General features: G+C 38.8%; 2 protein-coding genes across 2 annotated transcripts; both read left to right on the plus strand.

Annotated features, from left to right (window-relative positions):
* Window positions 1–2,873: 2,873 nt before the first annotated feature.
* Window positions 2,874–6,306, plus strand: pcdh8 (protocadherin 8). The gene is made up of 4 exons (XM_042002128.1): window positions 2,874–5,237; window positions 5,364–5,434; window positions 5,651–5,784; window positions 5,909–6,306. The coding sequence occupies exons 1-4, from the start codon at window positions 2,874–2,876 to the stop codon at window positions 6,238–6,240; spliced, it is 2,901 nt and encodes a 966-aa protein (XP_041858062.1). The 3' UTR covers window positions 6,241–6,306.
* Window positions 6,307–28,429: 22,123 nt separating this feature from the next.
* On the plus strand, window positions 28,430–43,583 carry LOC121650874 (protocadherin-17-like). The gene is made up of 4 exons (XM_042002656.1): window positions 28,430–32,020; window positions 33,180–33,238; window positions 33,393–33,562; window positions 42,771–43,583. Exons 1-4 carry the CDS (start codon window positions 29,552–29,554, stop codon window positions 43,346–43,348), a joined length of 3,276 nt encoding a protein of 1,091 aa, XP_041858590.1. The 5' UTR covers window positions 28,430–29,551; the 3' UTR covers window positions 43,349–43,583.
* The last annotated feature ends 28,506 nt before the right edge of the window (window positions 43,584–72,089 follow it).

Here is a 72,089-nt window from a genome sequence, read left to right on the forward strand (position 1 = left end):
GCATTTTCCAAATTCAGTATGGAAATCCTGCAGCTTTCAGTAGCTTATGTTCAAAATTGGACTACTCTGCTGCAGTGTTTGACAAAAAATTTTATTGTTTTTTTTATTTCCTAATGCTACCTGGTTCTCTTGCCAAGAACAGCTAGCTCTATTATTTGACAGAGAGAATCAATTTTCACATTTAGTGTATGAGCACAATTGAGCTTGTATAACACTTTAAGTATGGCAGTACAGAGCTCCTTATCACCCCTCACACTGACAAGCACCTTATTCTCTGTGGGTCTTTATTGCGTGCTTTTTTTAGCACCTTTCTATATGCAACCCTCTTGGGGGGGGCTCAGACTGATTTAACCCAAACTTTTGTGAGGTGTCAGGAACCCTTTGAAGGGTCATAGACACCTTTTAATCAGCAGAAGCCAATCAGCCATGTGGCTGACAAAAGTCTGGTTGACTCATGCTCTTGTTATCACCATCAAAGCTGCTGTGTGTGCATTGTGGGAGTCAATGTCATCTTTCCTTTATGCATTCCAAGGTTTCTGTTGTAGAACTGTTGCTGAAAAGAGGGTAAATTAAGTGCCACAGTGTGTTTATTGCACTACAGATGATCCTGATTATGCTGGCAGGTTTTTCTGCTAACACAGTGCTGCACTGATATTCCATGTGTAATTAACATTGTGGGTGTCCAAAACACAACACTAATCAAATCACTCTTGTCTGGCTTTGTGGGGTTTTATCTTAACCACATTACAGTGAAATTCCTCCTCCACTATTTCAATAGATGAGAGTGTGGAGTGGCTCATTAGAAAAAGAGATTCATACTCTTCCTTGCGCAAATTATTTATAGAGAATGTTTAGATGAATAAAAATGATAGGAAGAAAATGTTGAATAAAAATAAATATTTAAGAGCTAGAAAATGAGTAGAATGACAATTAATTACCTCATTTCCCCCATAAAGTGGGATGTTGTGTAAAATGTGAATATAAACAATACTACAATTTTCAAATTATTTAAACCATGTATAAGCTGAACATTGTACAAGAATAAAAAATTAAACATTCATTTCCAGAAATTTCTCAGACAATATAAGTTCAATATGTATTTGATGCAAGCAACGTTTTTTCTAAAAAGTCTTTACAAGATGATGTTTCCATAGTGTGGCATCACCTCCTTTTAAAAATACCAGTTGTAGTTTTGAAAGTGAACCATTTGTTCAGCTGCTCAACAGTTCAGTCTCCTATGTTGCATTTTCATGAGATTAGGCTCCAAATGTTTTCAGTTTCTGGACTGGATGGCAAATAAACTCTTCTAGAATTTGAGTTGTGTTGTTGTTGTTAAATATGTAATATGTAATCTGTCAATATCTTGCAGAAATAAGCAAGACTTTCCCAGAAAAAAGATGGCTGCAAACACTGCTCAACAATACAAGTATGAGTTTCCAACACTATTTGCACTAACTCTTCAGATTACTGTCATGAGTGATAGCTTTTCAACCATGTGTTAAGTAAAAACAGAATAGCCCTTAAAAAAAAAAAAAAATAATAACAAAAAATGTTTTTCATTGATCAGACCTCAGGAGAGTATTTCATGTCAGCCACTTTTAAATGGGCTTGGACCAATAAAATAGTTAAACATTTATGGTTGTTATGCCAGGTCTTTTCTTTGTAAAGAAGATTTATAATTTGGCTTTACAGAGGAAATACCCCATCATAGCCCTTATAAAGGAATTGTACTTGCAATGTTTGTTTTAGCGGTGTTACTCAGCTTGTGCAGTGATTTCCACTGCAGAATTGTGCTGGGTTTTAATGTTATTTTGCCTGAGGGACAGACATGACGGCCATGCACTAGTCTCCACCCTCATCTGTGCTGGGCAGAGATTTCTCTGGATTTTCTAAATCTTTTAATGATATTATGTACTGTAGATCATAAGATCCCCCCAGTGCTCCTGTTTTAAACCTTTAAAAAAAAAAAAAAAAAAAAAAAAAAAAAAAAAAACACCTGTTACTTGCATCCAGATCTAAATTTTCAGACATAAAATGATCTTATTTTTAACATTTTGTTGATATCTTGTGTTATACTAATGTGGATGTTACTTTTGATAATTCATATATTAATCCAATATTCTCTTAATTTACCTTTACCCACAGCATCCTGATTATTGTAAATTATATCAGTAAATGTCATTATTCTGGGATACCACATTATTAGGCTTATATTGTTTTGCATTCTCTCACAAAGCTGTAGAAATTATTTTATTTTTATAAAGTATGTCACAGTTCTATTTCACCAAATTTCCAAGGCAAACGTTGATTTATAAAATTGTTTATTGGCACATTCACAACCTGTAAATACTGCTATAATAATTAATATAAATAACATTCCAGTAATGTATATGTATTGCATATTTCTCCCATAATATCAAGTACGCCCTCTTCCTGTCTTCATTTGAATACTCTGAATTGTGTTCGACTATTAAGTCCTTCCAAAGTTTCAACAAATAGACCTTAAACTTATCTTGTGGCATGAATTCCCATTAAATCGTCCCCCAAGTAATTTAGTTAGTTAATGAATTGCCATGTGCGTTTTAGATTAAGTAGCGCCTTTATCAGCCCGATTAAAACCGCACATTCAGTTTATCTAATGAACCATTTGCATCCAAAAGGCTGAGCTGCAGCTTCACACACTGCCAAACGTTTTCCTTTTGGTGAACCACTGGAAGGCCATTGGTCGACTGGGCAGGCTATTTGCATACAGCGGGGCTTAAAGTCCCCCAGCTAGAGTTGAACGCAGTTGTGACTTGAACTGGCTTTGCGCTTGTGGTGGACCTCTTGCATCATTAATGACTGCGTTGGAAAGTATTTTCTAACCCTTCAACATGGATTTTTTTAAAATTACATCAGCTGGATTGTACGTGGTAATTGCAGTGTTTTCATACACGGTTCACTCTACAACTACAAGATATTTCACCTATGAAGAGGATGCACCTGGGACTGAAATAGGCAATTTGTCTCAAGATTTAAAGATTGATCCGGCTGATGACCCGGGCACATCATTCCGCTTCATGCAAGAAAGCAACTTTTCTCTTATTCACATGAGGGAAATTGACGGTCTTCTGAGTGTTGCAGAAATAATTGATCGAGAGAAGCTTTGCCCCAGATCTCCCCGTTGCTTCATCACCTTTGACATCGTGGCCCTCTCCAAGGAAAAGTTTCAACTAATCCACGTAGAGATAGAAGTGAAAGATATCAACGACCATTCTCCTCACTTTCCGCGCAACGAGACCGGTCTTGAGATCGTGGAAAACGTTCCCGTGGACTCAAGATTCCTGCTACAGATTGCTCTCGACCAGGATGTGGGTGAAAACTACATTCAGAGCTACAACATCTCTCCCTGTAGTCATTTTGCCATTGAAGTGCGCGACGGGGAGGGTGGAGTAAAGTTTGCAGAGCTGGTGTTGGTCAGGGAGCTCGACAGGGAGGTGGAGGACTTCTACACTATCGAAGTTACTGCATCAGACGGAGGAGTTCCAGCTAAGTCCGGGTCAATGACTGTACATATCAAAGTGTTGGACTTTAACGACAACAGTCCGACGTTTGAGCACAGCTCTTTGAAAGTTGAGCTGAATGAAGACTCTCCGGTTGGGCACCGAGTTCTCAAAGTGCATGCGTTTGACCCGGATGACGGCATTAATGGTGAAGTGATGTACGCGTTTGATGACGGGGTGTCATTAGAAGCTGCACGCCTTTTTCACATCGATCCTTACTCAGGTGACGTGACGCTGAAAGCGCCTGTTGATTATGAGAACAGGAGGTCATACGAGTTGAACATCAAAGCCTCAGATTTAGGTGAGAACTCTGTCCCATCCGCCTGCAAAGTTGTGATAGAGATCGTGGACGTGAATGATAATGCACCTGAAATCACCATCAAACCGATGACTTCAAGCAGTGATGGAGTCGCCTACATCACAGAAGCTGCAGCTGCAGAGAGTTTTGTGGCTCTTATCAGCACCTCGGACAGAGACTCGGGCTCCAATGGATATGTGCACGTCAGCCTGCTTGGTCACGAGCATTTCACCCTCCAGCAGGCATATGGGGACACTTTCATGATTGTTACCACCACTGTTTTAGACAGAGAGAAGATCCATGAGTATAACTTGACTGTGGTTGCAGAAGACCTCGGAAACCCGCCCTTTAAGACTGTCAGACAGTACACCATCAGTGTAACGGATGAGAATGACAACCCCCCTCTCTTCAGCAAGTCAGTCTATGAGGTTTCCGTCCTGGAAAATAATATCCCAGGTTCATATGTAACCACTGTTGTTGCTCGAGATCCAGATATGGGAAAAAACTCCCAAGTTTCTTACAAACTCATAGATTCAGAGGCACCAGGAGGAGCCCCAATGTCCACTTATCTTTCTGTGGATTCATCCTCAGGCTCTCTATATACTTTAAGATCTTTTGATTATGAGACTCTTCAGCAGATTGAGCTGGTCATCCAAGCTGAGGACAAAGGCTTCCCTTCTCTTTCAAGCACATCAACAATCAGGATTAAAGTTGTAGATCTGAATGATAACTATCCCTTCTTCACCTCCCCTGTCCTTGTGAATGACTCTGCTGATATTCCTCTGCCATACAGTGCACCCTCTGGTTATCTTGCCCTTCATGCATCAGCTGAAGATCAGGATGAGGGAGTGAACGGTGAGCTCACCTACCAAATTGTACAAGGTGACCCAAAACTGTTTACAATGAACAAAGACACTGGAGAGATTGCTTTAAAACAATGGCTGACAGCTGAAATTGGAGATGTGTTGGAAATAAAAATCGCAGTGAGTGACAACGGCAGGGCCCCGCTCTCTAGCACAGCCACTATTAGGTTTGTCGTCTCTGACACAGAACCCTCTGAAGACCAAGTCATCATTGTGCTGCGGTCAAGTGATGAGGAAGGCTCCAGCTTTGATGGCTCTCTAATTATCATTATTATGCTCAGTGGGGGATGTGCATTGTTGCTAATTGCAATAATAGTTGTTGCTGTCACATGCAAACACAGCCGAGGGGGAAGAAGCAGTAACAGAAAGAGAGGAGTGTGCCAGAGCCTGTTTGATGGCCATCCTCTGTCCATGCTCAGTTCAGCAGAACCAAATATTTACATGGGCCAACGAGGATTCTTCCATGAGAGGACGTCTTTGTCTCTGGATGATTCCTGCCTGTATGAGGAGAGGAGTGGGGACTCAGACACAAAGGTGAGTCAACTTGTATTTTTCACTATTTTTCATCTTTTACTTTCATGATGTTCTATAGTGTCGCCTTGATCTTTGTGCCAAAAAAGGAAACTAAGCTCTCTGCTGTCACTGTGTTTGTTCTTTTAGATCTTCCTGCCCTCCAAGCATTTCCAACCAACATCTGCGTGGCAAGGTGACAGATTCTGCTTGCAAGTGAGGTAAGATAGATGGGATAGGCTTCATTAAGAATAAAGTATCATTGAAAAGAAAAGAACTTATCATGCACCATGCTCACTATTTGTTGCTGTGGGATGTCGGTAAAATTAGGTTAGATGGGTAGTGAAGAGGCAGGCCCTGCATATAAAAAAAAAAAAAGAAAAAACAAGGGTACATCAATAATCTAACTAATGTGATACTGTATTTGTTGATTGCAGTGGCATTGGCAACAACGACCAGCTGAGCGTGAAGGACAGTGGAAAAGGGGACAGTGACTTCAACGACAGTGACTCTGATATCAGTGGTGATGGAGGCAAGAAAAACTTTAGTACTTTCCAGCCAATGCTAAAAGGTGAGTTTTCCACTATTAACGTTTAACGTTTTAACATCATACATTTCTGTATAAAACATCTCTGTAGTAATATTTGCACAAACAGTTTTTCACATTTATTTCATTAATTTAATTTCGGTTTCAGGCACTGCTAACAGCTTATCAGACGACTGCCAAGAAACCTATTGTGCAATTCCTCCACAAAGCTTCAGAGCCTCCAGAAACAATGCATACACAATAGGTTTCTCCCCAATGCCTGTCTTCAACAATCCTTGTGGCAATAGGAAGGACTGTGGTTGTGGCACAAATCTGCCAAAATCAAGAAACACCATGCAAACCTTTTCTAGATCAGGGACTCTTCCTTCTTACTTCCCTCAGCAGCACTGTGAGTCAAGTGTTGGGACTGCTGTAGTACATAAACAGGGTCCTAATATTGTGACTGTGGCTACTGAACTAGAAGTTGCAACTATTTTTTAAATTTGATTGAGATGTAACTGAAAGGTGTAAATATCTAGAAGTTCTCATTTTTTAAGTGAACCAACAAGTGTAAATATTTGTTCATGAACGAAATTTATTAGTGTTTATTCATGTTTTTTTTTTTTTTTTTTGGTATACTATACTCTGTGATGTTTGCTGATATGAGTTTAATCAATAAAAATCAGACTGAAATGATAAAACCGATCATTCATTCCCCTGTTTTTACGTTTCCTCAAATGTGATCATAGTAGTTAATCTCATTAAATATTAGATATTAAATATGAAAGTTGTTGAGATTGTAAACAGTTCTAAAAATTGTAAAGATGTAAAACTCCTCCCCCATGTTTGAATCTACACTCCAGTCAGTGCTGATCTGATGTAAAACCTAACGCTCCTCTATTACCTGAGAGACTTGCTTTGAAGACTCCAAGGTTGCTCAGTGAAGTTTCTTGCATGCAAATGAGAGCGTAGAGTTGGCACTCAAATAAAAGTATAAGCCATAATTCTGACATTATCATCTTGGGTGCTGTAATATAAGCATCTGCTCTGTAAAATAATTTACTTCACTGTGCACAACATAGTAAAATATATTAGGTTGCTCAACAAATTCCTGCCTTCCAGTCACTGCTGTGAGGGGCAAACATTCAGCTTTTAATGAATTCATCTGCCTTTGCTTGCAAAATAGTGGGAGTACCTACAAGGTGGAATACAAATTTTTCATGTAGCTCTAGTCTGACACTGATAAGACATCTGCTTTTCTGGCTTACCTGTCACATTTTGCAGAACTGGTTAGTATCGCAAAGTTTATTTAAACTGAATATGCAGGGAAAGTACTGTTCATACTCCTAAATTCTTTATTGATAAGGCATTGATGAGTCTTAAATCCATAACCAACCCTGTTGACAAACAACACAGTATACTAGTTGATTGTCTATTTTAATCGTTTTCTGTCTTAAATCTGTTAAGTTTTTATTTGCAGTTTTAAATATAGAACCATAATGTATGAAAGCAAATTCAGGACACGCAGTCTCAAGAACCCTGAAAGTTTGCACTAAATTATGCAAGAAAAAGATCAGTTAAATGCGTCTCTCAATCAAGGGACCATGTCCAGGGGGAGGAGGATGGTTTTTAATCAACATCTTCAAAATGACAGGCCTGCTTAAATGCAGCTTTTATCAGCATTTTCAAAATTTGTTCCCAATTTGTGCACCTAAAAGTGTATATTTCAAACAATATTAAATACCTGCTTTTCATCAGTCAGTGCACAAGGTTGTCACATTATTTTGTCCTAATTATTTTTAAGGTCAATATAAGCAAGTGATTCATGAGGGCCAATGAGACAAAGGTACAGGGCTGCTCAAATAGAATAACAGCCAGGTTAAAAAAAACAGCCCTAAAGAGAAAATAAATAGTTTCCAAAACTGTTGCTGGGGAAGAGATATTAGTGAAAACTGATAACAGACGGAGACATTATTTTTTTCCAGTTTTCTGTTCATCTGCCGGAAAAAGGCCTAAGAGTAATACTAATTTGCATGATCATAAAAATCTGCTTTTTAAACTTTTTGATAGCTGTGATAAAAGCTGGAAAAGAGTGAATTAGACACCTTTTACATAACTGCATTACACAGAGCTTTTACACATTACTACAATACGTTTCATGAATAACTGCATATATAAGCTGTCCTTACCATCTTTTTTTATTATTACTCAAATTACTATTATTAAAACTGCTACAGTTAAAAAATGCTATGATTTTAACTTGAGAATTCAAGGCCATGCAGAACAAAAGGCAAACAATAAGAAAGAAGGTCATATTTGTGCCCCTAGTGATGTTCACAGGCCTGACAGATAGCCAATTGTACATAGAGGGAAATGCATTTATCAATCAATACAATATGGTTCCCCTCTGTCATGGCTTTATATTCTCCCCATAGGTCAAATAAGTTGTGCACTGACCTGACAATTCATGCCACAAGGTATATTCATTTACACTGTTTGGAATATAATGTTATTGTAGGAAGACACTACGTTAATTTATTTCCAAATGGTCCTCACATTAATGTCCAACACCTGCTCTCACAACATATTTGAAATGCCCCCAAGTAACAGAAAGCCCATGTTAAAGAGATGTTTTTTTTAGCTCATCAGTAGTCCACTGATAAATGAGTCAGATACATTCAAGTCATTTCTAGCCTCTGCACCTGCGGCATTGGGTTTATTTTTGACAACTAGCTAACTGTAGGACTGTGATTACGTTTTTATGACCTCTTAGACTCTCAACTTTGGACCCAGTGCCCCAGTGAGTGCAGCCTGAATCGATGGCATGTGGTGCTTCAGGGCTGTTCCACGATGCAATATTTTGTACTTCTTGCACCTCGTTTTCATCTGTGTCTCAACTGCCAAGTGCATGTATTGACTTTTGGGTGCTTTGAATTGTGGGGCTGGTGTGGAAAAATAGCACCATTTGTTTTCCTCTTGACAGTTTGTCTTGAAGCTGAAGCTTTGTTTATATTCATTTACCATTAAGATGTCAGCTGCTTCATTTATAAGTTTAATCGGACTAAGTTTGCTCCTGCAATAATGTCTGCTTCTTCAGATGTGAGACATGGTGTGGGTATGGGGTATGGGCAGAAGCAGCAATTTCTGCTTAATTATAGGATGTTATCATGAAGGCTCTGTCATCTCATTGTAATTTTCTTCCATGAATACAATATGCTTCAAATGGAATAAATCCGTTATGACGATCTTTTTTTCTTTTCTTTTTTTTTTTTTTTTACATTTACATAATTTTATGATATGCATGTAGTTGTGGCATTTAAAAAGAACTCACAAATATGAGTTTGTATTTTGTGTTTAGTTTGACTACTGACAAGCTGAGACTTTCAAACACATTCTTGTGAAATGTGCTTGTTTGCTCATTTTGCCTAAAGCAAGAGAATATCAATGCTATCATATCTGTGTAGTTTGTTTAATTTGAAGATGAATCCAGCAGTTTGTTCGCTAGCCCATCTCTGGAGTTGACTAAGGTTGTCAGGTTGCCAGTGGAGACCCTAAGAATTCACTATTCCTACGCTCATCCAAAATAAATAAATAAAACAAATCCTTCACGTTCATATTTATTTATTTGTGAACTTACTTCTTTGTTTCTTAGCTTAACTGAAGGCTGCATACCTGATAGGGCCAGGCTACCAACTTCTTGTTTTCATAGTGCTAAGCTAAGCTGATAGCTCCAGTTTAATATTAAATAGACAATATGAGGGTGGTATCAATCTTCTCAACTAACTTTCAAGGTTAACTTCAAATTTAAAGCAATGATATTTCTTCAAATTTGGACAAATTACTTGAATATAAAATTAACAAATCAACAATACACTCCCTGTTCTGTACCTCCTTTAATCATTTTAGGAAAATTAAAATATTTATGTTCTAATCTGAGCTCAGGATATTATTTTCTCTGCAAAGCTTTTTAGGTGTGAGTCTTTGTCTCAAGTGTTGCCTCACAACCGTTATACAAAAAGGCTCACAGGAGACATTTTGCTCCTCAAACTGTCAAGATAAGCTTCATTAGGTGATAGAAAACTCACAATTTATTAACGTAAAAGACAATTAAAAAGAGCAGCATCTGTAAATAGAGTTCCATTAAAAAAAAAAAACTTTAAGATCAACAAAATTTAGCTGTTCCCATCTTTGACCTAGAAAAATCAGGTCAAAAATGGATGCTAAAATATGAGGGGGCCTGACTCTCTGGCCACTGGCCTTTCCTCCTCCGATGTGTAGAAACAAACTAAGGATTCTGTCTGACACAGTTCCACATTACATGATATGGTATTAATATTGCCAATGAGGCTGTGTATCTACCACCCAAAAGATAGTCCTGTCTCCAGAGCGTTGCCTTGACATCCCATATCAGTGGCTGCCTTCCCCAACCAGCAAGACACAGTGCCCACTGTCCACTGGATTAGACGTGTCAGAGACTCAGACTGTGATCACAGGGGTGCTGACTTCAATTCACTGCTGCTGGTTCTGCACAAATTTATTTTCTTTCTATTCTATTTCAGTGTCACTTTCCCTTCAACAATCATCTTGTCACACATAATCTAATATTGTACATTTTCTAAGACTAAAAATATCAGTTTACTTGCATTTTCCTATTTTTTGGCAAACACCAGATTTAAATGGGAAGCTTGATAACGTCAGACAATTTTTAGAAAATTGCTCAGTTTTAGTTACAAACCCATCTCCACTGAGTGGGCTGGGTGGCTGTTCATCTCAAGCTAGGGTCCCCTGTCAGAGGCTTGGGAGCTTGAGGGTCCTGCACAGTATCTGTTATTAGGACTGCGCTCTTCTGACCAAAGATGTCTGATGTTTCTCCAGGTATCTGTTGGAGCCACTTCTCCAGTGTGAGGGACACGGCCCCCAGTGCTCCGATGATCACTGGTGCTACTGTTGCCCTCACACTCCAGGCTTTCTCCAGCTCTTACTCGAGTCCTTGGTATTTCTCATGTTCTATTTTTTTCTGATTTTTCCATGGTTGGGGATGACTCCATTGATCATTACGGCTTTCCTTTGCTGCTTATTCATGATCACAATGTCCAGTTGGCTGGCCACCACCATTTTGTTGGTCTGTATTTGCATATTAGCTTTTCTTACTCCATCACTGTAAGAGGGGTTGCTCATTGTGACCTAGGGGGTCTCTTCACTCCATATTCTGCACAGATGTTGCTATACACTGCGCTGACTAGTTCTTTATGGCGTTCCAGATATTCTTTTCCTGCCAGTATCTTACACCCAGCTGTGAAGTGCTGGATTGTTTCAGGGGTGTCTGCACAGCTTGCTCATGGGATCCCGCCTGGTGGGTTAGACCTGGGCCAATTTATATATGAGAAAATTAGATATATGTATCTCATAAAGGCATAGATGGCATTTGAACATGTAATGGTACGGTCCCAACAACATTAAAAAAAAAAAAAAAAAAAAAAAAAAAAAAAGTGGACTTAACTGCATTTACTTTGAATGCAGTAATTTGATTTGATTAATCTGATATAGTTTTACTTGGATATTCTTTTATATACCAGCTTCCAGATGAGCACAGGATCTGAAACATCATCCATGCATCCATCCATTTTCTATACCATTTAGTCTAATTCTGGGTTGAAAGCTGGAGCCTAACCCAGCAATTAGCAGGCGAGAGGAAAGGTACACCCTGGACAGGTCGCATAAAAAAATATAAAGAATCTATTACATGGAAATTGTTGCTAGATTATGTGATACAGAGATCACATTCAACTTCTCACCAGTCCTTACTGTTTTATTACTATTACTGTAGATATTTTCAGATTAAGATATAGTTCTTAAAACAGAAGGAGACAAGCAAACCATGGCAACATTTACTGATAATTTACCATATTTATCCAGATAATATCCAGATAATAAAAATAAGCTGATAATAAAGTAACAAAGTAACTGTATGAAATTTATATGAATGTTACTTTAAAGTCAGCTGTTATTTATTGAATGTTTTGCCCTTGCATTGATGATCCTGCAAACTGGTGCAGACCATGAATTATTTTTTTAAGGAAAAAAACAGATGCCTAATTAATTAAACCAAACTGTACTGCATGTACTGTAGCCTATGGCAGCCCTATGCAGCTTTATGAGCTCTGTTTTAGTTCTTATGCCACTAGGGGGAAACATTATGCTATGGAACCTGAAAGAATCTACAGACTGTCCAAGCATAATTTACACTTGTGAATCACAGTTTTAAATACAGCAGTATGGCTGAGATGAAATAAAACTCCAATATAATAAAATAAATAGCATATTTAATGTGGTGCTGCTCTGACTAGTTCGCTGGAACTACACGATCTTTCTCTGAAAAAGCGGGCCAGTGTTATTCATGAGCTCTTGCTGTGCTTTTACAAAACCTCAGTTTTTAATGGAGTTCCACAGGAAGCCTGTGTTCAACAGTAGCATCACGCAGTGTGGAAATAATATGTCAGTACTTTCACATTCTCCCTGCCATTTCAGACATGTTCCTTCATTGTATGGCTCAGGCTCTTGACAAGTTCACCAAACAGAACTATTGTTCTCTTTACATGATTTCGTTGAGGGCTTCCAGTGATTTAAATCTAGCTGTCCAGTTAGGTATCATCTGCCGAGCTGAGGATGTGCTGTATGTGAGTCTGATGAACAAACAAAGGCTGAGCGCAATTTGAGAGGCCTCAGCAATCAGATCATGGAGTGCTCATTTTCAGCTGAAGCACATCTGCGAGTAATCCACTGCCTTGAATTCAGCTGTTTCATCTTTATCTCACACAGAACCAAGAACCAAACCCCCACACAGTATGGGAATAAACTCATATTCTTTCTCTGTGCTTTAACTTTAAATCATATCCACAATTCAGTGGAAACAGTCAAGAACCTCATTAATATTCAATTTTGAGCATATTTGTAATAGCATAAAAAGCATAAGCTCAGATCTCCATTTGGCTTCTATTCAGAATGAGTTGTTATTATCCATATTTTCTTAACAACAAATATCATTGCATGACCACAGAGAATACACAATGTTACCTCAGTGACAACAGAGGCAACAAGACATAATAATAAACACAAATGATCTCCCTTTAAGCCTCTTAAGGCTTCTACATAAAGCAATCTAAAAACAGAATGTTCCATCTGATGCAGGCTTACAACCATATTAAATCAGTTTATCACTGAATAAATGTATGCATAAATTGACTGCTGCTTTTCCACCTCAGTACCAGAGTGGTTGACCTCTGTCTTAAACAGTAATGGCACTCGCTGCCTGCGGTTCTCTATCTGCAGAGTGTCAGCTCACACATAAGAGCTCAGGTTCTGAGCTGATGATGATAAATCTGTACCAGTTGTTCACCAGTTGATTGTGGTTTACAGCTGAGCGGGGAGAGTGTCTCATTGTGTCAGTGTGGGCCGTCATGGAGACAGCTGCCAAACGAAAAACAGCTTTTATGCTGTTCTCTGGTATATGGAGGAGCAAATTAGGAAGAGAGCAATATAGAAGGAAAATGAGAGAGAGAGGGAGGACAGAATGATATGTTGCATCAATCAGTCTAAATGAGTTGCTTATGTAATTAGCAAACAATGTTTTGTTTCTTCAGCTCCCTGAAGTTATTAGTGCTTCACAGTTAACCTTGAAGTAATTGGAAAGGCTCTGTTGATGTTGTCCTATCTGTATAGGGCTGACAGTTTATTTTTCTTCTGTAGATGGCTTCCCTCCTCTTTCATGTCCCTGCAGTATTTATGAATTAGTTTCTTGTCATTTTACAGTACAGCCTAATACTAATTGGTGGCGAGATATATGGGTTATTCACATCGCACTAGGTGGTATGCAGACTTCTTTCCTTCCTGATGTTAACATGACAGAAAATTGTCAAAACTAATAACATGGTGTTGCGCTGGTAATGCTGCTGCACAAATTACACCTTCCTTGAAAATGGTATAATCTCAAACATAAATTTAAACACTAAGTCTCAGCAGCCTCTGCTTCTCCAACCAGTTCCTGACATTTTAATTTGATGCTTCATCTGCGATGGGGCATGCACTGCGCAAACATTGGCTTATTTTTGTTTAGTGTGAATCAAACATTCACTTTGGACTCTTAATTTAAAAGGAGAGACCGAGCCAGACTGTGCATGGGTTTTAACTTCAGTTATTATCAAGTATTAATAATTTGGACAATGTTAGGTTAAAAAAAAGAAAAAAAAAGCAATTATGGTTTTTGATGGCTGTCGTGTAAAGCATGTAAGGACACAGTCACCAAACTACTGGACTGGTTTGTCAATGAATAGAAAGATGTCAAAGATAGAATGTAGATAAAAGCTCTGAATTGCCAGATAGATATCTGCCCAAGAAGTTCATTTAAATGACTTTTTGAGGATGGCGATTGATCCATTGCATACTAAATAACTTCCCAGGCCTGAGATAAAGTGCCACTGCAGAGAAGATCAGAATATGTCATGAGCTCTCCCAAATCATGCTGTTATTGTAACTATCTATTATCATTGTCTCCATCTAATTATGAAAGCGCTTTTCATTCCGTGGCTTTCACCTTCCAGTAATCCCACACAGAGTACAGAAATTTAGTCTCTGTCAATATCACAAATCTTAAAATAAATGTATCCAAGGGCTGTAAGCTCAGGTTATTTTTCAAGGGCTTTGGGTTTGTATTTGAAATATATGCAAACACAAAAAAAAAGACAAAAACAGGCAACCAAAACAGACAAAAAGAAAAAATAGCTTGTTTATTGTTTATTATTTGGGATTCTCAAAGATCATTGAGGCTGAGGCCAGTTTTCTTTTGTTTACCTGGAAGAGCACAGTGTGGGTCATATTAGAGATGTTTACTACTCCTGTCAAAGCATAAGTTGTAAATTTTTGCTCACGGGAAATGAAAGACGTTGTGGCATGCTGAGTGCAGACACCAAAGTAATGTCACCTTGAGTGAGCATTTCTCTTGTCTGGGCTGGCAGGTGATATCAGAGGATAAACTCCATTATGACCTTGTGTTCACTTGTCACAGCAAAAAACACAAGAAAAAACAAAAAGAAAATGAAGCAGAAAAAAGAAACGGCCGTCATTTCATTTCAAATATTATTGCTCAAGTCAGTTGATATCACCCCATATGGTTGCAGATAACTCTCACTTCATTCTGTTTGGAGCTGTGGATGGCTAAGCTTGATTTTAACACTGTTTATTAGAAAATGCCACCCACGAAAACAGAAACAACTAAGCTTCATTAACATTCATTGTCATGGAAGTATGATTGATTCTATCATCAACCAAGTTATTTTCGTTACCAGTATAGGAACATCAAACACCATGACCTCCATTATTTCCCCTTTGAAATTGCATTCACTTTATTCGCCTCTCTGGCTCCCCAATACCTTGAATCATTTCTCCTGGGAGGTGTTTTTTTCTAACCTGCTGCTTCTCTGCCAGTCCTAAGAGCAGTGTAACCAGCAATTCTCTTACACTGTATGTGGGACACTTGAGCAAAGAGTGAGACGAGGCAGCTGGGGCAGCCTTGGTGAGTCTCTGCACTAGATACAGCTCAGTGAAATTTAGACAGCGAACCCAAAAACAAAGTGGCACACATGTTATATTTATCTTGGTAATATATGGGTCCTTTGAGGCAGGAATCAAACTCTCTCTTCAGAATTGAGCACAGTGCTCAAGCAAAGAGACACAAATAAATGTGGACATGTTCACATCTTAAAGATTTTTTGATCTCCCAAAGTCCAGCTTAATAAATTGGTATAAATAAACGGAACAGATGGGAAATGCTATTTGCTTTCTTTACAAGAGCTCAATGAGAAGATCAATAACACTAGACTGTGCTTCAAGTGTGAATCAGAAGCCAAAAGAAAGTTAGTTATGCATAAAGCCTTAACTTTATTTCTCCAAAGTTCATATACATGCATATAAAGCTATGTTTAGAGATATAGTTGAGCAAAAATCTGTATTTAGAGGCCAGAGGGTGGGGTTGTGGTGTAACACGATTCACACATTGCTGTAACTGTCTCTTATGTGACCCACTGTTTTTACTCATTACTGCTGTTTCCATTGGCTTGTGAGTTTTGGGCATTGAAAGCTACTTGATTACTACCATAAAAAAAAGGATAAAAAGAAAATGTTACTTTATGTTTTTGTAAGAAATGGTTTCCCTTGAAGTCAATTGTCTTAGAGCATCTGACACATGTTGGGAACCTTCTTTTCCCTGCCTTATTTACGAAATACACAAACAAGGTAATAAATAAATAACTGAAAAAACTCTCTTGAAGTACATTGACTTGAAAGTTTAGCTGTCTGTTATGCAGAAATGAAGTTTGAGTCCATCTACAGGGTCTTTGGTATCATTTCTACATCTACGTCCGGCCGAGCCGCCTTTTTTTTTTTTTTTAACAAAGGAAGTCCAAGTATTTACTGTCTTTAGTCTATAGTTTATCATATCCAGAAGCTGCTTGGAAAAAACCATTTAATAATATATATAAATCTTTAAAAAAAAAAAAAAAGAAAGAAAAAGTAAAGAGAGAAAGAGCTGGGAAGTTCTGCCTTGTGGTGGGACAAGAATTCTTTTTTCCCAGTTTGCATCCCCCAGGTGTGGCACGTGTTGATTGCTGGGCGGAGCAGAATATCTGTGCAGGTCTTTGCTCTAAGTGCATCCTTGTTTGTTCTGCTGAACGTCGGCAGCTGGTGTGGCTGTTTTAGCCTGGCAACTCTGCTCATCTGCGATCATAAGTGCCATCATCTCCTCTTTCGTGCCTGCTGAGGCTTTGGCGGTCTCAGGGTGTTACACCTGCTTTATTTCTCTGCAGCAGGCTGCCTGCTGGCCATTGTGGCCGTGTTGGAAGTCAGCGTCAAGTGGCTTCACCTTTGCAGGTGGGCCGTTTGTCTGACTTTCCCGTTGGCTGTGATCGAGTCTGATGCCGGGGTAACTCATCAATCCTTTCGCAGTGCTTCTGGCCCACTGCTCCTTCTCTCCTCCTCGGGGGTGCACTCAGTGGTAAGGTGACTGTTGTTCTGTTTTTCAGAGTGAATGCAAAGTAACTGAAAAGTAATATTATTGTGTGTTATTCAATCATGCTAGAACCGTCCCATTACTTTTTAATTTCTTTTTTTTTTTTTAAGAATGTAGTTTTGTAGCTCAGTAGTTTCCCATATTGAAAATAATTTGAATTCCTCAGTGATACTCAGATAATTGTAAATTCCCTTTATCATATAATCTTTTTTTGTACTGATAAAACAGAGGAGATGATGAAATTGTTATTACATTAAGTATTGATAGGAATATATTATCTTTGCCAAGGTCAGTTTTGCAATGAATAAAATTGGAAACTGTGATCATGTGTAGTCACAGTTCTCCATCCCCACAGGTGTAGCTTTTTTGGGGGTTGATGTGTTCTGTCACATGGGGACTTGGTGGGCCTTTAAAGAGTGAAGTCCACAAAAGGATGCAGAAACCATGAACCAGCTTAAACCTAACCAAATTGTGAGATAAACTTAAAAACAAGAGCTGCAAAAATGGCATTGAGTCTCTGGAGTGGCATCTCGAGGACATACTCTGTCGGACAGGCTTTGTAGTGCTGTGTGAAGAAACTGTTAGGCTTGTTTTTGCTCCATATATCCTAAAGTACATGTTGTATTTTAGGATATAAACTACTTTTGATCGTTCAGATAGGAGGGCTTGTTTTAATAACTGACATGATGAGCTGTAATATTCATTTTGTCCTAAGAAAATGTTTTAAAAAGCATATAAGGGAGCATAAACATCCACAATAAAAGGCTGAAAATGGTTTTGCAGAATGTTGAAACAAAAATAGCGATAATGTCTCCTCTTAAAACATTTTTCACCAGCTGTTTTCCAAATTCATCTGCACTATTAGTTTTTCCACTTGTCATGTTTCATTTGTTATCATGTGACCAAAGCGAGTAACCCATGGCATCAGAGGTGGATTGTCTCATTCATCTTGCTCCAGCCATCCACTGGCTCCTGGGTGATGACCTTTATCCCATTTGATTTTGATCTAGTGTCCACAGTCAGCTGATGCTATCTGTTTCCAGTCTCGCTTGAGTCTTTTGTCCTGGGTCTTTGCCATTTCATCAGCATAGTGTTCCCTGGAGCTGTTGCAAGGAATGTTTTACACCACTTGTGTACAGCCTTCACATAGCTTGAAGACTTTGGGTGCATTTTGACATTACAATAATTTGTCAAAGAAAAACAATGCCTTTGGTTGAGCTGCAAAATCGTGCTGAAAGCCTAAATCAAAATTCCACAAAAAAAAAAAAAAAGAAAAAAAAAATCAATATACCATATTTGTTTCACCATCAAAGAGCATGGCCATATGTAAGCTTGTTCTGAAATTTTTGCTGTAGTCTCTTGAGTTACACAGTACATTTTAGAGTGCTGAGGTCTAATAAGATAGGACATGAGGTCATTAACAGGATGAATAATCAATTTATCTTTAGTAAGGGAGTAATTCCTCCTTATGCTTGCAGTTCTGTAGTCTTTGCAACTTGGGCTTTTTACAATTATAGGACTAATTTGTTATACAAATTCCAGATTCTTTAATAATAAGTTGTTGATTAAATGGTAAATAGTATAGATTTGCTGATATAATTCAAATGCAGGAGTATTCACTCCATACTACAGTAAGGCCAGGGCAAGACAAGGCAAGTTTATTTGTATAGCACATTTCATGTACAAGACAATTCCAAGTGCTTTACATAAAACTTTAAAAGTATTACAGCACGGTGAAGGAAGCAATAACAAGTGTATTAAAAAATAACTTTAAAAGAAATAAAAGAAATTAAATAAAAACAGAAAGAAAAAAACTAAAACAAAATAGATAAAATACAAGAAATAAGTTCCAGTGTGGGGATTCTAACAACTGTTTTGATAAAAGGCAGCAAATTGAAAAGTTTTTAACCCTGATTTAAATATGCTGAGAGTTTCAGCAGACCTGTGATTTTCAGGGAGTTTGTTCCACATTTGATAAGCATAAAAGCTGAACGCTGACTTTCCATGTTTAGTTCTGGCTCTGGGAACAGAAAGAATGACCTGAGGGATCTGATTTGTTCATAACGAAGGAGAAGATCCTGAATGTATTTTGGTCCTAAACCATCAAGTCCTTTGTAAACTAACAGCAGGATTTTGAAGTCAATTCTTTCAGATAGGAAGCCAGTGTCAAGATCTGAGGACTGGAGTTATATGATCTTCCTTACTAGTCTTAGTGAGGACTCAAACAACAGCATTCTGGACTAACTGCAGCTGTCTGATGGACTTTTTAGGCAGACCTGTGAGGACAGTTTTACAGTATTCCAGTCTACTAAAGATAAATGCATGGACAAGTTTTTCTAAATCCTGCTGAGTCATCATTCCTTTAATTTGCAATATATTCTTTAAGATATAATAAGCTGATTTCACAACTGTCTTATTATAAACTGCTAAAATTCAGGTCTGAGTCCACGACAACTTCCCGATTTCTGGCTTGGTTGTTAGCTGTTTGAAGCTGAGTACTGACTTTTAATCATTCTTCCCTGTTTCCATAAACTATTATTTCAGTTATGTCTTCATTTAACTGAAGGAAGTTCTGGCACATCCAGTCCTTAATTTGACTGAAGCAGTTGACCAGAGTCAGGATCGGACTATAGTCTCCTGGTGAGATGGTTATGTAGATCTGTGTCATCAGCATAACTGTGGTAACACATTTAATTGTTTTTCACAATCTTAGCAAGTGGCAGCAAGTAGATGTTGAGCAGCAGTGACCTCAGGATGGAGCCTTGGAGAACTCCACAGGTTATTTTGGGTCACTCAGATTTATAGTTACCTATAGACACAAAATAGTCCCTGTCTTTTAAATAGGTCCTACCTGTGATAGTGGCCCTGATTTCTCCCGGGTAGGCTTCTGGTTGTCTTGGCTCAGGTCCTCTTCCAGAGTCTTGGGAGTCTATGCAGTATCTTAGTCCTTGATATTTCTCCAGTTTCTTGTGTTCCTTTTCCCTGACATGTCCATTGTTGGGGATGGCTATATCAATCACTATTGCTTTCCTTTGCTGCTTATCCATGATCACAATGTCCAGTTGGCTGGCCATCACCATTTTGTCGGCCTGTATCTGGAGGTCCCACAGGATCTTAGCCCTGTCATTTTCCACCACCTTGGGAGGTGTTTCCCATTGTGGCATGTTCCTGTGCTGCCATGACCAGCACCTCTGTGCTGTCCTTCAGCCCACCCCTTTCTAGCCATTGGTAGGACTTGTTCATATCCACCACTTTGGCTATCTGTCAATGGTACAAACCCATGCAAAGACTTGTCCTTTCATGATGGTTCCTTAATTTTATTCTCCTCCACGTTCCATTGCCTGAAGCATTCACTTAGTGCTTCATCCCTTGGGGTCATCGATGTATCCACGGTGCTTGGATGTTTCATCTTGGATAGTGGCCCTGATGCTCTCTAGTCCTTGGCCTCTGTCTTTGGGCTTAGTGTATACACACTGAATTTGGGGTGGAACTCTCTACGCATGGTGAACAGCTTCTTTGTTTTAACATCTGTGGTCTGAACTTCCTCCTTATCCCAGCAGAGTATCTGATCACTGGCAGTGCATAGCTGTTAATTGCCCAGATCTTGTTCTTGTCATTGAACTGACTTCTCAGGACTTGCCTTGTTCATTGCAGATATTTGGCTGTGGCAGGTTTCCTTCTGGCTTCTTCGTGGTTGCCATTTGCTTGTGGTATGCCAAGGTACTTGTATCTCCCAGCAACATCTGTTATTCTGCCCTCAGGGAGTGACCTCTGTATGGACTACCTTCCCTGTCTTTGTTACTGTGGCCACATTTCTCAAGTCCAAAAGACATTCCAATGTCCTTGATGTAGATCCTGGTGGTATGGCTCAGTGAGTCATTGTCTTTCTCACTCTTAGCGTACAGCTTGATGTCATCTATGTAGAGGAGGTGACTGATGGTGACCCAGTTCCCGAGTCGGAAGCCATAGCCGGTCTTGTTGATTAATTGGCTCATGCAGAACTGCAGTGGGGACAGAGCATCTCCTTGGTATGTACCATATTTGATGGAGACTTGTGCAGTTGGGTTGAATTTGGCCTCAATGGTGGTCTGCTACAGTCTCATTGAGTTTGCAATGAAGGCTCTTAGAGTGTTGTTGATCTTGTACAGCTTCAGACCTTCCAGGATCCATGTATGTGGCATTGAGTCATAGCTTTTCTGGTAATCAATCCAGAGTTTGTCTGTCTGTTTTTGCATTCTAAGGTGACAGTTCTATCAACCAGCAGCTGATGTTTTGCTCTGGCGGTACCCTTCTGGAGTTCTGATAGTTGACTAATTTTCCTCCCTCATGGTGCCTCCTTGTTGCCCTTCATATTGATGTTATGCATCTCCAGGATCAATTTTGCTGTATATTAACTCATTGGTTGATATACATGATATGAGGTGGTGAAGAGCCTTGCCTAAGGACTAAACTGGAAGGTATCTCGCATAGGAGACAGATGCCTTGCCACTATATATATTTATATATATTACAGTTATGCAACAGACATTATAGGGAGATTAGTAAGGTAAAAGTAGCTTAGAATGACAGATTTGTGCTGTTGTAGACTTCAGTGTCAGCACACCTTTGCTGACTAAAAACATACAAGATAAAGCTTTGTAAACTCTGCAGTTTTCTTCCTGAATCAGTCTAGGAAGCAAAGCCTGAAAACTGACATCATGCTCAAGTTAAACAATGACTTAACTGCCTGCAATACATTCAGGGTTGTGTGCACCTTGTAATGTGTAACAACACATTCCTCGATCCATCACTTCATGTTAAAATTCTTCTATGTTACACTGAAACACAATCTGATGAGCAGAAAAGTACAACTTGCTCAGCATTCAGTGTAAAGCCTGTTAAAAAGTAACTCCAAGGGTGGACAGGACAGATCAGGGCTTTGGTGCTGCATTTATAACTGTTTTGTTCACTATCTTCAGAATGAAAGTAGATGATGAGCAGGAAGAATAATAAATCTCATGAGTTTGCTCCCTGCTTTATACAGAATTAACTTTTTTCTGGAAATTGGATGTATATGAAACATCCCCAGTGGAAACGTAGCTACTTTTATTTACACCAAGTTAGTGAATGGTCCTTCATTGTGACCCCAGGATTCATTTGTTTAAACAATGTTATGTAAATGTTGTCTCATACCTCTTTTTAATGTTGCTCAAGTAATCAAATCTGTCTGCATTTTCAAACCCCCCTGACTGTCCTCACCAACACACCTATCTAATTGTGATTTGATCATCCTGGACACATGTTAGCACCATTTCTGAACAGCATCTTAATGTGGCAAAGACCCCTGAACAAAACCATATGTTGACTTAGTTATTGCAACTGCAGTTAGCCCACCTCAGGTTGTTTTCTTATTTCTCATAATTTTATTCATAAGTACATTCTCCAATGTTTGATGTGAATTGAATTTGAATCCTGTTAAGAAATGCCTGTTAGTTTTACAGTCCTAATGTGTTTTGTGTCTGAATGTGAGCAGTGTGTTACACGCTTGTTTTCCAGACTGATTGATGAGCAGGAAATTTGTGAGGTTTTAGGTACATATTTGCATAAACCCTTTAAAAGGTCCATTCTGCACACAAAGTCACTTTCTTACTTACCTTCAAAACGCAGATGAGATTCAGACTTTAAGACCCATTTTACCAACCACCAACAGAAACTTCACTACATGGTACGAAGAATCCGAAATGCTTTCAAGTCACAATTTAAGTTTTAAGAAAGAAAAAGGTATTTGGCAGAGGTTGGTAGGAATTTATGAATCCCCAAAGAGTTTCCCAGAAATTGAAAGCAAAAACATCAAACCTTTAACCCTTACACATTGAAGAGTGAACCTTGACTTCTGAGTTTGGATTCAGAATTGAAATGTTGGAAAACTGGAACATTGACCCTTGAGGATTGGCATTTAAATGCAAATCCACATCTGGTGGGTAACAGAAATAATTTATTCTATGGGTATCATGATAACAAGGCTTGTGAGTTGTGTGAGGCAGCCTTTGTTGCACACAGGCAGAAAGCAGCCCTGTTGTTCAGATAGATTTGAGACACCCACATGACAATTGTCATCCTGCACTGCAGTATTGTACGAGGCCAGCAGGGAAAGGTCCAGCTCTCTGTGGTGATGTGTAAAGAAATAAATTAACAAATATATATGTATATGTATTTTCATTCACTGCTTATATTTACTTTTAGAGGAAACTCAAACAAGATTTTTAGTTTCTTCTTTTTCCCTAGACATGTTCATAATAATTCTAAAGGTGATAGTTCAGAAACCCCAACATTAGGTATAAAAACAAGGAAGAATAGGAAATGAATAGCAACCGAGGTCTGGCAACTGAATATGCTTTGAATTTTAACACAACGCTTCTCTGAAAACTACATTAAGACAATTTATACATAATTTCTCTAATATGAAAAAAGAAAGTGTTAAGGAAAAGGCTAAAGATGGCATATATTTTAACAGCTCACTTACACATCAAGTTATTTCATAATGTAGCATTAAAAAAAGACAATTAACCCAATAGATAATTTGTGGAAGCTTCTTAAAGCCAAGCAGTCTCTGGCAATGAGCCACCAGCTGTTTTACAAATGCTCAGCACAACCTGTTAAGGTACAAGCATCAAAACCTTACAGTGGTTGTAGTATCCAAGAAATAGTAGCTCTGTAAAGTTATTAGACCTTGCAAGTCTGTTAAGGTTACAGAACCCCGCAGCTCAGTTAGCTTTACTACTGGAGTCAAAATGGGACTGTGGTCTGGTAAAACATCATAGATTAGGAATGAAGTCAAGATCAGGTAAAAGTATGAGGTTTAAAACCTTCATACACCAACCATCAAGCCCATATTCCCTAGAGCTCTGGGAGGATGAGTGAACTGACAAAACCCACACACCATTATCAGTGAACTCATTTGTTTGATTTCTGTTACAATCTGACCAAGTCAAGATTAGAGTGGTTTAAGAGGATGTCTGTGGCAACTGTGAGAGAGTGCAAGAAAATTAAAAGGATTCATTCCAGAGGATAGAATACTATGATAATAAACCGTCTGTCTATCATTATCAAACTTCACCCAGCACATCAAAGCAACAAAGCACTACTAGTGCGGCCAAGTCTGTGAATCAAACTCCTGCTGAGGCAAGTCTACAGAAGAGGAAAAATATCTTTTCAATCAAAAAACCTGTTCGGTGTTGTTCTCTGCTCTTGTTTTAGTATGTCAATTTGGCTGTCGATCACAAAAGTTTTATGAAGAGGCGTGAGACTTGTGTACATTCAAACCATGATTGGCAAAATGTATTAACTCTTTCAACACTCACCATCATCGCATTACAAAGAGCAACTAAAGACTTTTATACCCTCCTGATTCAAAAAAATAAGTAAAAATAAGTATTAAAAAATGTTGTTATCTGAAAATACTAATTTAAGTTCTCTTTTACATGGGTAGAATGGCCAGTCCCCCTCTACAAACAAACACCAAAACATTTTTACTTTGTTTAATATTTCAATAAAACTATCATATCTGTGTGCTTATTAAAATATTCGCTGCCAATCATTCAATTAACATTTGTATGAACAGTAGTGGTGATGGAACCACAGGTCTCAATCACATAGTTAATATAAACTTTTATTTCTGGAATAAATGCAAGTAATGCAAGTGATCATAACTTATTTAAGAGTAACCATTTTTAATGTGTTATAAATGTGAGCTAAGTTTTCAGAAAACTGGCAAAATAAAATGAAAATCAATGTCTGTATCTATCCACAACCGCATATGTTAAATTTCAAATGTTTGTTTATTAATATAAGTGCTAGATAGTGTTGATTCTTCAAACAACAGACAGCAAAGCGGTATGTGAAATAAAATCCAAAGAACATCTGGAACTTAAATGGCATATGTGAAAACAAAAAAGATATTTTTGTATGGATGGAGGTGATAAACAAAACTGTAGACAAAATGACCGATGTCTTCCAAAAGATGCTTGAGACACATAATTAAGATAAGATGGCAGGAACACATTAGACATGATGAAATGCTGGACAGAATAGGAAAAAAAAGACTCAGATGACAAAGTTCAAAAGTGCAGATGGAAATTTATTTGCCATTTTTAAAAAAAAAGATCACAATAACGACTGTATGATAGCACTGATATGGGTCCCGGATAGGAAGGCTGAAGATTTCCATGCATCTAGCCATCAAGGAGAGGATGACATCAGGGTGGAGCTCATGGAGCGAGGCGAGGATGGGGCAGCGTGGAGAGAGAATCTGGAGGCCTTATGTGCCACTTGGCACAGAAGATGGGTGAAGGTGAATGTTAACAAAGCACCTACTTTCTTCTAAACCACAATTTCCCCACATCATCGTCTGGGAAGATTAGGAATCATAGACTTGGAAATATTAAAATGTATACCAAAATCCTGTCATATAAACTGCTATATCTTGCTGCTGATTTGCTTTCACAGCCGGTATCAGAGGGTCTGTACAAATGACCTATTTGACTGCTTAGGTTGGGGGACTTGTTGGTAAATAGGGCATATCTTGGGTACTATTTTCAGCTGCAGATTAATGCACATTTGGTATGCCAGAGAATTATGACAGCAGGGTGGTGTATGTGGGATTGACTAAAAATAAACAACAGCTCCCATGTTCATCCTAATGAAACAACATGCCACCCAGTGCAACAGTGTCAGCCCCTTCTACTATGAAATTGCATTAATATACAACTAATTTGTAACATCAAATATGTTTTGAAGGAAATGTAAAGCTGCCTGGATTACATTTTCTATCATAACAAAATGTTTTTAGGAAGGCATTTGGTATGTTACATACACGTTAATACTGAGGTTTTCATGTAAATGTTTGTTTTCTGCTCATTAAATCTGCAATAGATTATCCACCTATAGCATCTAAATGATTATCAGAGAGTCTTATATAATTATTTTCAAAATGCCTGTTTAAGATTATAGAGATGTCCATGTCTTGCTCTGACAAAAAAAAGAGATCACAGTGACTTGAGACACAGCATGGTCATCAACATCGAATGAGACCACAGTCTTTTCCTAACCTTGTAAACAGCATGCTTGTTGCATCAATCTAACCACAGATTGGACTCAGAATGCAAACCTCACTGGAGTCTAAGTCCTGCGCTTTGTACATCTGCCATCCACCACAACAACATCTCTTGCATGTCTGATGCGAGAAAAAAAGATGCAATTCATTTACTGTGAATAAAATAACACTGCCTGTTATTTTACAGACAACATTTGTTAGCAGGGATCAGTTCTTTGTTGCTTTTGTGCTTTTTATTAGATTTCTTAAGAAAAAAAAATAGACACCTATCCTTTATAAAGAACAGCGCACTGGAAACACTTACTAAACAGTAATAAAATTTTTCCAGACACCCTCTTGCAAATAAAGTTTGTCTCACATGTCGTAGTTTTGAGATTTCTGTAGCCACTCTGACAGACTGGAATGCCACAGCAAATCATCTATCTCAAAACAATATCCTGGACATTCTGGAAGTATTTAAAGACTATTTCTGCAACTTAGTTGTATCATGCTGAAGAAGTGCAGAGGTTTCACAGGCAGACCTCTCAAAACCTTGACACATAAAATTAAAATTTTCTGCATGGCCAGTTACAAGTATTAGAGAAATGATTTTTGGGTGGCTACGTTTAATGAACTGTCCCTTTAAGACTTGTAACCTGATGAGGAGTCATGACACATGGATTATGCAGATATGGATCATTACTACAAGACAAAAATCACATTAAAGTGGGTTATAGGGAGCTGCATACAACTATTATTTATTATTTAAATTATAGACATTTGTGGTGGAATTAATCTAACCAGTTATTAATATTCCCGTGTGTTGTTCTTGATAATGTAGTTTTTACTGTTTGATGTTTTTTTGATAGGGATGTTGGTTTTTTTCCTGTGTAACAGTTTACAAAGCCTGTTTTATTTGGATAATTACCATGTTTACAAAATGTCTCATGGAAACATTTGTTCCAAGCAGAACTTATGCTTGCCTTCATTTATTCTGCAGCAAGATTCAGTAGCTTGTGCTGATCATCATTCCCACTCACCATCATCAGTATTCCAGTGAAGAGCAGTGCAACCAGTGACGGGAGCAAAAACAGAAAGATAAACAATTTAATCTCACCTTTAATCATGCTTGCACAGACTGGTAAGTGAATCACGTGAGAGAGATGCCAAGATATTATAAGTGTGCTTAAAATATGCATGGCTACTGTTTGTGGTTTCTACCAGGGAATACAACAGTTATAATTCTCCACCAAAAGAATAATGTGTTTTCAAGTAAAAATCAATTTGTCATGAAACAAGTGATGCATCTGTGTGTTTTTATGGGCAACAAAGCAGCAAAAATTGCAATTCATATACCAGGTGAACTCCTGTGGTCTCATTAATGACAGCTATGCATGACAAAGTTGTCAGTTTTTAGAAGAACAAGGCAGTCAAAGGCCCACATTAGGATGTAGCCTATTTATTATGAATATGAACCACCCTCTCATTCCAAGTTCAGATCATATTAAATGGTATGACTGTGACAATGCAGACCCAATTGTCAATAGCAGCTCTTTCCTGAGGTTTTAACATAGACTGAATGATAATTAGTTTCCCTTTGTTGTCCTTATCTCTTACCTGCAGAAATGGCCAATTTATGCAGGCAGCACCCTGGCCAGCCAAAGTTGATGCTCCCCAGAGGGGGAAAGCAGCCATGTTTCAGACAATGAAAATGAACTCAGGAGCAACTCAAGGTTGATTTAGATCCTCGGCAGCATGGAATAAAATTAGGAAGCAGGCCACAGTGATCTTGCCCTGATGTTGACACTGCTTCCTCTCAGAATTGCTCTCATAGAGTGCTTGCATCACTGAGGAGGCCCATATGCATCACTGAGATCTGGTCAAGTGAGAATGAAAATGCAAATGTCATATTGTTGAAATGTTGAGTGAACTAAATGTCAGTCCATCTTTTCTTATGAGATATGAGATTGATGTGGATAAGCTATGGAAGGAAAATGTGATAGCTGCATAAGACAGGTTATACCAACAGCTGTGATATTTGAGCTGTGAAATAAGCCTTGTTTCTTTCCAAAGAATAAGCAGTTGTCATATGTCCTTTACAGAGATAATCCTAAAAAACACCCACAGTCTGTCTTGTTTTATATCGTTTGATTAAATTTTCTAAAAAAGCAACGATGCAACAAAGGAAAAATACAAGAGTCAGATGTACGACAATTATTTTAATAATTAAAATGGTTATTTATGAATATTTAAGGAGTTTCAGAAACACTTGGAACATAACACTCAGTTAACTCTCCAAACATTTTGTCAGCTTTAATTTTACATTTTCCACATCAGGTTGGCCGTCTGTTCCACTTCTCTCCAAAAATGACCACTTTTCACGTCCTTGCTGCTTCTACTATAACCCATCCCAGCCAAACACATTTCATCGATCTATCTATAATCCCAGTTCACATCCACATATATTAGGAGCAACATCCAGCAGCACGTTTTCTCTCTGATGCTGCTGCTTGGTGCGCGCACATCAGTAAATGAATCACGTAGCACTAGAACAGCCCTTCTTCATGCGATCTTGCCAGACCTATTGGAGAAATCCCCCCAAGGCAAGATCTGTCACTGTTCACTCTTTTGTGGGGAAGACGATCAGAAACTATGTTAAATGCGACAAGAAATACAGCGGAGTCTGTTATAAAGGCGTCGAGAGGTTTCCGGCCAGATTGGCTCAGTGTGAAGGGAGCAGGTTTCAACAGTTGACGCGGAGAGAGAACTGAGCGCAGGAAAAGCGATTAATTTTGATTATCTGAAATCTTCCAACACCTCTGTTGTTTTTTGGGGGGGCATTTTTTTTCCTCGCAGCGTTTACGGGGACAGCACAGAGGAGGATTGTCCGAATGAAGGATGCAAGAGCGCTGGGTCCAATTGGACTGGATTATGGGATTACTGGACTGATTATAGGACAATCATCGGGCAAAAGTCGCAGCCGTGCCGTAGATGGTCTTGAATGACGGGAACACAAAAGGTTGGACAGGAGTATCAGCTCTATATCCGGCTTTTATTCTACTTTGTGGCATGGGAAGGCTGTGTGTGCCTCACGGACAGAACGCATATGCAACAGTGTGCTGCACAGGGAAAAAGTAAATGCGTTGTGAATGGTAACATCAGGCAATGCTGCATTTTGAATGGCCATGTCAGTATTTGCAGTAGCCTAGGTGTAGATGTCGCATGAGGGCAATGCGCTTTTGTAAGCCATGGTCTAACCTTCACCACAGAGATTCAAACGCTTTAACCTTGGATGCGGTATGGGATATTAATACTTTATATCCATTGATTATTCATTAAGTCCCACGTTAAGGACAAACAAAGCATTTTTCGTGCGCTATGTTGAATTTGATATTTAATTCATACATCAGGTGTCGTCGGGCGGTCATCTTTGTTTACAGAAAGAGTTCATCATAGACACACGGCATGTGAAAGAGCTTACGATACCGATTAAGAGAAGACAACGCTTCACAAATCTGTTAAATGCCTAATTAATGTGAGATCGGCGTCGACCACATGCCTGGTGAGGGTTTAGTACTCTAGGTTTGCCGTAATCAACAGGTTGAAAGTCAACGAGGATTTTCTCTTCTCTTTTCTCTTCTTTTTCTTTTCTGTCTGCCACTACTGCATATCTAGTTGAAGGGATGCGTCTCTCTGTACCCGTTTTCTTTCTCCTGTGGGTTAAAGCCCTGACATTGAAAAATCTTAATTATTCTGTCCCGGAGGAGCAGGGACCTGGGACTGTTATAGGTAATATAGCAAAAGATGCCGGATATGGGACCATTGAGAGAGGAAAAAAATCGAACTTCAGAGTACTGGAGAATTCTGCACCACATTTGGTGGACGTTGACCCCGAGAGTGGACTAATTTTTACCAAACAAAGGATTGACAGGGAGACGTTGTGCAGGCGCAACCCAAAGTGCCAGCTCTCTATGGAGGTGTTTGCCAACGACAAGGAAATTTGCATGATCAAGATTGATATACAGGACATCAACGACAACTCGCCCAGTTTTCCTTCAGATCATGTGAATATTGATATTTCAGAAAACGCTGCTGCTGGGACACGTTTCCCTCTGACAATTGCACATGACTCAGATTCTGGGGAAAATGGGATAAAGACCTATCAAGTCACAAGAGATGATTACAATACCTTTTCTTTGGATTTAAAAGTGAGGGGTGATGGGACCATATATCCAGAGCTGGTTGTTCAGAGACCTCTGGATAGAGAGGACCAGAGTCATCACACCCTTCTTCTCACTGCAATTGATGGTGGGGAGTATCCGAGATCAGGCTCCATGCAGATCAACGTCAGAGTGACTGATTCGAATGACAATAGCCCAATTTTTGATAAATCCTCCTATGTGCTAGAGATTCCAGAGAATTCCCCCCCTGGAAAAGTACTTATAGATCTTAATGCCACTGATCAAGATGAGGGAAGCAACGGGCAGGTGGTTTATTCCTTCACTGGATATGCATCTGAGCGAATACAAGATTTGTTCTCCATAGATCCCAATACTGGCGTCATCAAGGTCCAAGGAGAGATTGACTTTGAGGAGAATCCAATCTTAGAGTTTGATGTGCAGGCTAAAGATCTGGGGCCCAATCCGATACCAGGCCATTGCAAAATTACTGTCAAAGTACTGGACAAAAATGATAACTCACCAGTAATAAGTTTTGTTTCTGTCCGACAGGGAGCCATCAGTGAGGCGGCTCCTCCAGAATCTGTCATAGCGCTGGTCAGAGTGACGGATAAAGATTCTGGTCGTAATGGTCAACTTCAGTGTAGGGTGCTGGGAAATGTACCTTTCAGACTGCAGGAAAATAATGATAATTTTTACACTCTGCTCACAGACAGACCTCTGGACAGAGAAATGAAAGATGAATACAATGTAACAATTGTAGCGAGAGACAATGGGATCCCTTCTTTGAACAACACTAGGTCATTTACTGTGAAGATTTTAGATGAGAATGACAATGCACCACGTTTTACGAAGACATTGTATGTATTACAGGTGCCTGAGAACAACATCCCAGGGGAATACTTGGGCTCCATTTTGGCCCATGACCCTGATGTGGGCCGAAATGGAACAGTGTCATACTCCATTCTGCCTTCACATATAGGGGATGTCTCAGTGTACACTTATGTGTCTGTTAATCCCACCAACGGAGCCATATATGCCTCACGCTCTTTCAACTATGAGCAAACAAAGTCTTTTGAGTTTAAAGTTCAAGCTAAAGATGGTGGCTCCCCTCACATGGAGAGCACTTCTATAGTCAGGGTCAATGTCCTTGATGTGAATGACAATCTCCCAGTTATTATTTTACCCCTCCTGCAAAATGATACAGCTGAAATCCCAGTGCCTAGAAATGTGGGTATTGGGTACATTGTGGCTACAGTGAAAGCAGTGGACCATGACCATGGAGAAAGTGGCCATTTAACCTATGAGATCACAGAGGGAAATGACGACCACCTGTTTGATATGGATCCAGTGGGAGGAGAGGTCAGAACTGCCCATGCTCTTTGGGAAGAGATTGCCCCGGTGGTTGAGCTGGTGGTGAAGGTAACTGACCATGGCAAGCCCCCCTTATCTGCCGTGGCTAAGCTGATCATTAAGGCGAACACAGAAACAGCAGCAGGAGGGGGCTCCAGCGCGAGTGGGGAACAGCAGCACTGGGATGTGTCCCTGCCCCTCATAGTTACCCTCTGCATTATCTCTGTCATGCTCTTAGCCGTCATGACTGCCATCGCTGTCAAGTCCAAGCATCAAGATAAGGAGACTGGGAATTATAACTGCCGCATGGCTGAGTACTCCAATCCTCCAGTGGGGAAGGGAAAAAAGAAAAGGATCAACAAGAGTGACATCATGCTGGTGCAGAGTGAGATGGAGGAGAGAGATTCTGCGAGTCGGATGAATGTGGTGAGCAGTCCTTCTCTCATCACCTCACCAATATGTTTTGACTACCAGAGCCCTCTGCCACTCACACTGCCCAGGTCAGAGGTCATGTATCTGAAAACCACCCCGAACAGCCTGACTGTTCCCAGGTCCGGCTGCCACTCCAGCTTTGCTGGGCTCAGCACAGACACTCCAGCAAATAGGATGTCAGTGATACAGGTAAGTAGGATACTCCTCTATACTCTTTATTTGTCCTTTTTTTTCTCACTTATCTGCACACACTGCTTTCCCATACAAATGTGACAAAAGAAAAGAAATTGACTGAAAAAGGAGAAACCCTGGTGCTGTGGACAGGCATCATTATTTTCACTTTTTCCTTTCCCTTTCTATGAGACGGATATATACTCTGCATGTAAAGCATGATATGGTAACCCAGTGCTGAAGTGAATTTAAGCTTTCTTCTTCAGAGAGCCATTTCTTCTCTCTGTATTTGCAAATGATTTTCAAATTGCTCAATTCTAAGCCTTTTCTTGCAAAATGGCACAGTTGGTCTTCGTAATCTGCGAGTCCTCCAAGTTAGACATGCAAACAGTGTGGGTCTTGAACAAGGCTGCTGTGACCCTGCCAGATTTGCTGCTATAGAGTGAAAACAAAACCTTGCCTGAAATGTGGGATTGGACAGGTGTTTGAGCAGCTTGTCCGATCACATTACTGAACCAATGTGCACCAGACAGCTAGATGCACACAGCATAACCTTACAATTGCATTTTTTGCTTCTCCACAAATATGGGCCAGATCCACCCATCCGCATCCAAAGTTGGCACGATAGGGCCATTAATAGGTTCAGCCCTGCCTTGTAGAGATGGCAGGGTTGGATGCACGAGCCAGCTAACATGCTAATTTGACAGCATGGGCTTGTAGAACTGTTTAGCACAACAGAATAATCTGTTGTAAACGATGTAAATATCTAGGACAGTCTTGCAGACAGTCTCATTTGGAGATGATAACACAGATGACAAGGCCTGGCACTGTCACCAGTCACTAGGGTATGTGGGTGTGATCAACACAAACACATTACTTTCAAGATAGAGGGGAAAGGATGCTGAAGGCAGTGCCTAATGCGTAACTGTTTGCCATACCAAGAAGAACACATGGTCACAATGGAGGTTTGCTCTTATGCTGTCTTCTTTCTTTCTTTCTTTCTTTCTTTCTTTCTTTCTTTCTTTCTTTCTTTCTTTCTTTCTTTCTTTCTTTCTTTCTTTCTTTCTAACTGTGATTTCAAAGTCTGAAGTTCCTGTCTGTAACTCATGTTATTTTGGAATGTTGTCATAAATTTTAACATGGCCCATGCATAATATTGTTTTCCCTTTGTTTCTAGACTGAAAATTTCTCCTCAGAACCCAATTATGCTGGCAGCAGGCAGCCATTTGTTCAAAGGTAAAAGCAGTGTCCAAATGCTTCTTGACCAGTGCATTTAGCTTCTTATATGTTAATCAAGCCAGTCGATTCTGGCTATCAAAGAGGGAAGTTTTTTTCACAGAACTAATGGAAAGTTGTGTTTCATTTTTTCCCCCTTTCTGTTCTGCTGCAGCTCAACATTTAAGGATGCAGAACGAGCAAGCCTCAGAGACAGTGGCCATGGTGATAGTGACCAGGCTGATAGTGACCAGGATACTAATAAAGGCTCACACTGCGACACATCTGCCAGGGAGGCCCTCAAGATGAAAGCAGCAGCAGTTAATGGCCAGCCTTTTGAGAAGGGTGAGTGGACATCTTCAAGATGCCTAACTGACTCTTGTACCAGACATTGTTTGTACTTTATACAGTGAGAACGTGCCTTCAGCTCACTGGTGTTTAAGTGGAGGTCTACAAGCTTCTGAGTAGAGCCAATGCAGACACTTCTTCCATCAATATTATTAGAGCTGGAGCTGCAGCAGGCTACTTTGTTCCACTTTACATTGCAGACAGCCTGAGCTGTGTTTCAAAGATAACATGAAGGCACCAGTGTGAAAGGTAGATGGTAGCTTAAAAGGATAAAAGAGTCCATCAGCTGACATTGGAATTTTCCAACATTTTCTGTCTGATTTAACCATCAAACAGACTCATATGCATGGAAAAGTGTACCTCAGTCTGTGTCTCTTTTCATCATGTCATTAGTAGAACATGAATTCGTCACATGGTTGTCTGGAATAACATGACAGAGACAAGTAAGTATGATAGACACTTGCAGTGCAAAATGACAGATATTTCTGGTGCAGCATGGCAGAGTTTTTCCACATTTTGCTTGGAAATATTTTCTCAGTTATTGGTTTTGCCGTGGTTGCTCTGTTTTGAGAAGAGCTTGCTTTACACCTGAAAAAAGAGACGTTAAAGTTTATTTCACAAATCTGAAACAGCCTACCCTACTGGGAGTGTAATTATAGATGACTGTCAATCTGTTGCAACCTAGCTGACCTGGATAGATTTAGCTGTTGTGGATATAAAGTGAAAACACGAAAGCAACTCTCACTGGTAAGATAAAAGATAATAGGGGACTTGTGTGAAGTGGTGATGTTTTTCATTTCCTTGTCGGCGCCTTGGAAGAGAATAGCTGTGGTCATCATGTCCCTATGCAGCACTTTCCACACCATTTACATTGCTATGAACTGTTTGTTTGCAGCATGCTCAGGAGGGCAGAGATAGAAACACTCTTGAGACTGCCAGAAGGATGTGCGAATATCTCTCTATATCTCTCACATTTTATATATGTGTGAGTGTGTGTTTGTGTCATGTGAGGAATTATGGCAGACCAAACTTGACTCTGTGGGAGGTGTAAATTCAATCACATTTCCTTTTTTTCAGTACGTTTCAGGATCTGATTCAACCCAAGTTCTAAGGCCAGTCAGATATTAGAAACCCCAGATATTGAAAGAGATGTTTTGTACATGTGAAACAGAATATTTACTTGTGCAGTGCTGACACGTTGCTTACCTGCAATGTCAGTTAATTTATAGACCTGCTTTTCTAAGATAAAAGAAGTGCAATCAAGTGAGGCATTACTTCTAATATCTGGATGTTTTGCAGATACCTTTCCTTGCATGTGAAAATGTAGCTAAAAACCAAATTAATAGATCAAAATTGGGTAAACATTAAATGGTGTCAGTGTCTGTTGGCTACAAGGTGGAAGATATATATTTCACATTATGCCTTGACTTAATCACATGAAAACATCATCTACCAACCCACACACTTATTCCTTCTCTTACTCACACACAGAAAAACAGGTACATTTATTGAACAACAAAGACACTGTTTTGCAGATTTAGAGAAGATAGTGCTATTATCCAAAATGGAGGCACCACAGAATTTTTGCTCCAAATGCACCAACACAAAAGCTTTCGGGTTAAGTAGTATTGCTTTTATGTCTTTACCTTTACCATCCCTCTAGTCTCCGGGCTGCTTTGATACAGGTAATATATGCACCTGTGCAGCTTCCACTATCATGCACTCTGAATATTTATTCACTCTCACAGACACCAGATGCACAGTGGGTATGTTGCTAGGCTTTCTCTGATTCTATTTATAATGGGCAGGCGGTTTCTTTGTTTTTTTTGTGAACATGTTATTTTTCCACTCTACAGTTGCCTATAAGATCACAGCCATTTGTCACTTTATCATGATTTGGTTATGTGGCTAAATTTTACTCAGTGATCAAGTGGAAAATGAAAATGGAAAAAGCTAATGACAGGCAGAACAGATGAAACCAGTCTTACTTCCTGATATGTCTTTTCTAATCTGTTTTTATTTTAAATAACAGTACTAACATATTTGTTCTTTACTAGTCTGTATGTCTAGCTTATTTACACTCTTTGTGTTGTATAAAAATTGAAAAAAATTGGTTCTGAGAACATCACAGGATTATAAATATTACTAATATAAGGTTCACTCTTGGTAAACAACACTGATATAGTTCTAAACACAACAAAGAGTCTATTAATATTTTGGTTTTGCAAAGCTCTTGTGTAAACACGCAGAAATGGAGGCTGGATTAATCTAAAATGAATGGCAACAAAGGAAAATAGTTATCTTTTTAATTGTAATATAACCTGTACAAACCATGAAATGATTAAAAAAATAACGTCACCACAGGGAGAGCTACAGTATAATCAACAAATACCATACACAATGTCACTTTATCAATTTACATGTATTTATTTTATAATACCTGATGCTAAATCGGAAGGTTATTAGGTTATTATGAATAAAAATTTTAGTAAACACACAGATGTAGTCCATTAATTACTTTTGTCTGTTTGGTGAGACATTGTAGCATAAATGCCGAAAATACATCAGTCTGTGCTTCTAAGCACATACATCCCTTTGCATCAGCATCATCTGCTAGCTCCTCCGCAGATAGGTACCATGGAAATGAATTCAGCATCTGCCTACTTCTCCTTCCTTATGCTTATTGTACTAGCCTTGTGCATCTATGTTTATAAAATACTTTTCTCTATTCCAATGAAAGAAAGATGGTGAAAAACAAATGTAGGTGGCACAGTGTGATACACTGATCTGTGTTGTGGTTTTGCCAAATTATTGGAATAATTTTGGTTAGTTCTGCCTCATAAAATGCATTTTTTTGCTTAGATGTTCATATAGAATCCTTACAAGAAGTTACCAGAGTAGACTCATTTGCTAAATAATACTCAATATGAACTCAAATGATCTTAGAGATTTAAGTTCTTGATGTTAAACATCAAGGTTTGTGTAATTAGAGACTGTTGCTGCTTGGTTCACAACCAATCCTTTAAAAGTTTACAGTCATTAAAGCAACACTGCAATTATGTATTAATTTTACAACCAATTACACTTTGTAAGCCTTTAGTATGAATGTTTGCTCACAGACAAGGTCAGAAGCAATGCATGACCATATGATTGACACTTGTCAGTGATAAGCTAGTCTCGTCCTGCAACATATCCTACTCAATGGTTTATTTCACTAAAATCAAATCAGAATTTTCTTTACCTTGCTTTATTCTTTCAGAATCTAAAGTTCTTCGGACAACAGTGGCTGAGGTAAAAATCAAATAAGACAGAAAATACATTCCTTATGACTTGTACAAGCTGGCTTTTTCTTATAACCGCAGGAATCATTCCATGGATGAAAAGAAATCATCGTTAAGACACTGAAACATTGGCCTTCATAGCCAAACTTTAGTGAAAGACAATAGCTTCTTGCCTTTTCTAATTGGAGTCTTTGACAAGTCTTGTGCAAGAATAATGTTACTTTAACTTTAGAAACTTTTTCTCACTCAAGACACAATATGTCATTGTTAACTTGATTTATACTTTACTCTGAATGAGGTGCTGCCATGCAGACTGCATTTCTTTGTTTACCTTATTGTAAATATGATCATATTCAGAGTTTGAAACTATTAAGCAATGCTATGTATTTCAGTCTTACTCATATTATGGAGACATCAGTACGCCTTAAAGCTAATTTATACTCCTTTACTTACATAAATTGGTATGTCCAACGCTGCCCCAACAGTTTCTGGTAGTACTGCTTCTTTTGCTAAATCTGGCAATACACCTGCAAGCTTTCTGAAAATAGACCAAAATATGCATATAAGAGATGTAGCAGACAGGCAGATGGCTCTTCTCTAATTGGAGTCTTTGACAAATCTTGTGCAAGAATAATGTTACTTTAGCTTTAGAAACTTTTTCTCACTCAAGACACAATATTTCATTATTAACTTGATTTATACTTTACTCTGGATGAGACGCTGCCATGCAGACTGTATTTCTTTGTTAACCTTATCGTATATATGATCATATTCAGAGTTTGAAACTATTAAGCAATGCTATGTATTTTAATCTTACTCATATTATGCAGACATAAGTACGCCTTAAAGCTAATTTATGCTCCTTTACTTACATAGATTGGTATGTCCAACGCTGCCTGACAGTTCCTGGTAGTACTGCTTCTTTTGCTAAATCTGGTAATACACCTGCAAGCTCTCCAAAATATGCCTATAAGAGACGTAGAAGAAGAGTAGATGACTCTGTCTGTATGTTGTATTTAGCATAGAGCATAAATGAACCTTTATTTAAACTAAAATGTTCTTTAAAGTTTACCAAATTTTGTGACATTTATATAGACATTAAGAATGTTTTCTAGCTTTATGATGCCCTTACTCTCAGTCAGTGCAAACAGGCTGTCACTATGACATTTTTAGAGAAAAGGGAAACACTTTTTGGATCATGGTGAGGAATTTGGATTGGCTTTGAAAATGTATTCTCATATAGACCTATATTTTCTAATGTTTAAACAGGATATACAGTAAATATTGTCGATGAAAATCATATGACTTATTTTGATTAAGGTTAGTACTTTGTATATTTCTGTCTGTGCAAAGGTAATCAGTTTTAGTTTTAGGCACCGAAAATACAGTACAAAGGATTAGCAAAAACATCTTTGTTTGATGCAAAACACAGCTTTTGAAACTGTACACTTTGCTCACAAAGCATCACAAATGATGCAGCAGACAACAAGCTACTGTGGCTTAGAAACATGGTGATTGTATGTATCCCATGGTTACTAAAAATGTAAAATGGCAGTGGTTTATTCTGGCATCTCGGCCGCTGTGGTGAATGGTTAACACTGACTGATTTTATTTCACAAAAGGAAACTATTTTATGCACATTTACACGTTGCTTCTGTAATACAAATATGATGGATAACCTTTCAGTTGGGTGCAGATGCAGAAAACAGGATTGGTGCATATGAATGGAAAAGTGAATTTTGCAAACTTCTCAAACTTGAAAGGTCTTTGTCAGGGAAACATGTATATGAAGAAAAGCAGTCCATTTATGTAGATGAAAGTTGAGAAGTCCACCTACTATTAGGAGATAAAATAACATCCATTTATCCAAAACTATTTAACCGCATGCTGTAAAAAAATTAAATGTCTTCAAGAAATGACTCTAACCTATGCGACATTTTAATATTTTCCGGAAAAAAAAGGCAAAATGTTTTCCTTTTAACATTCTTAAGTGCTTACAGTTCTGATGTAGAATTAACAACACAATTTACCTCTGTCCAGTCATAGCATAATTAACAGTTTCATCGTATCCTGTGGCTAGGAGTGGGTGCATTTGTGTAGGTGTTAATAGACTTGAGCAGCAGTATGTGATAGTCGGAGCATGTACTTTGCAAATGAACTTGCATTGAACGTGTGGTGCATCGGGGCTGATTTTCACATCTCTTGGGAGCAGTGGCACAGAAGAGGCTTCTGTTTTCTTCTTCTTTTCTCTGTCCTCCAGCAAACTGGTCTAGGCTTGTGTATGACGAAAGTTCAGTTGCCTTTGAACAGTAGGATCTAATCACCTTTTTTCGGAAGAGACCCGTCATGTGATGCTTCCTATTGTTCAAGGACGATGTCCTGATCCTCATCAGAGCCAGGTTTCAAAATGAGATCAAGTGCCTCATACAGCTAGTCGCCCGCTCATGGACTGTGATATCATGGAATGACAGCAAGACAGAGATGAGCTGATCAAAGTCACATCAAGCAATAAATGAAATGATCATTTCTATTCAAAAGGTTTAACCTGGTTTAAATTTTGTATTCCTGAATTGCATATAGTTAAAATAGAGTAAACAAGTTATTTGTTCTTTTTTTTCCAAATTTTTAACAAAAAAAAATCAATCATAAAATACCTACATGCATAAACAAATTCTGATAAATTCAGTGATCTTGAATTTGTTTGTGCCTTTAGTTAAAAGCTGGTTCAGCCTCATGGAAATCACAGCAAGGAAACCCATTTATTAGAGTAAAATTAAATGGGAAGACAGAACAACAGGAGGATGAAATTGCTGATTCATTTTCATGTATAACAAATTAAGGAAAACTATTATTTTCCACCAATTTATAAAAGGACATTTCTGACATTTTGCTTCATGCCTTTACATGCAAAACACCTCGATGCATTATTGTCAAATTAATTTTGATAGCCAAGTGAAATGGCTTCAGAAAAAAAAGAAAGAAAAAAAATGACACCTTCTACATCATAACACCATGGAAATGGGCTCTTTGTATGTGTTGCTCTCTGTGATTTTTTTTCCCCTTCAGGATTAGGTGTGGTGCAAAACTTAAAAGAAGGAATAATGGTACGAAGATAGATCCTTAAAATCTTTTTTTCTTTTTCTTTACTAATAACAATACTTTACATGTATGTTCATAAAGTATTTAGTGTGGTTTGTAGCATCAGCCAATCCACTAGATTCTGTTGCTCTTATGTAATAAATAGGCATGTATGCTTATTTTTTTTTCTCTTGTGAAACAAACAACGTTCATCTGGTGGCCCTGAGGTAATGCTTTCATTATAAACAGGCTTTAAAGCTTGTGTTTGCATTTTTGTTATTATTGCCAAAAGTATCCAGATCTTCTTTTCAGATCTTATTAGTTTGATTTAAACTTAGAAAACAAAGAAACACAAAAAGCTAAAGTAATATTTAATTTAAAAAGTATTCAAAGTACACAAGAGCTCAACAAACAACAGGTTTCAAAAGATGTGTCATCAAAGAGAAACTAAAGAGTCATCAAAAAGCATCAAGATAATCAGTAAATCAGAGCAGGCAAAAGTAATAAGTGTTTAGATCTGAAATGTTTATATTCTTTTTAGCTCTGGATCCTGAAAATGTATACAGAAGTGCTTAGTTTAATTATCTTAATCTTCATTGTTTATATTGAAAATTATTTTCTCATGTTTTTGCTGCTTTTTTTCGAATTAGTTTCCCTTTTCTTTTAGCCTTTGTAAAAGGTGAATTGTGGTTCTTCCTGTCCACAACATTTCATTGCATTATTGACTGCACTTTATCCTGCATATGACAAACAAAATGGATCTGAATCTGAATTTTTTGGTGCAAATGATATTTTTAAAACCTAGTTTTAATGGGCCATTTTATTCTAGTGTTAATCTGGCAGCTTTTCCAGGGTCCCCAGCCTTACAGCAGGTGTCAGGTGGGAAAAGCCTCAACCCCCGTAACTGGCAAAACAGGCATTGAAGATAAAAGGTTGAAAAGTTCAGTTCAAATAGTGCTGAAAATGTGTAATGCAGAGAGAGGGTTGTTAATACAGCTAGCAGTTTAACTTGTTGAAGCTGACGCAAAATCTGGCAGGCAAATAAAAACACAGGAAATCCAGAGAAGGCAAAAATCCATGAGCAAGAAAAGTCATTGAAATTTGGCATCTGAAAGATGGAGAGACTAGACAGTTACTGTATGTCAAACCATGTAGCTCTTAGGTTACTTCTAGCTGCATGCAGTGCTCTGAGAGTACCTTAGTGGTTGCTCACAACCGTCAAAATGTTGACTGTTGACGCTGTGCACTTCTCACCCTCAACAGGCACCATTTTGACAACAAAAAGCAAGTCAAGAGGCTGTCATTTCATGATATGAGACACTGCTCAATGTGATTAGTGCATATGTCAAGTGTGAGTTGCACAAAAGCTATAGCAAACTAACCTTTCCTTCATCCCCTGACTTGAAGGTTATTTGGAAACAGGAAACATGAATCTTGGTTGAGGAAATGAAAGATTACTCTCACAGTCAATGATTTCAGAAAGCTAAGCATTTTAAATGTATCATGAAATGTAGAGGTTTTACAGCCAGAGAGGTTATATTGAAAGTTGACTTGAATAAAATGATGAATTTTGAACTTTTCAACTAAGTTTTCTTTTACCCTGACCTTCCTCAGAGTGCTTGCATATGCATTGCTCACATCAAGAATTGACTCAGAGATCATCCAGCAATTCTCAGCTAGTAAGAAGAGTAAACAGACCTATTGCTACTGCTGTTACAGATTCTAGCTATTATTTAATGTGTTGCACCGTTTATACTTGTTCATTTATCTCCTTGAGTTTCAAATATGTTAATTCATACAAAATTTTAAATCCACATTTAAAATAAATTGTTTATTTGAAAATCGAATAGATAAGATGAATTAAACATGAATGTTTGAATGACTGAATGAATGAGTGAATGCATGAATGAATGAATGAATGAATGAATGAAATTTATAGATGTGGGATACTCGGTATAGTTTTAGACAGCTTCACAAAAATCATGAGCTCACTGTGTTAGCCATTATGTACAGTAGTGAGATGTGAGTGATTTCAAATACAACCAAAGTTTTTAGTTGAGACAACTCACCCTGTCAAAATTCATCCACTATGCTAAGCACATGGTGCACACTGCATACTTAACAAAGTAACTTGTCAGTATAAAAGTATCCAAAATGAGTCATAAAAACTGGCTGAAAAGACACACAAAGCTAGCTAATAACAAACTAAAACTTAAAGTTCTGAAAGGATGCCAAACTGAGGGACACAGAGGGTTTATTGTGGATGAAAGGAGCAAACCACAACTAAAACTGCGACTAAATTAGCATAGGTAGCTTGAAGAACAACTCCCTCATCTGCTTCTGTTTAGAATTGGTTAAAATAGTCATGCATATTTCAAATTAAATGTAAATGAAAACATCACTTCCTCTGCACCAGATGATATTTTCCAGGAAACACCCACACAGGTTGTTAATAATACCAGAGGGAAAATGTTTCATAAGTAGGACAAATCATTCATTTGCTATATTCACAAAATGATCAGCTAAATTAACTTTTTTGTAAGATATTGTCATGTATCACCAAGTTAAAGTTGCATTACAAGCATTTCTGAAAAAAAAAATGCTATAATGGAAGATAACATTATTAAACTTAAATGTTGCACAATGCTTCTGGTTGCCATTTTTATTGCTGTGACAAAAAATACCATTTTTTTAAATGTAACTTTTAGTCATAGTAGGAATAAGAATGGTTAGTTGTTTGTCATGTTATTACTGCTCATCCTTCAACATGTCATCTGCATGTTCCTCTTGGTTGTTTAAACTAACCCCAGCAGGCTCCAATAACAAATGTTTAACTGTTTTTGCAGAGCAAGACAAATCAGTCCACTGCACCGATGAATGTCGTGCACTGGGGCATTCTGACAGATGCTGGATGCCAAAGTTACGGGTAGGAAGCCAAGCAGACAGCGCAGATAATCGCACCAACCTTTTCATCCCTGTGGGAATGGATGCCATGGTAGAGACAGAGATTTATGGCACCATCAGCTGCAACAGCAGAAAAACCCTCAGCACGTTTGGAAAAGAACAGCGGGATAGTACAATCCTTGTGGCCAATGTCAAACCTTACTTAAAATCGCAGTGTGCTCTAAGCCCACCTCTACAAGAGAGTCCATCTGCATCCAGCAGTCCCACCAAGAGTAGTGTGCCCCTGGACTTGGCCAAGCAAGAGTCCAAAGAAGAGAGGGACGTTGGATCCGACAGCAGTGCCTATGGCCCTCCAGATGGCCAATGCTCCCCACTGCACACTGAGTTGGAGGAGCCCTCCTACCTGACTTGCGAGCTCAGGCCTAAGTCCCTGACAAGCAGTCTCATTCACAGCTCTGTCATCAGCCAAGAGTGCGGGGGGTCAGATTGTGCTCTTGACCCAAGGGACTCTGGTAACTGACAGGAGAGGCTATCACGCTCTGTCTCCCTTGCTAGTAGGTGTGATGATGCCCTCACTGATTGATGACCAAGAGGTGATTTATTTTGATCCGCTGAGGTGTTCAGACAAGCATTGTATAACCAAAAACCATCTGCTTTGTATGTTTTTTCATTTTAGATTTTTTTTTACTTAACTATTATTTTTGAGTTTGTGACTTGTTGTGTTTAGGTGAAATACGTGTCTGACTGCTGTGAAGGCTTTGGGGAGGTGTGGGTGGGTGGGTGGGAGGGGGGTTGGGTGTCAGTGCTTACCTGGCTTCAAGTGTTTTCATGGTGTACTGTACCTGTCAATTTAGATGTCTGTATTTTACACATTTCAAACTCCAATTTTGTGAGGCTGTTGAAAAAACTGCTACTGTTACGCTATTGAGTCCTGTCTGCTTTTGTACAGTGAAGCTTTCTGTCTCCATTTAGTGTATAAGGAACATCTCTTTGAATATCACAGGAAATACATATCAGTGACGTTACATTCAAAAGTGAAGTGTCTTATGAACTGTTAATGGTGGTGCAACAGGGAATGTCCCTTTTCATAAAAAAAACCATTTGAAGTTCCTATAAAAACAAATTTTTTAAGAATGTATTTGTAATTTTATTGTTGTCCTCTGCAGTTTATGTGAAAATAAGCTGAGCTTACACGTGAATGTGGGCTACTGTACTCGTTGTGTATTTTATTAAATTTGTATACACTGTGTGCATGGAAGGCATTATTTTTGACTGGTGACAACTTCTAAAGCTGTCATGTTTTATGTGAGAGAAGTGCATTTATGTCTAAAAGGTGCTTTTACGTGTTGACAACAGATAGCACTAGTGACTCTGCAAATGTGCCAACTTTAGCTATACACTGTGTACCAGCACATGTTACTTATTAGTATCTTAGTTAGAGCAAAAAGAAGAAGAAAAAAAAAATCAGCATTTTACACAGCTATTTATATTTAATAAAATAAAATAAAAAACAGGCACTGTGAATTAGTGCACCCAACAAAAGATGAGTTGACTTCCTCTGCTCAATGCTTTTATTAAAAGTATGTATCACTGCGATGGATATGTTTGTGCTATTTTTAAACTGTCGTCAGTGCTCCTGTCACTAAATATCCACATGGTTTGTTTAAATATAAATGTGTCTGACAAATGAGGAGACATGAATCTAACAGGAAAGTAAAAGTTAGCAACAAGCAGCTACAAGCAAGGACTTTTGCAAGGAATTCTTTGATTAGACTAAATTACATTTTAATGATCCCTGTAGGGGAAAGTAGGTCATTGCTGCAGCAAAGGATTAAACAAATAGTGAATTAAAAGGTTGTGACAAGTATAACAACAAACAAAAAAGGGAGGGAAAACGAATTATGCAACATATTGAACATAGAGCATCCTCACTGAGAAGATTTTAAAACTGTGACTTTCCTGAGTGTCCAAAATGTCCATCATTTGTTTCCTACCTCATTAGATTTGTGACAGTGCATGTGCAAATTTGCTATTTGTATGCATTGTGCACTGTTTACCATTCAATCAAATGCAGATAAGGTAGGCGTGGTGACAGACAGGCCACAGTCTGCAAGCATATTAGAACAGCCCAACTGCTGCAATCTATCCATTTGCTCATTTCTCTGCTTTCCAAACATGGCTGCAGCCTATTCGTTCCAGCCATAGACAGATGGAAACACTGCTGCGGCCAGAGTAATATTATTTCAAAAACCCCAAGGAATATTTGTTACATCTGCTTGTGTAAAGCACATTTAACTATACACAGGGATGTCTGATTACCATGGTAGATCACTAAACTAAGGAATCCTGGGAATGTTTTCTCATATCGTCTCGTCTCACATAAGCCTCCTGTTTCTTTTCAGTTAGTTAAGTTTAGTTTCTCTATCCAGAGACACTGACTTTTGCACCCTGGCACAGTGAGCAGTTTGAGAAACCTTGTTTTTCATGAGCTCTGGATAACAGAATCCTGTCATCTACTCAGAGCTGACTATAAGTACGATTCCATTTCTCCTCAGGGAAAACACATTAATTTGGATTTTGATTTGCATTTGTTTTGGTGCTGGTATTGACACAATTCCAGACCTAGATGTCTCATCTCAGCAGGCAGCTCTGATGAGCTCATCTGCATAAGTTGAAATACTCTTTGAGAGGGAGATTGCGTGGGTCACAGCAACTCATCCCATTGAAATACAGACAGAAACATCACATCATTTTATCTGTATCAGTCCCAGGGTTTCAGAACATGGGGGATGAAGACAGGTGAGCAGAATGTCAAGTAGGAAGGGGTTGAACCATTTGCTGCAACACTTACTCCTCCACCTATTTACCACTGTGCCACTTTGGGATTTAAAACAGTTTAAACATATATTTCTGCCACATTTATGCTAAATTTGCCTTGAAGCAACCCCTCTTTTAATTAGCAATGTGCTACAGTACAACAGTTTGCCAAAAAAATTGCAATGATGTTGAGGGGATCTAAATGCAGATTAAGGACTAGCATAGGCTGTTGGATGAAAATGACTGGTCTCTCACAATGATTACAGTCACAGCAAAAAAAAAAAAAGAAATAAAAAAAGAAAAAGGGAATTACCGACAATGAAACTGATCTGTGTAATACTTCCATTCTTCTACATTTTACATACACAAGTGATCTATTCAGATGAAAATGGAATGAGCACTGTACCATTCAGTTGTGAAAAATTGACATGCTCACCCGGAGTACTTAAGCTTTTAATTCAATAATTCAATAACACAGGCGATTAAGAGCTTGTCTTCCACCTCAACTAAATTCTATGGAAGATGGTTCCACTTGGCTGAGAACTGTTGGTGGGGAAACAACAGTGAACACAAAACATAAACAATATTGAGAGTGTAGTTTTCATTTAACTGGGAGATGTCATTGAACACAATGTGCATGCCTTAAGGGGTTTTTTAAAATGCTGCTTTAAGATTTATTTGCATGAGAAACATAACTGGAATAACTGAAGCTGTACACCACTAGGTAAAATAAATGTAAGGATTTATTTTGTTTAATTCATTTTTTTACTTATTACTTTCGATTTTTTTTTTTCCTTAGGTTGGGGTTGGGCGGGGATTCTGTGAAGTACTTAGGAGTAGAAAATGATGCTTTCAGTTTTGAAAAAGAAGAACAATTTCCTATGGAAAAACTAAGAACCACTCAGAACAGTGCCACAGAGGAGTAATTCTAAGTCATCATGCATCCAAACGTACATCCATTTAATACATCCAAAATTTATATAGTGGTTCGAGGAAATGTTACACAGTATGTAGTGATAAAGTACGTTTCTTCACTTATTTTTCCTCAACTAAATAACCTCAATGTTGCTTATCAACTGTGACTTGTGATTCTGCTGGTAAAATGCCAAAGCAACTAGCTTTGAACGATGGAAGTGACTGGTCTGAGTTAAACACAAGTGCACCAAGCTGTATGGTGATGTGGTGGTTGGCAGTTTCACCTCACAGTAAAAGGTTACCAAATCTTTACCTTTCTCTGCACTAAAAAGTACATCTAAAACCATTAAATCTACAATACTTAACAATAAAAACACAAGTTTGTATCTGTACAAGATTATATCTTTTTTTTTAAGTCAGTATGCTCATTAGACATTCTACATCATTTTCTTAAGAGAAAACATTCAAGTAATCCCCACTAACCATCCCATGTGCAGCCATACAACAAACAACTTGTTTTTTTTTTTCTCTCTCTGTTCTGACTTTGCCCTGTGGAAAAAGCCTCTACTTGAATTTGCTGAACTTGTGAGAAGAAAACTGCCATTAACTGGTGGCTAAAGGTGGATTTATACTCTCACGGTGTCTGCGCAGCGCCGCCGAGGCCCATTGCACACCTCTTCCAGACCCGACGTGCACCCCTGCTACGCAGATGGTTACGAGGAAGTACTCCCTTCTGATTGGTCAGTTTGGGATTACGAGTTTTCGGATTTATGGATCTTCTCACTGAATTTGTGTAGTAACTGCCATTTTTAAAAACAACACCCAAAGTTTCAAGTTGATGAGCGGCTGATTGAATTATTTCTTTGTTTTCTTTCACAAACTAAAAAAGACACTGAACCATACTGGACGCCATTGTTGTTTTAAAACAGCAAATACATACCGAAACTGAAGGGAACCATCAAAAGAACTCTGACCTGGTGAGTTTATCGGCCAATACCACCCCTGCTGCCACCCTCAGATTAGGAGGAGAAACTGCAACACAACACCAAAACAACATGTACCTCCTAGGCTGGAGTGCAAGAGCACACTCACCAGCATCAGTTACGCCGTAACCAACTGCACACAGACACCGGACGAGTATAAATCCAGCGTGTTAACCCACTACAGGATGCAAAGGCCTTATTTTTGCACATATTCCTTTAGGTATGTTCAAGAATTTTAGTGTTTATAAACCTTTTTGGCTGTTGGAAAACAGTTCACTGACTTGCATGAATTCAGTATTAAGTAAGTAAGTAATTAAGAAAATAAGAAAATAAGAAAATGAGAAAAAGAAAGAAAGAAAGAAAGAAAGAAAGAAAGAAAGAAAGAAAGAAAGAAAGAAAGAAAGAAAGAAGAAAGAAAGAAAGAAAGAAAGAAAGACTGTAAAATAAGTACTTAGGAGAATGAGGAACAGAAGAGGATAGAAAGAAAGATAAAGTATTATATGAACATATGATGAAGCAATATATATATATATATGTATATATATATATATTTTTGCCTGTCACTGGATTGCAACTGATGTGAATCTTGTATTTCGGAGGAAGATAAACTACAGCACATAAAACGGGAAAAGTTCTCCTGTAAATAACTGTAGTTCAAAGCAGGAGTAGTTGTTATTTACATGTAAAAGTTTTCATTTAAAATTGTCCTTGAACACGGTGGGCATGCCCCCTCCACAACCACACTGGAGGTGTGCTAAGAAGGAGCACTGGGGGAGGAGAAGATCTGTGAATGTGCTGTTGTCACCATAGTCTTATTCATCCAGTCTCTAGTTTCCCCTTGTTCTTGAGAAGCACCTGTACTATACCAGACCTTTCCCTCTGCCTGTCTGGCCTGCATTGCCTGGATTTTCTATTGCCCTAGAAAACAAAATAAATAATATTCTGGTCTCAGAGTCCTTCCTGCATATATGAGGCCCTTTTTTAAGTTGTATAAGAGTCAACACATTCTACCCATGTAATAAAAAAAATTATGCATTTTAGGTGAAGTGGTGATGGTGGTTGGGGAATGTTAGTCTAATGGTAACAGAGTTGGACTTGGGTCTGGAAGACCTTGACTTGAGTCCCCGGTGTGCCCCCAAGAAAGGCCCTTACTTCCCCCAGCTGCTCCCTGGACCGCCAAGTTTATTCTTAATTGTCCCTTGGAGCAGGGGCAAATCTATGAGGGGGGTTACTTCAGAGCCTTGGCCCCATTTTAACACACAAGGTTAGTCAAACTGAATAAGTAACAGATGAAATGTCTGCTGAAGATGAAGGACTGTTATGGTTCAGTACGTCCATTAATTACTTGCTGATCTCACTCACTAGTGATTTGTTGGGGTATATTTCCCAAATTAGTTCATTTTGATTAGAGTAAATACAAGAGCAATTTTTAAGAGTTTAAGTATGAAAATAAAGTGTGGACAGTCTGTTTCAGGGGCTGAAGTTTCAGTGACTCTTCTCTGTAATCAATATCACAGCAGTGAGGCTAATCAATTAAACCATGCTACAACTTTGCTGTCAAAATGGGAAAATAACAACAAGGAAAAATAAGAACAATAAGAAATCTAAACATAACTGTTGTGCCACTAATGTGGATGTGATGAATCATTTGTTTTTATATCATTACAGGCTTCTTATGGTTCTGTGTTCTAATTTTCTAAACTTGGCGCTTTCAAGTTGCCACAACAGAAAGAAAATTTTAGAAAGGCCATGAGGGTCAATGTTATGATGATGATGGTTACAGAGAAAGCAACATATGAAGACCTGCGGATGAAGAAAAAGATGTCAGTGTGAGGAATGAAGGAGAGAAAAAGAGAATTCATTATGCATTGCTTTCTCTCCAGCAGCTATACTTTTTTAGGTTTAAGTTGTTTTAGATGGCAAAAATTGGCCCCGTTCTGAGTAACTGTTAGCTTCTCTCTCTCATCAAAATTCCTCCCTGATCCTCCAAACTGAGAGCTCTTTGATTACTGTCTACTGCAGGTGAGACACTGACTACTTGTAAGGACTTCACATAATACCACTTAAAAAAAAAAAGAAAAGAAGAAAATAAAGGCGTCTTTAAGGTGCATTTAAATATATATATATATATATATATATATATATATATATATATATATATATATGTTGACATGGTCCTGAAATGAGGCTAAACGGCTGTAGCTTAAATATATATATATATATATATTTTATTTATTTATTTATTTATTTTTTTTTAACTTGTCCTGTCCAACATCATAGCAAGCAAAATGATAATCTGGTTGCTGTATCGTGCTGAACTAATTTGCTCTGCCAAGGGGAGGCCTATGGGTAAGGCTCCTCTTGATAATGTGATTAATTAATTTATTTATTTACTTTGAATCACGGAATCTATGTAATCTTGCTGGATCTGACCGGAGGGGACAGAAAAGGATGGAAAATAGCAAAAAGAGCAAAAGGGAAGGAAGAAAGGAGACAAAAAGATCACAGACAGAAGGCAACGACCCTCCAGTCCACACCATCACCAGACAACAAACTGTTACACCTGTACATGAACACACCAGAAAATTTCCTACAACTTTTACGAAAGCAGAAACACACCCACAGAAAAAACAGGGCTGCTAGTCATTAAGAGTTTTTAAATAATAACCAAATCAAAAAGAAATAACAGCGACCAGATACTAACTCACAGGAAAAATAAAAAAATTTAAAAAAATAATTATCGCTTAGTATTAAAACCCACTGGACAACTCAGTGACTGTGTCAGCATGCAGAGCATGAGAAACAAGGAGTGATCAGTGATGAAGAGTGGTGAGTGAGATCATGCAAATGCGACCACGCCTCCACGGAGGCCAGAGGCAGACCAGGGCCAGAGGCTCGGGCCCTTAGCAGCAGACCCGGAGCACCAACCCAAGCCACCCCACCACGAAGACGACTCCAGCCCCACCTGAAGGGCGGCAGAGGAGAGCCCCAGCAAGAGCCCCCCACGGTCCCGGGGCACAGGTCCCAGTGGGCCAAGATCAGCAGCTGCCATCCCCCCACTCCCCACCTACTTCAATCTGCACCCCATATAACCCCACACTCACACCCTCCTCCGCGCCGCACCCACAAGCACTCACCACCACACAGTCACGCCACACACAACCCACCCACCATGCCCTGTGGGGGACACCCCAGAAGGACCAGAAGACAGCGAGCCCCAAGCAACCCCCATGGACCCGACACCCACAGAGCCAACAGCCCACCAGCGCAGCCACCGCAGGACCCGGCCCCGGGGCAACCACCCGCCCGCCCGCCCCCGGCCACACACAGGGGTGTGAGAGGTCCCCAATACCCTCTCCCTCCCCGCTCCTGACTGTTTATGTAGTGTGTGTTGTGTGCAATTAAAATTGAGGGGCAGTGACAGCAATGAGTCGGGAGCTGGGCCACCTAAGTGGCCCCGCCCGACATGCACCGCATGCCATGCCCCCCAGGTGTTGTTTGTGTGTTGTGTTTCTTGTGTTTTGATGTCTCGGTGCAATTAAAACTGAGAGGCGAGTTGCCACGGGGTGCATCCAAGGTGACCACTGAATGGTCTCCTCCGTTCCACCCCGCATGGCTCCACGCCTCCCAACTCCCTACGTGTGTGTGTGTGTGTGTGAGACAGAGAGAGCGGGACGATAGAGGGGTCCTGGGATGTACGCAAACTTCCCTCTGGATGATGAGCCTCTAGTGGCATTAGGCACCCCCGCTCCCCAGGAGGCCCCCCAGGGCAAGACAGGCCAGGAGAGGCCCCCTTGCACACTCCCACTCATCCTAACTCATATATGCCCTCTCAGCCCCACCCACACAATATAAACACTCACACAGCATCCAACCCTCCCACTCTTACTCCCCAGACACACCCCCACTCATCCTAACACATGCATATGCACGCACACAAACATACCCCCACATCCACACAAACATCATCCAAAGTATAGACACACACACACACAACATACAAGCATCCCTGTCTCACACCCCAGCACCTCCCCCTATAATCCCCCGAATCCCACTCAGCCCTCCTTCAAACCCCTACATCCCCCCTGCCCCCGGGCCATACCCTGGGTCCCAGGGCATCAACCAGACACCAGGGCATGCCCCAACCCACACCATGGCAGCACATCCGGGCAGGCCCAGACCCCAGGCACATATGGACCCCACCACCCCGGAGGGAGGAGGACCACTCCCGGGCACCAGAGCCCAGAACCCCCGCCCAGCCAGCCCCGGAATAGCCCGGCCGTCCGGCCCAGGACCGACGCTCACCAACCCAGGCGCCACCAGTGGCCTCACCCCCCGCCACGAGGCGACTCCAACCGCTGGCCCCCACAGCCCCCGATGGGGCCAGACCCAGAGCCACCCCCATTGCAGAGCAGCAACGAGGTCACAGTCCTCCACCTACACTAAGTGATGGAACTAAGCACAGGGGACCAGAGGGAATGAGATTCAGCTAAATAGTTCTTTGAGGAGGCAGACTTTGTCTCACTACTGATGTGGTCAACTAAGAGATTCCTAAACTGCTGAATACACAGATTATTTTTGTTTTTCCAGTTCACAAGGATAGTTTTCTTTGCGATGCATAATGCTGTGCGTATCATGTGTGCAGAGTTAATTGCCATATTAATGTCACCCAAGTCACCTAGTAGACATAGTACGGGGATTGTAGGAATATTACATTTAAACCATGTTGACATGTCCACACATACCTGAAGCCAGAACCTGCGGACAGGTGTGCAGGACCACAAGGCATGGAGATAGTTGTCAGGTGTGTTTTCATTGCAGTGTGTGCAGATGTTTGATTGTGACAGACCCATCCTGAACATCATTTGTTCTGTATAATGAGTTCTATGCAGAATTTTGAATTGTATTAGTTGCATATTTGAATTTTTAGTCATTTTAAAGGTGTTTAAACATATTTGTGACCATTTATCTTTATTAAAGTTACTGGATAAGTCACCCTCCCATTTTGAAGTCGGAAGACAGATTGAGTCTTCTAGTTTGGATAATAGTCTATATGTTTTTGATAATAGCTTTGGGGCATTGAGATTCATGAATTCTGCCACCCTAATAGGTAGCTGTAAGTTTAATTGATTAATGGTATATTTTTTACATATAATAGATTTAAGCAGGTGATATTCTAAAAAAATTTTGCTACTGATTCCATATTGTGAAGTGAGAATACTAAATGACAAGAAGTTTCCATATTCTATTATATGTTCTAACTGTTTCATTCCTTTATTTTGATAGTTTTATTTGACCAAAACTCAAAAAGGTTATAGTCTAGTCCAACCACCAGACCCCTTCGTCCACACTGCTGCCATGATTCATCTATGAATAAATAAACTGCTTGTCTGTGTGTGCGCTGCATGTCTGGTGGTGCAGCAGCATTGCTGACTGACAGATTGCACTCACAATAGGCAGAAGTGTCTTGCATTTTTAATGTCGGACAATCATCCCTTGAACATTTTCGTCTCGTCTCGTCAACGAAATCTCACAAACGTCTCGTCAAAAGAAATTTGTCATCGTCATCGTTGACAAAAACAACATTGCTGGGAACTGATAAGAGACCGGACCCAGGTGACCTGAGGGGTCTGGTAGGTTCATCCTGGGTTAAGAGGTCACTGATGTATTTTGGTCCAAACCATTCAGAGCTTTATAGACCAGCAGCAGAACTTTAAAGTATATCCTCTGGAGTACTTGGAGCCTGGGTAAAGACCTCAGACTGATATGGTCCACTTTCTTGGTCTTAGTGAGGACTCGAGCAGCAGAGTTCTGAATAAGCTGCAGGTGTCTAATTGAATTTTTAGGTAGACCTGTAAAAACACTTACAATACAATAATCAAGCCTACTAAAGATGAAAGCATTAACTTGTTTTTCTAGGTCCCGCTGAGACATCAGATCTTTTACTCTTGATATATTCTTAAGTTGATCGGCTATCTTCGTTATTCCTTTAATGTTTTTTTTCAAAATTTAGGTCTGAGTCAGTCACTGCACCCAGATTTCTGGTCTGGTTGGTGGTTTTTAGGCATACAGACTGAAGCTTTGTGGTGACCTTTAATAATTTCTATTTGGCTCCGAAGGCAATCACCTCAGTTTTGTTTTTGTTTAACTTAAAGTTCAGGCACATCCAATCATTAATTTCCTCAGTGTATTTACCAAGAGCCTGTACAGGGCCTCGGTTTCCAAGTGACATTGTAAAATATATCTGCATGTCATCTGCACAGCTATGGTAATCAATTTTGCTGTTCTTTATGATCTGTGCCAGTGGGAGCATGTAGATGTTAAACAGAAGAGGCCCCAGGATAGAACCTTGGGGAACTCCACATGTAATTCTTCTCTGCTCGAATATAAAAATTACCTATTGACACAAAATACTTCCTGTTCTCTCAGTACATTTTGAGCCAGTTTAGTACAGTGCCAGGTACACCCAGTTCTGCAGTTGTTTGAGTAATATATTATGGTCGACTGTATTATCTGCTACAGTCCTTGTCCCTGCATAAATGCACAAGAGAGGAATTGATTTATTGAACGAAACACTTCAGACACCATAACCCTGTGCAAGAAAATATTCAAAGCATTCTGCTGCTTCTTACATTCTCTATGAAAGATAATTGCATATTTATTTCCAAATTTACTCAAAAGGAGTCTTTAAGTAACTAGTGGCAGAGTTTGGAAATGATAATGCCATCTGCTACACATACATGCACAGTTTAAACAAGCTATGGTTAGAGCTCAACCTGTCCATTTAATTGGACCATTGTCTTTGTCCCAGTTGTAAATAAATATATCACTGCTGTGTGTGTGGGTGTGTGTTTCCTTGTCTATATAAATGTTACAAACGCAATAAACATGATGGTGAAAAAAAAAAAAGGTTTTTGTGGGAGGTAGTTATCGACATACTTATATGTGTTAATGGAATGCAAACTCATGCATACCTTAAAAATCCCCAGCCAACTTAAAATGAAACCACCTCCAGCCAAGGTGGCAGCATCATCAACTGCAGAGCTAACCGACACAGAATGCTAATGAGAGTTCTGCTCTTTAACAGCTATAAAAGCAAACCGTGAAGCCTTACATTCGATGTGCTCCATCAAATTTTTGCAGCATTTCTACCTTTACCTAACAATACCGAGCAGTGTGAAGGCCTGCAGCGTCTGAGGTGCACAGGGATGGCACTCTTATGCCTGCATGACACCTGATCGGCCAACACTTTTGTCAGACAGACAGGTTTTGCGCTACACTAAACTGTGTATTGATTCAATAAACTGTCTATTGATTCTAAAAGACTGGGCCTGTTTCTGTACTCAGTTTGGCTCTGTCTAGTGTCTCTTTTCTCTCTTTTTCATCTTATTTACAATGGCAGACAAAGCACTTAAAGGATGAAGCTTTTTAGATTCAGGACTCTTGAGCTTGTATGACAGAGCGCATTAGCTTTTCCACTTTATGCAGATATTGGCCCACTTTGTCTCTAAAAAGGCATGTAGAGGACTATTTTTGCACAATTCAAAGTGAGGAAAGTGTGTCATGACCCAGTAACATGAAGCAAAACCTGTGTGAAGTCCTGCCAGATCACTTCTTCATGCTACATCCTTTTTCTGTCAAACGTTAATCACGATTGACAGATTGTAACGTATTTGAACTCCTCCCAGAGGAGATTGCAGTTAGTAACACCTTTTTAACAAGCACTTAAAATAAAATGGGATATTGTGTAGTCTGGAATTTTCTGTCAGAAGGGGATCTATAAAAGGGGCCTTAATTCCCGAGGGTCTGAATGAAATCTAAATGTATTAAACGGAGTCTGACATCGTTTTTTCAGAAGGTGTGGGGGATTGGAAAATGTTTAAAAACAACCATATAAAGCAAAAGCATCCTAGACTGCCCTGAAAAACTCTGTCTAATATTTTATCTTGGGAAATACAAGTGAAAGTGCAGGCTTTTTTTTACAGCCCAAATTAAGGGAATTATTACTGAATACTGAAAGCTGACATGTAAATTTATTTCCATGTCACTGTGCTGGATAGAAATTTAACAACACATTAATCATTTTGGCTTACTGTTGTTTTTTTCTGAGCTTGTTGTCATGAAGGTTGAATAATCATCTGCTCTGGGCAGTTTTAAGTCTGCTTGTAAAAAGCTCAAATTTCTTCCTGAGGAGTAACAAAATCCTTTTGCAAGCTTCACCAAAGTATGAGGGCAGAAAGCATAAAAAAAAAGAAAAACATTTATAGTCCATTTTTCAATGTTGTTGAGTGACATAATGTTAATTTTAATTTGCATTACCTGTTCTTAGAAAATTGTGCGAAAAGTTATGCATAACATTTTGTGCATTTGCTATGTATTTCCAGCAACACGAGAGATCAGTACACCTGCACATTCCTTCATCCTGTCTATGGTTTTAGTCAAAAAAAATTTAGACAGAGGACAGCAAATCATGGATAGTAAAATAACCATTTTCTTGGTAAACTATGTACGTTTTTCTCTCTAATAATGTCATTTTGTGTGTACACGTGTGCCAGTTCAATATTAATATCTATCCACCCATCCATTTTTATGCACTCATCTGGGGTCAGGTCACAGTAGTGGCAGCCAAAACGGGGAAGCCCAGACTTTCCCTTTCCCCAGCCACTTCTTTCAGCTTGCCCGGGGGGATCCCAGGGTGGCCAAGAAACATAATCCCTCCAGCATGTCCCAGGTCTTCCATACACCCCCCTCCCAGTGGAACATGCCCAGAACACATCACCAGTGAGGTGTGCAGGAGGCATTCTGACCAGATGTTGCCACTCCCACCACAATAAAGGGCATTTTACAAGCTTTATAGTCGTAATCAGTGAAACATATGCCACACTGGGTTTTCATAAGACTGTCCAGGGTGTACCCTAATTCCCGCCTGCTAATTGCTGGGATGTGTTCGAGCTTCCCCACAAACCTAAATTGAAATAAGCATTATAGAAAATGGATGAATGGTTGGCTTTCATGAAAGTCTCCCCGCTCCAGGCTCTTCTGGGAGGTTTTTTTTGTTTTTCTCCTCCTCCTCTTGATGTCAATTGTAAACATCATGTGAAAGCTGTAATTTACAGAAAATGGGGCAAGAATATCTTAAATAAACCAAAACAGTTACTTTTTCTCACCACAGATCATTAAAGGGATGGTGAACGCAACTGTGGATTCAAATCTTGACAATATAATTGTTAAATTGGTAACAATGTATTTTATACATATTTAACAGTGCCCCCAATTGGTGGGTATGACACATGAGTTAATACATGACAGCCCAGGTCACAAACCTTAAATAAAAGTTGGTCTTTAGCCTCTTTAGTTGTTAAATTATAACTCTTCAAACATGCACTGAGGCCAAGGTTCAAAGGTCAATTTTTCAAAGAAGCAGTCATATAGACTGTTCATACTAACCTATGCATTTCTCCAGATGAAGACCTTTCCAATAATGTATTTAGTTAAGTGAAAAAATTTTATTTTTCTAACTTCATTGACAGAGACCTTCAAAGGTTTAGTTTCAGAGAACACTTGCAAGACCTAATAAAAAAAATCAAGGTCATTGTGTATTTCTTTCAGTTTTTACGTATTTTCCAAAATGAGTCACCTTTAGAGTTACAATATTCACAATCTAGGACATTCATATAAGCATGAAAGAAGGTCTGAAATGCTGGATTTAGCGTCAGCACACTGTCAATGGGAAAGAGTCATGGTTAGAGCACAGATTATCAAATACACATATATAGGCTACTATTTCAATAACCATTGAGAAATTACATGGAAAAAAAAACTAAATGACAGTTATTTTTACTATTTGCTTGTGCATAAGTAACTATTAAATAAGTAATTAAATGCACCACAGGGGTTTCAATACAATGTAAAAAGTCCAGCTTCATTAAATAAATTAAAGCAGGATAAGGCAAGTCACTATAATGATATTATATCATGATGGTTTTTTTTTTTTTTTTTTTTTATGTAATTGTAACCTGTAAAAAAAAAAGAAAAAATATACATATAATATACATTAATGTTAAGTACCTTGGTCAGCTTGAGTGTTGTTGTAAGGTGCTATTGAAATAATAAACTTTGAAAAATACAACAGATGTAGACAAAGCCTATACAACTCCTAATACCGCTGGCCGATGGTCTTTGTATCTTTGTGAATAAAAGGACAGTTTAGTTTTTCTATTCAATATTCCCATTTTTTTTAGGCCCATTGGAAATGAGAAACAGCCTGTTGGTGTGCTCAGTTTAAATTTATTAATTTTACATTGTCTTTCCTAAAAATACACCATAATGATGAGTATTTGAGACTGCCGGCAAATTTGATTCCAGTCGGACGGGATCTGGCGTGTTCCTGTTGGTGACCAGCAATATGGATAGATGATAATGCCACACTGTCCAATAAGAACGGGCTGATAACTTCAATAGAGTAAGAATGCCTGAATTGGGAGCCCATTGATTTAATAATGAAACAATCAAAGAGTCAGTGGTCAGGTTAAATTAAAAATAATAAGATTCCATTCATCCATCCGTCCATCCATCCGTCCGTCCGTCCATCTGTCCGTCTGTCCATCCATCCGTCCGTCCGTCCGTCCGTCCGTCCATCCATCCATCCATCTTCTACTTTTTATCCAAGGCCGGGTTGTGGGCACAGCTGCCTAAGCAGGGATGCCTTCCAGCGTGTCTTAGGTCTTCCCCAGGATCTCCTCCCGGTAGGACATCTAGAAAGGCATCCAAGAGGCACCCTGACCAGATGCCCCAACCACCTCACCTGGCTCGTCTCAATGCAGAGGAGTACTCTGAGCCCCTGGTTCACCGAGTTTCTCACCCTATCTCTAAGGGAGAGCCCAGCCACCCGGCAGAGAAAACTCATTTTGGCCGCTTGTAGTGTCGAGCTCATTCTTTTGGTCATTACCAACAGCCCATGACCGTAGGTGAGAGTAGGAACGTAGATCGACCGGTAAATCGAGAGCTTTGCTTTTTGGCTCAGCTTCTTCTTCACCACAACAAACTAGAGATGGGATTTATGGCTCTTAGAAGGGACCTTGAGGAGCCGTTCCTTTCAAAGAGCCATTCAAAAGACTGGCTCGTTCTCACAATATTTTACAAAATTTCACAATACATAAGAGTGACAAACAATCAAAATATGTACCTATATAAAATCCACTATACAAGATTAAAAAATTACTGGAAAAATAAAGATGAATAAGGATAAACCTGAGCAGTCAGTGCAAATTCTAGTAAATGCTTTGGATAGATGTCACAGTATTTGTTTCTGAACAATACTCTCTGCACATAGATGCTTCACATGAATGGAACGTGTTGGACATCAGACTTCTATGATGTCACAAATGTTATTGATTTTATTTTCATTTGACTCAACTGTACTACTTCTTATTTACTTATTTATTCATTAATTTATTCATTCAGTCTTTTTTAGTTTGAAGAAGGGGGAGGGGGGGGGGCTTGGGCTTGGTGTGTGCGTGTGTGTGTATACGTGTGCGTGTGACTGTGTGAAAGATTTCATTGAGTGTTTTTATTCTTATTCTTATTCTACTTTGATGTATGTAAAGGCTTATTTTATTGAACAATGAGATATGAACTGAGATATGCATAAATGTTTTTAATCATGTAAAGAACTTTGTGTTGCCTATGGCATGAAAAGCGCTTTATAAATAAAGTTTGATTTGATTTGATTTGATGAAGGCAGTGTCAAAAATTTCTATATAAAAAGAATGTCTCGCAAATGAACGGCTTACAGCTGTGAATCGGTTCCCATCGTTCATTTAAAAGAGTCGTTCAAAATAATCGATTTGTTCATGAACGTCACATCTCTACAACAAACCCATGCAAGTAATTTTAATGCATATGGTAATCAATTATATTCACTTATATAATAATCACATGTGTAATCATTCTTTTATTCATATAATACATTTATTCATTTATTACCCTCAATTACATTTCATAATATGTATTTTCCTTATATAGAACATTGAAGTTATTATTTTCCTGTTGGGTTCTTGTGTGAGGTCAGGCTGACCACTTTTTTTCCAGACTCGTTTTTAGTCGTGTCACTGGCCAGCGCAAGCGCACCCTGCTTTCTCTGTCTGCGGTCACATTCAGCCTGCCACAGATGGAGTGCTTCCCTGTTGCTGTCTAATTTTACCCAATCTGACACCGGTACAGTTTTCTTAGACTTTAAATCAAACTCAGTCTCCTCCAAAGCCTCCTTTACCTTTTTAAGCCCGTTGGGACTCAAAGTCCCCTTCGATGGGACTCATCGAAGGGGCTATATTTTGGTTCGTTGATCCCAGACGTGAGTTCAGATAATCTTAGCGAGGGGGTCCTCCTTTCAAACTGGAGGCTGAATCGTGTTCAGGTTGATCAGACACACCGTCGCTTCGATTCTCTATAGTCACTCTCGAAATCCTGCCATAGACAACGCCAAATTGTTGTAGAAAAATTTCCAAGAGTCTGGAATGAGTAAAAGTATATAAGGTTTATTTACAGGAGAAGTATAAAATACAGGCAATACTTGCAAGTTCGAGTACTATCTTGTTGACTCCGGAAGCCGACAAGAGGACTCTGCCTTGCTGCATTTTTTAATCAGTTTTATTCAACCTGATTCTAGCTGAAGGCCAGTCTCTAAACTGATAAAAAGGAGAAAGGAGACTAGAAGGCGCTGCTCTCTTACTGTCTCGCCCAAACAGGCTGCTATTTTCTAAACAACTGTTTGTATCTAGCAGCTGCCCATCAGTCTCAACTTTTCCCCATATCACGAGTCTGGAAGAAAAGTGGTCAACCTGACCTCACACAAGAACCCAACAGGAGAATAATAACTTCAGTGTTCTATATAAGGAAAATACACATGATGAAATGTAATTGAAGGTAATAAATGAATACATGTATTATATGAATAAAAGAATGATTACACTTGCGATTACTATATGAGCAAATATGATTGATTACCATATGCATTAAAATTACCTCCACGGGGTGCAGGGTGTAGAGCTGTTCAGTGTTTCACGACTGGGACAAAAACCACACTGCTCCTCCTTAGTCCAAGATTAGACTATCTGACAGACCCTCCTCTCCAGGACCTGAACAGACCTTACCAGGAAGGCTGAGGAGTGTGATCCCCCTGTAGTTGGAGCACAACATCTGGTCCCCCTTTTTGAAGAGGGGGACCATCACCACAGTCTGCCAGTCCAGGGGAACTGTCCCTAATGTCCATGCGATGCCACAGAGGCGTGTCAACCAAGACAGCCCCACAGCATCCAAAGCCTTAAGGAACTCTGGGCGAACCTCATCCATCCCTGGGGCCCTACCACCAAGAAGTTTTTTAACCACCTCAGTGACCTCTGCCCCATAGATAGGAGAGCTAGGGTCTCCCGACTGTTTCTTTGTCAGAAGACGTGTTGGTGGGATTAAGAAGGTTTTCTAAATAAACTGACCCACAATTTCCAGAGTCAAGGTCAGCAGCCCCCCAATTGCTGTAAACAGTGTTGATGGAGCACTGCTTCCCCCTCCTGAGTCGCTGAATGGTGGACCGGAATCTCCTCAAAACCGTCCATGGACTCTCCAAACTTCTCCCATGCCCAAGTTGTTGTCTCAGGGACCACCGAGGCCACCTTCTGTTCAGCCTGCTGATACTCATCAGCTGCCTCCGGAGTCCCTCAGGCCAAAAAGGCCCAATAGGACTTTTCTCTCACTGCTGGTGACCACCAACAAGTTTGGGGATTTCTGCTGCGATAGGCACAGTCGACCTAACGGCCACAGCTCCAGTTGGCCACCTCAACAATAGAGGCACAGAACGCAGCCCACTCAGACTCAATGTCCCCTGCCTCACATGAGACATGGTTAAAGCTCTGTCAGAGATGTAAGTTGAAACTCTCTGACAGAGGACTCTGCCAGACGTTCCCAGTAGAACCTTACAACTTGTCTGGGTCTGCCAGGTCTAAGCGGCATCCTCCCCAACCATCTGAGCCAACTCACCACCACATGGCGATCAGCTGACAGCTCCACCCCTCTCTTTACCCAAGTGTCCAAGACATGCAACCCCAACTCCGATGATACGACTTCAAAGTCGGTCATCAAACTGGTCCCGGTGCCAAGTGTACATGTGTACACTCTTATGCCTGAACAAGGTGTTTGTCATGGACAATCCATGATGAGCATAGCAGTCCAATAACAAAACACCACTAGGATTCATATCAGGGGGGCCGTTCCTCCCAATTACGCTTCTCCAGGTCTCACTGGCATTGCCCATGTGAGCGTCGATGTCCCCCAGCAGAACGAGGGAGTCTTCATAAGGAGTGCTCTCCAGCACCTCTTCCTTTCTTTTTTTAAAAGGACTCCAAAAAGGGTGGGTACTCTGAACTGTTGTGCATAAGCACAAACAATAGTCAGGTCCCGTCCCCCCCACCCGAAGGCAGAGAGAGGCTACTCTTTCGTCCACCAGGGTAAACCCCAACGTACAGGCACCATGTCAGGGGGCAGTGTGTATGAATGGAAGAGGGTCCAGCCCTTCTCAAGGACAGTGGTTCCAGGGCTCAAGCCATGCATTGAGGTGAGTAGCCAGCTTAACCTCGTGCACCAGCTCAGGCTCTTTTCCCACCAGAGAGGTGACGTTCTACGTCCCTTGAGCTAGCTTCTGCTGTTGAGGATTAGACCGCCAGGGTCCCCTCCTTCGGCTGCAGCCCAGCTCACACTCTAAAATACACGTTTATTTAAATCCAGGTTAAAAACCCACCTGTTCTCTGCTGCATTTAAATAGTTTTTATTTAAAATGTCCAAGTTTCTTTTAATCTTGATTTTTTTTTTAACTGGATCACATTTAAATACTGTTTTTATCCAATGTTCTTTCTTTTTCTTTTCTCTTTTGTTTTTAATGTTAAATTCTGCTTCTTATTTTTTTATGTTTTAATGTTTCTGTAAAGCACTTTGAACTACCTTGTCAATGAATTGTGCTAAACAAATAAACTTGTCTTACCATACCTTGCCTAGCACCAATTAAATGGCCAGGTAGAACTTTCACCGACTCAGCTGTGCATGTAACAAATAAAGCTTCAAAGTGGAACATTACACTGTGACATACAACACATAAAACTTTTACATTCATATTGCAACACCAAGTGGCCTTCTTTATATGTTAAGGGCAATGGTTATTTTTCGTTTTTCTATTTTTTCTTATTTTTTCTTGAACAGCCACTCAAAGATTTATCTAACATAAAAAACATTTACTTCTCATGTCAGTGCTATATGTCTCATGAACTACCCTTCCTATTACTACTCTAGATAAATATAGAGAACATAAGCACTTATGATAGGGCAACATATCCTGTATTACAAGACCAATATAAATTCACTTATCCTACCTACACTTCACTTACATCTGGTTTATTGTTCTTAAAATTATTAGCTTTTATATACAATGAAATATTGCATGAAAAATCTATACTGCAAAAGTTTAAATTTTATGAGGGTTTGTTTTTCATGTCTTTTTTTAAATCTTCGATCTATTTTGCATCATAAATCTCCCAGCCATGGTCCTTGTACATGTTAAATTAGATCCTGAAAACTTCTGCTTTGATATTAATAAGGATAATGTAGGGATGAGCAAAGATTCCTTTCTGTAAGTTCTGATAAACCCTCTGAACTGTAAGTATTTCAACAAAGTGGGCTTATTTACATGAACACTAGTAAACAAGTTTAGAGTTTATCCCTGTTTTGATCACATTCTGGAAAAAATTGTTTTCACAGAAACCTGGATATTCATATCTCTATACACACACACAGTGATCTTAGTACCCTGTTATGTGATTATGTTTAAGCACCAGCATCTACTCACTCACCATTTCAGTACCTAGGATTTTTACTAGCAGATAAAGTGCCAAGCCTGGATAATGTGTTTATCTTTCACATGATCTGATCAGGGAACTCAAGGTAGCACATCCAGGTCTTTAAAATCACCACACCTTTTCAGAAACCTGGAAAATTTACAGCAACAGACAAAATTTTGGACACACTTTCCCATTTGATTTAATGAGAGAGTTGGTCTAAACTTTTGACTGTTAGAGTATTTTAATATGCAAAGTATAACCAGGATACTTCAGAAATCCAGTCATTTTCAGGATGCTGGTCTGCACGTAAGCACATCTGTGTTTATATGGGTTGTTGTTAGCAAAAAGTTCCTGAAACGTTTCAGTACTCTCATTTTTAGGACCATACACATCCCTATCTGCCAGCAATTCAAGTAAAACATCTTAATTAACTCATTTTAGCGTCAGTTCATTTCACAAAAATAAGCCCTTGGGGTTGTGAGGACGATAGTGCAAAGCTACATTGAAAAGTTTACTATTCTGCAGCAATTGCATTAATATTAAAGCCTTTAAACACAGTCCACCCACACAGGTGTTTTCACTTGTTTTAGCTGATTAAACCTCGCCTGAGGACTGTGTGGGTGCGTTCAGATGAATGCTCAACTGACATCTCCCTCACTCTCTGCAAAGTCAGTCAATTTACACCTTTATGATTATTAATATGCAGAGTCAGAGCTCATGTAGTTACTAGCCAAGCACTGCTCATTAGAAGTGCAATATACCAGAATAACTAAAAAGCCTGTTGAAAGACTTAAAGCTACCGGTAGACTGGAAGCAGCATTTCTTCAGAGTTTAGAACACCAGCATCTTTTTATATCCTGATTAGCCATACTATTTGAGCTACAACCCGTATCCACCTATTTTGGTGTTTCACCCTGAGATAGATCAATCTTCAGGCATAAAAGTATGAAAGGCAGCTGTCAGCAACCCCTCCTCCTTTGAATGAGCAAAGTAGGTTAACCATAACACAGTGCAAGTTGAATAAATATCACTGCAAGTCAAGGCTTTTAACATAATAAAGAGAGCATTTGTCTATGTGAACTTTTATAAAATACTGATCATAGCTCTTTACATTGACCCAAAATTCAACATCATATTTTGTTGGATTGAGAATCTCTGTGGAACAACACACAGCCACTGACACAGTTCATGCAGTGGTTTATCATGAAGGATAAACACTTGGTAAGGATCAGTGTTATTACAGGGGATCACAATATTGTTTTGTCCGTGATTATGTGTAATCTCGTGACACACTAGGCTGTTGAATTTATGTACAAATTTTGATGAATGTTGTCATTCTATTCATTTTTACTGGCAGCTGTTTGATGATGCATTCTCAGAAAAGGCATTCATCAAATCCAATACAAAACTGTAAGGCCCACAGACGTGACACGGCTGCCCTATGGTGCTGCTGTTCCACATGCACAGTGTATTTATTGATGTGCAATGGATTCATCATGAATGCTCAGTTAAGGCAAACTGTGGCCCAGAGCAACCTATAGTGTCTTAAAATTTTGCTTCTGCAGAAATGCATGTAAATAGCGTGACCTTACACCAGGATAAAAATATGACTTGTTTAAAGAAGTGCATGACAAGGTGCCTTGGTACTTGAGTGGATTAGCACAACCCCCTGGGAAATCATCCATTTTCAGCTCTTGCATGGGTTTGAGTCTAATTGCATGTAATGCTATAATATCCTGCTCATGAGCTCTATGTCTTCTGAAAACCAAGATTAACACAGATGAGGTTTTTTTGTTTGTTTGTTTGTTTTTTAAGTTTACAAGAGCAACTAACATTTTTTCATTACTATTTTAAACTTCAAACACAATAGTTGTTTTGTAACAACATTGTAAAGATCAGTTTACTTGAGTCATTCCATGAAATTGATACAATTTAAGCCCCTCTGACCTTCTTGGCAGTTTTTTAATCTACCAAATCTATATTTAAACAACTATATATTAGGGCTGTCAAATGATTAACATTTTTAATCTGATTAACCACAGCTTACAAATTAATCATGATTTACCACTATTCGTGACTATGCCTGAAATTTGCCTGTATTGTATCAACAGAAAGTGCCAATGCTTACTAATATATATTGTTAACTGACCTTCCCTTGGGTAAATGTCTGATGTCCAATGGTTAGTAAATGCAGCATGTAATGTACTTCTATATGTTGTTCTAAATAATTTCTACCATTTTGTAGATCAGAATTCAAAATTCATATATCATCATCTCACGAACCATGGTGAAGATATGTCATAAAACCACCAGATGTTAAAGTTAAACAGCCAACATTGATGAAGAAATTCTAACAAAACTGATGACCTGGATAAAAACATGTTTTTCCTTTTATCATTGAAGTATAAGTGTTTGTGCAGCAGTGATAAAAGTCCTACAACACCATCATCCAAAGTAAACACCTGTTGATAAAATAGATCATTGGCTGTTTGTTTTACAAGTTTTTCTTCACTTTTTTTTACATTAAATGATCAATTTAGTTGTAATAATCAGTTCAATATTTCCTAAAATCTAGACATGAAAAAAGTCTTATTTGTGCATCCCCTTTCCTGGTCAGTGCTCCTCCTCCTATTGTAGAAGTCCACTTTGTGCCATTCTTGTGGAATGACTCTCTAATCTTTATCACATATTCAGTCATACCATTAATCCTTCCAAAGCTACTAAGATAAATTTTTTTGAAACAGAAAATGCCTCAAATCATATATAGGACCAAAAAAAAAAAAAAACATTATTTCACATCTAATGATCTCATGGTGTTGTTAGATTTCTCTCACTTCTGTATTTGAAAATATAAATATCCCACTGGAGTCTTTACACGACTTTGTTCCTTATACAGGGTGCTAATTTTGAGTAAAACAAACAAGTGTCCAGAAAATCAATGGCTCCTGTCATGTTCTGTGTATTTTGAGACTTCAGTTACTTTCAAATACATTAAGCGGTTGATGTCAACACAGATAAATTGATCAGTATGAATAAATCATCTGTCCCATCAACCATCCCAGATGAATAAAAGAGCATCTGCTGACAAGACCTCTGCTGAAATAAGTTGTGTCTCATAGTTTTATTTATTATTTATTTTTATTTTATTTTATTTTTTTTTATGTTTAGAACAGTTTTTGACATATATGTTGACATTGCACATTTCTAAAGGTTGATGGAATCATCAGTAAATTCTGTAACATGTACAAATAAGGTTTTTATGTTCACATAAAGTCCTTTTTGCCTGGGTCCTAGAGACATTGATGCATACTAACGCAGGTAGAAACACCTATTTTGCATAACTCTCCACAACAAACAAACAACTCACTTTACTGAACACATGAACAACTGTTTCTGCCTTTAGAGAATAAAAATGCACAATAGTCACTGACAAGCAATAAGAATAAACAACATACCCCACTAAAAAGAAGGGACTCTCTCCATTTTTTTCTCACAAATTATTCTTTGTTGATCATCATCTCTGTTTGTTACAGTCCAACATACAACCTAGATTATTTAGTCGAAAAAAGGTCATGATAATGAACCTAATACATGTTTTCTATGTGGGAATATATGAAAAAATGCTTTAGATTTGCTCGATGGTTATTGTTTGATGTGGTTTTTGGTGAAAGCAAAAACATCAAAAGTAGCTTCTCTTTGGTATGTCAATTGGACTTTGACAGATGTGGCATTCATAGCTCATATGTGCTGGAATGCTTTTTTCTTCTTCTTCTTTTTCAAACGATAGTTTTGCTTTTAAATCTTTCAATTCACAATTGCCACAAAAATGTAATCTCAGAAAGATAAGTGACAATGCGTAGGCATAAAAATCCTGTCACACAAGAAACATTTCAGCTTTGTACTAAATCCTTTAACCCCACTGCAGAATTATTTCAATGAAAAAATACAAACACATTTGTGTGTCACTGTCCTCAGTTTCACTTATTGCAACAGTGACACAGCAAAATCATCATAAGGTGAAAGCAGGAATTACAACAGTAGTTCTCACTGCAGTTGAAGAAACAAAAGCTAACACTGCTACTCTGACTGAAGGAATTCAATACTTTAGAAATCTTTTTTGATGACATGAAACCAGAACAATAACTTTTAAAGCAGTGACTTCAGAGAGTTGATTATGCCAGTGACAAAAAGCACAAAGACCGTACAGCAAAAGGTTTCTAATGACCTGAAGCCAATGGTAAAAAATAATAAATAAATAAAAAGGAAAGAATTCAATAAGAATATAAGGGTCAATTTGCAAAGAAGCGGTGACCTCTGTGTTCATTGTGCAACAATGATAATGGTCCATAATCAAAGAAAGAATCCTCAGTCCTTGTATGGTGCTGTGTCAAGGCTCATTAAAGTTAGGGCTGGTCTCAATATTGACCTGAATTCTAAATGTGTTTCAGTGAGACATAATGAAAGCAATAAGACACAATCAAAGAACTCGCTTACAGACAGTTGTGGCATGCCAAATACCAAGGCATCAGTCATTCAGAACATCTATTAGCAGCAGGGAAAAAGGCTTTCTTTATCATTTCAGGCAATAACTGGAAGTATATTTGAATAAGTAAATGGTTAGCTCAGTGGGAGCATGAGGATCAAAACTGTTTGTATTTGAGGCAAAACACTGTTTGCAATATTGACCTCAGAGCCAGGACTGCAATGAGATCCAGCTCCAACAGTTCTGCTTCTTCCCCATCTGGTTGATCCTCCACTAGAGTTAGTAAATAAGACATTTCTCAATTAGGCTTGGCAAATAGTTCTTTGTGGAAACATTACACTATGAAACATACAAAGTCAGATCATGCAAGGTCTGCTTACTATTTGCGAAAAGCTTTAACAAAGCACAACAAAAATGAGTTAGTTCTGCATTTGAAATTGGCATGCTTTAACTGGCACAGACTCCACAGCAGACTATGATGCAATTCCCCCCATCCAATCCACTCTCATTTCAATTCTCATTGTGGTCTGTCTGCAACAAGGACACTGCATCTAACCCAGAAAAAAAAAGATAACACTAATCACTCTAGATATTTTAACCTTGGTAATTAAACCACTGTCTCTTCAAGGTCACTTATCCTGCCGATAAAAATATTCTAATGAAAGGCTTCTATCAAGGCTTCACTGAGAAAATGTGTTCTCAAATCCTGAACCCTTATCACCAAATCCTGGGCAGGATTTCATGCAATTTATGGAGGCAAATGCCTTCTTTTCACCATTGCCTTCCTAAAAACTCCACAAGTGTGGATGAAAATGGCTGCTAAAATGGAGTTTCATCCTGGCTGAGATGAGGAGAGGGAGCATTTACATTGCCTTGGTTTCTTAATTTTTTTTCTCCCTTTAGTGGAGGATATGAAACATATCCATCCAGCATGATTTTTAAATCCCACAATCCAGCAGTTCTGTGAACCCTCCTGCTGGTCTAAACAAACAAGCCATGCTACTGATTAAACCTAAGTCCAATGATATTAATACACAATTAACTGAAAGTAGAATTTCTCTAAATTTGATTAAATTGGAAGGCCTGTCAGAGGGATGGAAATTACAAGCATGGCAGAGGCAGCAGACCTGTTTCCAGGTTACTTGATTGGTCGACATGCTGCCAGGTTGCTACACTGGTTATGCACCAAAGCTACAATAAATGAGAATCTGAACATAGTTCAGTTCTGCCTTGAAAAAAAAATGAATGTTTATGAGGAGTTTCCTTTGGGGATTTAGCTCTTGCACCAGAGGGAGGAGTGATTGCGTGGGCTCTCGTCATCTTTTTTTCCAATCCATTTTAAAGACTCTTCCGTCATATGAGATCCTTTCCCTCCATCATCTTGAGAAAGAAGATTAGAGCAGGATCTGAATACACTGAAGCACTGTGTGTTTGTTTCTCTCTCTTTTTTCATAACGACATCTCTTTGACCTTGATGGAGACATATTATTAGGTCAAGAAAATGTGAAGCAGAAAAAGTCGGAGTTGGTTACAGATAATAATAATGAATGAAAACATGATGAACATACGCAGTTGTCATAAATGAGTAAATAAAGTTTAATCATCAAGTAAGGACAAATGGGAACAATTTTCCTTTGCTGAAATGCTTTAGTGGAAGTTAAATGGAGATTTGCAAAGTTATTTATTTATTTTTTGCAGTATGACATAATGACTGTAAATTGTAGCCAAACATTAATTTTTTCCATGTGAATTAACCATCAATGTAAGTTAAATAATAGTAGATCACTGTAATTAATTAGCACGGCGAGTGCTGATTCTATATTCTGTATACTTAATAACAAATCATAACCCTAACCCCACCTAAACACACACACACACACATTGATTACACTTGTAGGACGTGGTGGGAACTGACAACCAAACAACTCTTGTCTCCAGTTATAGGCATTTCCCAGATATTCCTGCCTTTCAATACCTGAAATATTATAGATGTTGCATCATGCAGAGTTGTTTTAATGTTTCTTTCCTGTTTTTTTTTTCCATCATGCGCTGTTGCTAATGCTTTATTTACCTTCATGACAAATAAAAAAAATCTCTTGAACATCTTGATAGTTCAAAGCATTATGCTGTTCTTATACAGTACTGGTTTATGTGGCCTTGATCAGCCTGTTTGCTAAGAAATCTTGTTCTGTCCAGCATAATGGCAAGCAGATGATGGTCTGGCTGCTGTGTTAGGCTGAACAAATTTGCTTTGAACAAACAACATCTGTAAGAAAACAAAAGTAAAGAATCATCAGGAGCACCTATAGGAAGACAAACTGAGAAAAACCTGAACGACAACAACAGTGTATAAAAACATAACTGTAGCTTGTAGTGAGTGAACCTGCAGGGTAACAAAGTAACTGTGTAAGCATGCATCTTAGTAAGGTGTAACCAACCTTCAAATGTAAGTATTTGCTGTTTCAACCTGCATTTTTTGGAGCACAATCTCAAATAATATTATTAAGGTTGAAAACACATGGCTAGGAATAAATATTAATAAATACGTGTTTACAAATACACATCATTCCACTTGAGTGCATCCTTATCTTAAACTACAGGCAGTTAAACTGTTATCATCTCTAAGTTTCTGTAGCTTTCTTGTGACACCTTGGGCTGGTTGTACAATTCACTTAGACATACTGTATTACTTTCTGTTAAATAAATTTAAAATATCCATTTTAAACAATGTTGTTCCATTCCTGTTTTTGCATTTTTTTTCTTTATTTAATATTTTTACTATACCTGTTGTTTTGTTTGGGGAAGTTTTCGGGGGTGGGTGAAAAGTCAACGTAGCTTTTGAATAATCTGAAGTGAGACTATGTTGGAAGTTAAAGAAAGAATCAGGAAGAACTTTACATGTATGCCTCATCACTGACTTCAGTGCAGCTCATGACAAGCACTTTAAGAACTTTATCTTGAGGCGGCTTTGCATAGAGCACAAAAGTCTTCCAACTTTTGTCAAAGAACCTTTGTTCTGGTCTCAGCTTCACATTACATTTTTTTCATAGTGTGTTTCTTTGAAACTCTTTTTTTAAGGCTTTAATATGTTATTTTTTGTTTTGTTTTGTTTCTTTTTTTTTTGTCCAAAACTCTAAGCTAAATTTAACTTTGTTTTTGCCTCATCTTTCTACTAAAATAAAGCACAAACTCTTTTGCCACGTTTAGCAGCTACTCCTCCCATGACAGCACACTGATCCTTGAAAAATGTTATCATCACCCTCCCAAGGCAAAAAATAAAGAAACACAGCATAGTAGGATAGACTAATTGCCAGTTTCAGTGGGAGAAACCTGCACTGCATCATCTGACAAACTATGCAATGCCGAATTATAGACTTCAAAGGGAAAATTCTCAAAATTGGAATGTGATAAATTAAAGATAAAAATAAGATTGCGTTTCTGGTGATTGTATATTTATTAGCTTATCATTGCATTCACACACAATGACTCAAACATATTTGTACAAGACATAAAATACAAAATAACACATAAAATCCCTCTACCACATTTAATTCACCCTCTCATCCTCCCACACTACCTTGCTTAACACTCTGGCAGCCTTGTACTTGTAAAGAATTTTAATTTAATCACTTTCTATTTGTATACAAGCTGAAACAGCCTGTATTTCACATACATTTCTAGCATGCATCACTTCTATCAGATATTTCCTTGTATGGTTGAGATTTGAATTAGCCAACACTTCACATTTGGATGTTTGCATTTTGTACCCCTTGCTGTGGAGAAGAAAAACAAGGGAACAAAGCAGAATGAATGATGTGCTTCCAATAGAATTTCACTTTATTTCTCTGGCATTCTTCATGTGGGAATCTTGGAGATCCCCCTGTCAATTCAAAGGAAGACAACATCTAGAGGAAAGTGTTTTACATGAATGAAACACAGCTTCACAAGCAGAGTAACTTATTCACATGACTGAGAAAATCATGAAGGAAATATGAGGAAATGGATTTTTGTGGGAGATACCGTAAATCATGTTTAAGTGTTTTTGTGCAGCCTGTACATTCCTTAAAGTTATTCTGTTAGACGTATTATCCCCCTGGTTTTGTTATACTAGTAACTTTATGCTTTCTGAAAATTATTATCCAACCTCAAAATGGTAAAATGTTCAGGGCTATGCGTGCAACTAAT

Source organism: Melanotaenia boesemani, chromosome 12 (genome assembly GCF_017639745.1).
Source record: "Melanotaenia boesemani isolate fMelBoe1 chromosome 12, fMelBoe1.pri, whole genome shotgun sequence".
NCBI lineage: Eukaryota > Metazoa > Chordata > Actinopteri > Atheriniformes > Melanotaeniidae > Melanotaenia > Melanotaenia boesemani.

Bases quoted from the DNA above. Each gene is read 5' to 3' on its own strand.
- pcdh8 (XM_042002128.1), top strand. From the start codon at position 2,874: ATGGATTTTTTTAAAATTACATCAGCTGGATTGTACGTGGTAATTGCA. The intron at 5,238-5,363 runs GTGAGTCAACTT...TTGTTCTTTTAG, and splicing joins GTGGGGACTCAGACACAAAG to ATCTTCCTGCCCTCCAAGCA. The intron at 5,785-5,908 runs GTGAGTTTTCCA...TTTCGGTTTCAG, and splicing joins TTTCCAGCCAATGCTAAAAG to GCACTGCTAACAGCTTATCA.
- LOC121650874 (XM_042002656.1), top strand. From the start codon at position 29,552: ATGCGTCTCTCTGTACCCGTTTTCTTTCTCCTGTGGGTTAAAGCCCTG. The intron at 33,239-33,392 runs GTAAAAGCAGTG...GTTCTGCTGCAG, and splicing joins AGGCAGCCATTTGTTCAAAG to CTCAACATTTAAGGATGCAG. The intron at 33,563-42,770 runs GTGAGTGGACAT...CTGTTTTTGCAG, and splicing joins TGGCCAGCCTTTTGAGAAGG to AGCAAGACAAATCAGTCCAC.